This window comes from Onychomys torridus, chromosome 12 (assembly GCF_903995425.1).
Source record: "Onychomys torridus chromosome 12, mOncTor1.1, whole genome shotgun sequence".
NCBI classification, from domain to species: Eukaryota; Metazoa; Chordata; class Mammalia; order Rodentia; family Cricetidae; genus Onychomys; species Onychomys torridus.
Genome location: NC_050454.1, coordinates 64,530,394 through 64,587,269, shown reverse-complemented (window position 1 = coordinate 64,587,269; position 56,876 = coordinate 64,530,394). Strand labels below are relative to the sequence as shown.

The 56,876-nt window shown below is 40.5% G+C and overlaps 1 protein-coding gene across 1 annotated transcript; it reads left to right on the top strand.

The window, feature by feature from the left end:
• The first annotated feature begins 364 nt into the window (after positions 1-364).
• Positions 365-54,034, top strand: Ltn1 (listerin E3 ubiquitin protein ligase 1). The gene is made up of 30 exons (XM_036203362.1): positions 365-538; positions 5,938-6,141; positions 7,241-7,339; positions 7,782-8,012; positions 9,092-9,144; positions 9,855-10,035; positions 14,429-14,602; positions 15,455-15,645; positions 17,532-17,667; positions 19,625-20,434; positions 20,853-20,894; positions 23,652-23,841; positions 24,295-24,531; positions 25,689-25,842; positions 26,892-27,036; positions 28,007-28,193; positions 31,076-31,235; positions 32,426-32,530; positions 35,330-35,472; positions 37,020-37,155; positions 37,325-37,469; positions 38,722-38,935; positions 39,325-39,562; positions 39,918-39,992; positions 42,944-43,130; positions 46,917-47,088; positions 48,259-48,479; positions 49,097-49,291; positions 51,350-51,517; positions 52,261-54,034. Exons 1-30 carry the CDS (start codon positions 404-406, stop codon positions 52,321-52,323), a joined length of 5,391 nt encoding a protein of 1,796 aa, XP_036059255.1. The 5' UTR covers positions 365-403; the 3' UTR covers positions 52,324-54,034.
• Positions 54,035-56,876: the final 2,842 nt, after the last annotated feature.

Below are 56,876 nucleotides of genomic sequence, written 5' to 3'. Positions count from 1 at the left end.
TCCAAACAGTAGAATGGGAATCTTGTTAAACGCAGAATCTGATTCTCTAGTCATGAGGCTGAGAATCTGTTTTTCATGCCGATGATCGCATCCCTTTCTTTACTTCTAGCACTTTTTAGCACAGTTGCTATACCATACCATTCTATTGCTACCTTGCGCAAGAACATAGCTGAAGTCAAATTCCCACACACTAGGAAGGGAATCGCTTCACGTCAAGTACCTAGGACAGGATTCGGCGCTGCGGGCCCAATCCCGGTTTCTTATTGGTCATGAGTGACGCCACTCAGGAGGGCGTGGCCTCCTCTGTGACGTGACAGACAGCGGATGGTCAAGAGTCCTTGCAGAGGGGCGGGAACGGAAGGGGGAAGCCAGAGGGCCGGGTGGGCGGGGGCAAGTTGCTACAATGAGCCCCCTTCCGGCGCGAGGGACCGGAAGTTGTGGCCCGGCGGTGTCAACCTCGGCTCCGCAGGCTGAGAGCGCGGCCGCCACCGCGACCATGGGCGGGAAGAACAAGCAGCGGACCAAGGGGAACCTGAGGGTGAGGCCCGGCATGGCAGCCCCGCGGCTCGCAGCTCGGGCGTCTGCAGGGCCGCGAGGGAGGCGTGTGTCCCCTCCGTGCGTGCGTCCCCGCGGGTGGGCAGGTGGAGGAGTTGGGACCCAAACGACGTTTCACGCCGGAGCTGTGCGCGGCGGAGCGCGCCCGGGGAGGTGTCGCTGGGAAACGGTGTCAGCGTGCCCCCGGGTGGTCCCTGCCCGGGTGGCCGAGGTGGTGTAGGAGGTGGGAAGGAGCGGGCTTCATTAGCTCGGAAAAGCACAGTGGCTTTTCCCGTCCCTCCTCCCGGCCAAGGCCGGAGCCGGTAGATGGTGTGCGAGGTTTCGGTCGGTGTCGCCCCATTGGCTCTCTGGCCTCAAGCTCACCTCGCTCTTCCTGTCTCACCCTGGCCTCCCTGACCTCGCCACGTCTTGGCCTGGCCTGGCCTGGCAGGTTCCCGATGCCCATCTGTTAGGTGTCGGCTGTAGACACCCCAATGCACTCTTGCTAAGGTAGCCGGTCTCCGTGCTAACAACACTGCGTGTCACGTGATTTACTACCTTGCTTTATAAACATTTTGAAGGCAGGTGTTTTCTACTGCCCTTGTAGACGCAGACACACGCACACACGTGCTGGTTTTATTAGCAGAGTTTGGTTTTATAGAACTGTTCCATCGTTTTTGAGTCAGTGAACTTTCGTGATTTCAGTATCAAAACAACAATCACAAATAGCTTAATTCCTATGTTAAATGCTTTTCTTGTATTCTTGTTTAATTGTCACAGCGTGTGTTTAAAAATTTTATTCACTGTTTTAGGGCAAAAATATTATTAGAGTTAGAATCTGCCTATTTTTTTCTTCTTTGAAATCATTCCACTGTATGGCCTGGAACTCAACTATGTAGATTACCGGGAACTCTGAGACCTATTTGCCTCTGCCTGGAGAGTACTGGGATTAAAGGCCTTCGCCAAGCCCAGAAACCTCTATATTCTTGGGTTCACCAGCTGTTAATATTTGTTCACATTTTATTTATTTTTTGAGACAGGGTTTCTCTGTGTAGCTTTAGTGCCTGCCCTGGGTCTCGCTCTGTAGACCAGGCTGGCCTCGAACTCACAGAGATCCGCCTGGCTCTGCCTCCCGAGTGCTGGAATTAAAGGCGTGCGCCACCACCGCCCGGCTTAATTTATAAATTTTGCTGACCCTTAGGAGGGTTAATTTCAGTATTTAATACCCCAATTCTCCATCTTAGATACTCCAAAAACAGTGCCATTCTTCATATACCATGCAGAACTTTAACTGTGGTGGGATACTCAAATAAAATGTGCAGACTTACAATTCACATTTCTACTAACCTCTATAAAAGCATTTGTGACTGAGTCAAGCATCACTTGTTCCCTTTGACTGCCATTTAAGTCTTTAGGTTTAGACAGTTTCCCATTTCTTGCCCCCTTGAGCGTATGTCTTCTCTGTCATAATAACCAGGAAGAGTTGTCTATTGCTTTGATTTCTTTAGACTCATCTACCTGTTTCCTTGTATCAATTCAGGTTAAGCCATTTTTGGCCAGAATCCTTCATACGATGCAATTCTCAATCTATCACACCAGAAGTGCATAATACTTGTTTTCGCTTTTCTTCATCAGTGACATTTGCTTGATGTTGACTACTGTAAAGTCATCTTTTTCCATTGGCTAGTAGACAATATGTGGTGTTGTAGTTTGAGGTTAAATGTACTAATCTATGAACTTATCTCTAAAGCTCTTAGCACGCTGAGATGATTCTTGCTCCGATCGGTTATTTATTACTATGGTGGTTTAAAACTTACTTTTGCTAGTGAATTAATCGCTCTTACCTAATTTTAGAGACGATCTAACTGAAGTTTACAGAAGTTTATTTGCTTAAGTTTACATAGCCTGGAAGCTTCAGAGTTGCGGCTTGAAGTTTAGTTTTTAAAATGTTATCTATTAGTCTCTCTCTCTCTCTCTCTCTCTCCCTCTCTCTGGGTGTGGGTGTAGGTGTAGGTCAGAGGAAGATTTTCAAGGTCCGTCCCCTTTTATGTAGTCCCAGAATCGAACTCTGGACTGTCAGGTTTGCATGGAAAGTGCTGGGTGCCACATGTATTTGTAGATCATAGATATATGTCTGGTTTTTTTTTTAAATTTTTTTTATTTTTCTTCTTCAAGACAGGGTTTCTCTGGGTAGCTCTGGGGCTATTCTGGAACTTCTTCTGTAGAACAGGCTGGCCTTGAACTCAGTGATCAGTTGCCTCCTTTTTTTTTTTTTTTTTTTTTTTTGGTTTTTTGAGACAGGGTTTCTCTACGTAGCTTTGGAGCCTGTCCTGGAACTCACTCTGTAGCCCAAGCTGGCCTCGAACTCACAAAGATCCTTCTACCTCTGCCTCCCGAGTGCTTGGATTAAAGGCTGGGCCATCACCACCTGGCTCTGGTTTTTTTGAGATTTTTTTTTTTTTTTTTTTTTTTTTTTTTACTGTGTAGTACAAGCTGGGCTGAAACTTCTTATTGCAGCTCAGGCTGGCTTCAAACTTGTGATCTTCTTGTTGCAGCCTCTTTAGTGGTGAGATTAAAGGTCTGTGCTGTTCTTTTTGTTTGTTTGTTTGTTTTGAGACTGGGTCTCATATATACCAAGATGGACGCAAACTCATCATAGAACTGAGTCTGGCACTAACATCCTGACTCTCCTGCCTCCCCTTCCAAATGTTGAGATTGTGAGATTACAGATATGTGTTACCACACCGCTTCTGATTGCTGTTCTTGAAGTATTCTTGAAGACACAGATTTGCAAAAAATGTGATGTATTAAACAATTTTGAGAGAAGCATGAGTGGACAGTGTGAGAGAACAGAAGGGAGTGTTGACTGATCTGGGGAGAAAAGCATACACACACTAGTGTCTTGAAGGGTGAAGAGAAGCGTGTCAGGCCCTGAAAAGGAAGGAAGGAGGGCCTTTAGACGGAGAGAAAATATGACGTGATGACTGAATCATGAAAGAGCATACTTCGGGAACCTTGCGTGGAATTCAGGGTATTGAATGACAGGAGAAGGGAAGGATGGAGGGGCAATGTAGGATAATAGTAGGAGATGAGCCTGAAAGTTGAAGACAGATGGTGGAAAGTATTGTAAACCTTCACTTTAGTCTCTAAACCATGGACTCAATCACGGACTCCAATAGCGTTAGAGAAGCCAGGCATAAAGAACGGACAGATAGAGGGTTAGTGTATGAACTGTACTTGCCAGAATTAGAATAAGGTTCTTAATTTGTGTGTGCGCGCGCATGTGTGCTCTATGCTTGCATCCCTCTTCTGCCTGTTTATGTAGGTGTATGGGTGTAGGTGCAAGTGCACCTGTTTGCCAGAGGTCAGCCTTGGATTTATACACCTTGTTGTTTGAGCCAGGGTTTCCCCTTGGCCTGAAGCACACTGAGAATGCTGACATGGAGACCCAGGGATCCTCTGGTTTCGACCTCCCTAGCACTAGTGTCACAAGTATGTGTAACTGCACCAGGCTTCTTTGTATGGGTTCTTGGGATTAGACTCAGGACCTCATGCTTGGGAGGTAGAGGCAAGTAAGTCCTTCAAAGACTAGGTTATCACTCTTGTCCAAGGTTCTTACTTTTCAAAAAGTGCTTATTGTATTGATTTGTATATGTGCATGAGCATGCCTGCCTACATGCACCTGTGTGTGGGTCAGAGGACAATCAGTTCTCTCCTTTCACCATATGGGTCTTAGGGGCCTCAGGCCTGGCATAAGGTGCCTTTACCTCCTGAGTCATTTTGCTTGGCTCTTCTTAGCTTTGTAATTCTTACTTAACTATGGGTATAAGTATCTAACCACAAAGATCAGAACAGTACCTGTATTTTATATCCACAGTAGACATTGAATAAAAGACACCGTTTGTACATTTAAGGAAATAGTTTTAAGTGGGAAGCTGGGATTTTGATACCTTTCTGTTGCTCCTAGGTCTCATTGCCAACTTGATACTTCAGTTTTCAATGCAGCCTTCATTGGTTTAGTAGTAGGAATTTGTGTTTTATGGCTTGTTTGCTTTTGTTTTTTTGAGACAAGGTTTCTCTTTGTAGCCCTGGCTGTCCTGGAACTCCCTGTATACACCAGGTTGGCCTTGAACTCATAGAGATCCGCCTGCCTCTTCTCAGTTGATAGTGACAGATTTCCTTGAATAGTTTAAATATTTGTTTTCTCACTAGCTACAAATCTCCTAACTTTTAGAATAGGGGGTTAGTGTATTATATACCAGTCAAAACTTTGACTGTGATTCAAAACAAAGGAATGCCCCCCCCGCCCCCCCCCAGCTGAGGACCAAACCTAGGGCCTCGCACTTGCTAGGCAAGCACTCTACCACTGAGTTAAATGCCCAACCCCAAAGGAATGCTTTTTAAAAAAGATTTAATTGTGTGTGTATGCATGTGAGTGCAGGTGCCCCCAAAGTCCAGGGCAGGGCTTCAGATCCCGGGGGTTGGAAATGAGGCAGTCATGAGCAGCCCTGTGTAGGTGCTGGGACCTGAGCTCAGGTGTTTTGCAAGAACCCAAACTGCTCTTGACTGCTGAGCCTTCTCTGCAGGCTAAGAGTGTGTCTTTTGTTTTGATCATTACACTGATTTTTGTGTGGATTATAGTAATTTTTGGCTTCTAATACGTGGAAATGAGTATATCTGCTCTCAGGGGATTCAGTCTAGCATCATATGGCATTAGATTTCTCAGTCTGATAACATTTTGTTATTAGGCCTATTAGTTTATATCATTGTAAGATATATGTGTATGCAAATACTGTCTATCTGTTATTTGAAACTTGAAATAAGTAAATATATATTGTAGGCTTTGGACTTTCATTCCTTTTCTTTAAAATGTTCCCAGTGCCAATTAATTGATATCATTAGCCACTAATGGGTTATAACTATGGTTTTCAAAACCTTGTTTTGACCCAGTATGATGGCATATGTCTATAATCCTAGCACTTGGGAGGCTGAAGCGGAGAGTCAGGAGTTCAAGGCCAATGTGTCTACATGAGACTGTCTCCAAAATTAAGAGTTGTCTAATGTTTAGGAAACTAGAATCGTTTGTGAGAACTTTTTTGATAGGCTCTTATGACAGAATAACTCATCTCCAGGGAACATTGCAGGCTACGGCAAGAAGCAGTCCACAGTTGTAAATATAACTGTGAAGGAGTTAAAGAAGGAAATTAATTTTTTTGTATAGTTTACATGCTTGTTTTCTCTTTAGCAGCATATCCCCTAACTTTTAGAACTAGTGGAATTGTATGTATCAGTCCAACCACCGACTGTGTTTTAAAACAGTCTATTATCTTTTTTAAAAATGTATTTTTAATTAATGTATATGTGGAAATGTGCTCTGACTTTCCTGCTTTTCCTTCTTATCAGCCTTCAAACAGTGGCCGAGCTGCAGAACTCCTTGCCAAAGAACAGGGAACAGTGCCTGGATTTATTGGTTTTGGAACATCTCACAGTGACCTTGGCTATGTTCCTGCTATTCAAGGAGCTGAAGATATAGACAGCCTTGTAGATTCTGATTTCCGAATGGTGCTGAGGAAACTTTCCAAGAAAGATGTCACCACAAAATTAAAGGCAAGTTTTTACACACACACATACACACACACACACACACACACACACACACACACACACACACACCCCTGATTAAGAATGTAGTTTTAGACAGGTAGTAGTGGCAGTGGTGGTAGCACACACCTTTAATCCCACCACTTGGGAGACAGAGGCAGGTTGATCTCTGTGAGTTTAAGGCCAGCATGGTCTACAAAGCTAGTTCCAGGACAGCCAGTGTTGGTTCAAAATCCTGTCTTGAAAAACCAAGAAAAAAAAATATAGTTTTCTAGAATAAGTGTTAGGTATAGTTGTTGTAAAGAAGAATGTGCAATAATTTATCATTAGTTCTTTTACAGTTGTAATTTTTTGTCACGTAAGTTTAGTTAACACTTGTTTTTTGGGTTATAAATTAGCTTGCTTCTCTGAAACATTTTGAACCATGTTCTGGAATCCTAGCTGTGTAGTTATTCACATTAGAGGAATAAAGTTTTAAAATTTCAGGGTTGTGCTGTGTAGCCCTTGCTGGCCTGGAACTTGCTGTGTAGATCAGGCTCTCCTTAAATTTGTGGCAATATTCCTGCCTCCACCTCCTGAGTGCTGGAATTACAGATGTGAGCCACCATGCCTGGCTCTTGTTATTTAATTATGTATTTGAGTGTTTTGCCTGGATGTATGGGCACCATGTCATGTGTGTGCCCAAGAGGCCAAGAGAAGATGTTGGAGCTTCTGGAACTGTGGTTATGGCTTGAGTCACCATGTGGTTCTGGAACTGACCCTGGGTTCCTTGAAGAAAAGCCAGTGCTCTTAACTGCTGAGCCGTTTCTTCACACTATTGTTTAGAGATGCAGTATTGTGATATTGCTGAGCTCATCTAAGATTTATGGACTTAGGTGGTCTTCCTCAGCCTCTGGGTAGCTGATGCCACTCCTGGCTCAGCTGTATCCTTCTCATTGGTTAAGTTTCTGCTGTAGTGGATAGTGAAAGAATTTTTCATGTTTCCTTGTGGCAGACAGAAATAATCTCCTTTTAAATAAAGTAGATTAAGTTTCCAGAGCAGAAGAAAGAAAATGAAAAGGCAGTGTTATATTTGTTAATCCTTGATGATGTTAATTCTTTTCAGGCAATGCAAGAGTTTGGAACCATGTGCACAGAAAGAGATACAGAAGCTGTCAAAGGGGTTCTTCCATACTGGCCGAGAATCTTCTGCAAAATTTCCCTTGTAAGCATTAGAGTTTATGAGCCTGTTTTTGCTTAAGTGATTCATTTCTGGAAAGTTTACCTTATGTATTTGCTACAGAAGGTTGAGAATGAGTTCCTTATAGTTACTCATTCTTTGAATGTATCTTTGATACAATCTCATTGGAAAGGGGGAGAAAGGAAAAATTATTTCATATGATTGCCAGTAAAGAAACCCTAAATCCACAATATTTCAAAGCAAGTTTTTTCTTTTTCTTTGCTTTCTTTTTCCTTTTTTATGGCTTGTAGTTGAATCCAGGGCATTGTTATTGTAAAACACATGCTTCACTACTGAGTTATTTCCCTAGCCTGTCAAAAAGTTAATATTAGTTTGATTATATACATAGTTGAATTCCTACGGTGAGTCACTGTAGAATATTTACAGATATTCATATTTGTTTTTAACATGTTTTTATTTTTAATAGGATCATGATCGCCGGGTTCGAGAAGCTACACAGCAAGCTTTTGAAAAACTTATCCTTAAAGTAAAGAAGCACTTGGCTCCGTATTTAAAAAGTGTAATGGGATATTGGCTGATGGCTCAGTGTGATACACATCCACCAGCTGCAACTGCAGCAAAAGATGCCTTTGAAGCTGCATTCCCTCCAAGCAAGCAACCTGAAGCCATAGCGTTTTGTAAGGAAGAAATTACAAGTGTGAGTTTTTAGAGTCATTTTGTGTTTCTCAAGTGTCTACGGGCTCTCAGGCATATAGTGGTAGCTCTTTTACCTGCCCTTGATTTCTGTAACCTCAAAAGGTATAGGGGACCAGCAAGATGGATCAGCTGGTCAAAGTGCTCACCATGTCAGCCAGAATACCTGAGTGTTCCTTACAGCCCTCATACAGGCAGAGAGGAACTGACTCCACAGCTGTTCGCTGCCCTGCATGTGTGTGCAGTGTGTGTTCTTTGTGGGCCAGAGAAGGCAAAGGCAAGCAAGCAAACCCTAATCTCTCTCAGTAGTAAGAATAATGAGTAACAAGTAGCACAAGTGTTTAGTGGAAAATTTCTCCTGTTGGGAATCAGAGCTGTCATAAAGTACCTTGTCTTTACCACAGTAGCAGCCAGTGTAGGGAATAGATAGGAAGAGAAAAATGGGCAAAATTCAAACCTGTTAGTTTTGCTGTCTGATGTGGCTAGTAGGTGGGTCAAGGGTATAGGAATTTTTATTTTATTATTATTATTATTATTATTATTATTATTATTATTTTTGGTTTTTTGAGACAGGGTTTCTCTGTGTAGTTTTGGTGCCCGTCTTGGATCTCGTTCTGTGGATCAGGCTGGCTTCGAACTCACAGAGATCCGCCTGGCACTGCCTCCTGAGTGCTGGGATTAAAGGCATGCGTCACCACTGCCCGGCTTTATTTATTTATGTATTTATTTATTCATTCATCCATCCATTCATTCATTATATTTATTTATTTATTTATCTATCTATTTATCTATCTATCTATCTATCTATCTATTTATTTATTTATGTGTTTTTGAGATGGGTTTTTCTGTGTAACTCTGGCTGTCCTGGAATTCACTCTGTAGACCAGGCTGGCCTCAAACTCAGATATCTGCCTGCCTCTGCCTCTCAAGTAAGAGCTGGGATTAAAGGAATATGCTACCACTGCCCAAGCTACCTGCTGGGATTAGCGGGTATGGTAATTTTTAAAAAATAGATTTTCCTTATATCTGATTATCATTGACAGTCCCATAAAATCTCAGGATTTTGGTGGTTTTTTCCTTCAGGTACTACAGGATCACCTTCTAAAAGAAACTCCGGATACACTCAGTGACCCTCAGTAAGTACATTGTTTCTAAGTAACTCACAGGAGACATTTACTTTGTTGGTATCCATGTGTAATTTCAGTGTGCCATGTTCTACTAAGGAATTCCAAATACAAGTGAAATTATTTCAGAGAATGCTACACGGTGCCTGCTGTGTGCTTTTACTTGAACTTTAGCTGGTTGTTAAATTTGAATTTTCTGAGCTACATATGTAGTTGTATTAGGAAGACTTTTATTTATTCTCATATTTACCTTTTGGCAGTCACACTAGCAGGAACTGTTTTAAGGTTTGGCATACTTGAAGTTCTTAAGTAGTTCTGTTAAAGAAGTAGTAAAGTATTTTATTTACCTTTATATTATGTTGTCGTTAAACTTAAGACTGCATCAAGTAGTCAGCTGCCTTCCCAGCACTCAGTCACTGCACACATGCTGCTGAGAGCGTGTTGTGCTTGAGCTCATGTCCTCCATGTGTGGGAATGAAGCACTAACTTTCACTAGTATTAGTTACAAAGTGTGTGATTACAGTTCTCCCTGTGGGCAGCCAGATGACTCCTCAGGTAAGTGCACTTGCGATCAACCCTAACAACCCAAGTTCAAGCCCCAGACCTACCTGTGGAAGAGAAACCACTCCCCAGTTTATCCTCAGACTTCCATATGTGAATGTGCATAAAATAAACCCAACAAAGAACCCCAAAGCCAAAACCTATTTATTTTTCAAATCCAGAACTGTTCCCGAGGAAGAGAGAGAGGCTAAATTCCATCGAGTTGTAACATGCTCCTTATTGGCCCTAAAGAAACTGCTTTGCTTCTTACCTAACAATGAGCTCGATTCTCTGGAAGAGAAATTTAAATCACTGTTATCACAGAATAAGTTTTGGAAGTATGGAAAACACAATGTACCTCAGGTATCATCATAGTTTTTAAGACTTCTTTTCTATAACTTCTTCCTCACTTTATTACAGTCATGCTCATCTATTGCTTATGTTAAAATTGTGCAAGCCCATGTTTGTGGGGGCATTCAGGACTTACTGCCTCTTTTACTAAACTGTTCCTCTTGTTGTTGGGGGTGACCTAATGTGCATGCTGTACTAGGTCTGCATTTTCACTTCTTAAACTTAGGTCGGGCCTTGAATTAAAATTATTCATGGCACCTTAAAATTATTGCTGTACGCAAGACTCTTATTTAATACATTTTACCCCTTTGGTCCCTTTTCCCTTTCTCCACCTTATAATGTTTTTATTGATTTTTTTATTTTGTTTTGTTTATTTTTTAAAGATTTATTTATTTATTATGGCTACAGCATATATGACTACAGGCCAGAAGAAGGCACCAGATCTCATTACAGGTGAATGTGAGCCACCATGTGGGTGCTGGGAATTGAACTCAGGATCTCTGGAAGAGCAGTCAGTGCTCTTAACCTCTGAGCCATCTCTCCAGCCCCTTATGTTTTAATGTATGTATTTTGCTTGTGTAGGCCAGTTTCATTATCTGTAGTAGTATAACATACTATATATATAAAACAATGTTTTTAAGAGAAAACTTTAAAGTTTGCTGTCTTTTAAAATGCTATGTATAGTTAATTCTTTGCTGAATTTGATTTGATAATATTTTTTAAGAATATACATAAATATTTTGTAGGGTCAAAGATTTATATTTTTGCTATATTTTGAGATTATAATATAATTGCATCATTTTCCCATTCTCTCTTTCAAATTTATAGCCTTTTTCTTTGATACACACTTACATACACACACATGTTTAATGATTAATATATTTCTAAATACATATAAACAACCTGCTCGGTCTGTAAGTTACCTGTATGGGTATGATTTCAGGCCTGACAAGTGGTATTGGATAATCTGTTGGTGTGTTTGTTTTTGGGAAGACTGTTGCCTATAGTTTTTCTGTCTAGGACTGAGGCCTCATGAGCTTTGCCCCTTTCATGTCTGTTGGTATTGTCCTCGTTGAGGTTAGGTTTGGGCCACTGTGGGTGAGACTTCTCACCAACCACGGAGCCTCTCTGACCCATCTAGGTGACAAATCTCACAGCAAAGTTCTCATTCTTCTGGCTCTTGCGGTCTTCCCGCCCCTCTGGTGTTAGAGATGCATCACGTGGGACCAGGCTCTACAACTCTGTTTTGATTGGTTGTAATTTTCTGAAATGGTCTCCTGTTTCAGGGATGTTACTGTGATAAGGGATGAGAAGCACACTTATCTGTGGGTATAAGGACAAGTATTTAGAATACAGTCAGGGACGTTGCTGGTTTAGTAAAGAGGCAGTTGTAGGTTCTTCAGGATCCATGACTTTGCTGCTCTGGGGTAACTGACTGGGTTGCCCGTACCAAACATCGTGTCCTCCTTGTTGAGCAGGCCTAGAGGTTAGAGATGGCTTAGCTGGAACGAAGTCAGATGGGTGCAGGGGCGGGATGGTGTGAAGTGTATCCTGGTCCAAGCTTGGAGTTTGCAGTAGATCTCTGGGAGTTGGGGTGGGATCGAGGAGAGGAGGATCAGGTGGACTCATCTGGCTAGACCTTGGAGAAGGCTGTGCATGATCTGGCTGGGTGGAGGGGTTGGGTGTGATGTGGAGGGAGGGGCCTGTAGGTTTGGGAGTGGGGGTAGGAAGAGGCCTCAAGGAAGCCTCGAGATTGATAGGGGAGCCCTGGATGTGGGACCCAGGCTAGATTTGGGGCTGGGGATTGTGCGTGGAGGGAGGATCAGGTGGTCTCACCAGGCTAAGTTGAGAAGGTTGTGCAGGATCTCCATTCATGTCTTTTTAAATCTGGAAATGCATCTTTTATATTCTACATCTTCAGTATAGACTTGTCTGGTAGTCTTATATGATAGCAATAACTTTGTTTTGAACATAATTATTCCACTGCCTGTGATTTTAATTATTGTGGCCGAAGTCAATTTTCACTCTGTGGCCCTTCCTTGGGAGGTAGTTTGTCTTTTTCTCTGGCTATTTTAAAATTTTACTCTTTATGTTTTCTTTTACTTTTTTTTTTGGTCGAGACAGGGTTTCTCTGTGTAGCCCTGGCTGTTCTGTAACTCGCTCTGTAGACCAGGCTGGCCTTGAACTCACAGAGATCTGCCTGGCTCTGCCTCCCGAGTGCTGGAATTAAAGGCGTGTGCCTCCACCACCCGCAATATTTATTTTTTTATGTATATGAGCACTCTATCGGCTTTATGACAGAAGAAGGCATTAGATTCCACTTAGAGAGGGTTATGAGCCACCATGTCGTTGCTGAGAATCAAACTCAGGACCTCTGTAAGAGCAACCAGCACTCTTAACCGCTGGGCCATCTCTCCTGCTAGGCCATCTCTCCAGCCCTCTTACCTTTTTTTTGAGATAGAGTCTATGTATATAGTCTTGGCAGGCCTGGAACTCAATATGTAGATAAAGCTGGCCTTGAATTAGTAGAGATCCTCTTGCCTGTGTCTCCTGAGGGTTGGCATTAAAGGCTTGTACCATGCACTCAGCTCTTTACATTTCCTTAATTGCAGTCTGAAATGTCCTGGTGTGGATTTTCTTCTGTGCATTCATGTGTCCTGCTTATGATTTATTGGGATTCTTTAATCAATGGATTGGGGTATTTAATTGACTCTAAAATTCTCAGATATTTCCTTTATTTCATTCTTTTCTTTGGTGTTGCAGTTAATTATAGATTAAATTGCTTGCATATTATCTTGTATGTCTCATGTGTTTTTTCAATTTTCTCTGTGTGCTGCTTGTGGATTTTTATTTGGTCTTCCACTTCACTGATTGTGTTAATTTGCTTATTTCAGCCATCTGTGCAGCCCAAACAAAATAACTTAAGCTGGGTAATCTGTGCCTGATGCCTGTAAAGACCACAAGCTAAGAGGGGAGGCCCTAAGAGCGTGTTAGATACCCCAGAAACGGAGTTGCCCATGGCTGTATGCTCCTGTGTGGGTGCTGGAAATTGAACCCAGATCCTCTGTAAGAGCTCTAACCCACTGAGCCATCTTTAGCCCCTATATGGAGTCTTAATCAGTCTCTATAACCATGAGATATAGGGGCTTGTGGTCTTTGCAGGCATCAGGCACGAATGAGATACACATAAATGCAGGCAAAACACTCACACATGTGAAATAAAATAACTCTCAAAATAGTTTTTATAGGACTAATGAATATTCTAGCCGTTTAAGAGATTTTGCTTCCAAGATGGATCTTCTCACAGCATCCTTGCATGCTGGAAGACATGGAGAGCTGAAGGGCAGACTTGCTCCTCGAGCCCTGCTGTGCAGTTTTTGTCTCACTGCTTTGTTTGAGGTTTTGTTTGTTTGTTTGTTTTTTGTTTTTGTTTTCCCGGAGCTGAGGACTGAACCCAGGGCCTTGCCTTTGCTAGGCAAGCGCCCTACCACTGAGCTAAATCCCCAACCCTGGTTGTTTTGTTTTATGTTTTGAGACAGCCTCACCATGGAACTCTTACTATCCTGGAACTGGCTTTGTAGACCAGGCTGGCCTTGAACTCACAGAAATCCACCTGCCTCTGCTTCCTGAGTGCTGGGATTAAAGGCATTTGCCACTATGCTGTGCTTTTTTTTTTTTTTTTTTAACTATTTTGTTAATTATTAATTGCATTTATGAAGGTAACGTGCTCAAGACACTTGTACTCAGCAGTTAAGTTTCAGCACATGAACTGAGTTTGTGGGAACATTAGATGTAACACTGCTCTCTTGAGCTTTAAATTTAAATTTATTAGATTTTGTTTTAGGAAATATGCTTCTCTTTCAGATCTATGGTCTGCTATCCTGGAAAAGGATAGAACCTTTTTTTTTTCTCTGCAATTTTTTTAAAATTTAGTTTCTTTTTTTTTTTTTTTTGTGTGTGTGTGTGTGTGTAGCTGAGGATCAAACCTAGGGCCTTGCACTTGCTAGGCAAGTGCTTTACCACTGAGCTAAATCCCCAACCCCAAAATTTAGTTTCTTTAGGTAAGCACTATTATGAAATTTGTGCCTGACTAATTTGGCATCATATATTACTATGCTTGCTTTTCACTGTGGCTAATGTTGCCCTGTTTTATATTTGCTTGGCTATGTAAGAGACCCCAAACGAAGAGCTCTACTCTTAAAGGATTTGTGTCAAAAATTATATTCTTTCTGCTTTTATTTTGCTGTGGTAATTCCAGATCTCTCTTGAGATTGTTACTCTTGAAGATTTTATTTTTATAGTTTTAGGTTATCTAAGCGTTTAGCTGTATGAACAGGAAAATATTGCTGCTGCCGTAGTTAACATCAGTGGCCTCACATTAATTCCACTTTATTTCTTCTTGTAGATCCGTTCAGCGTATTTTGAGTTAGTTTCTGCTTTTTGCCAACACATTCCCCAGGTGATGAAAGAGGAAGCCTCCAAAGTGAGTCCATCTGTCCTGCTTAGTATTGATGACAGTGACCCTGTAGTCTGCCAAGCTCTCTGGGAAGCTGTGCTCTACACACTGACAACTATTGAGGTTTGTAAGGGAGGCACGTTTAGCACGTTGGGGACTGCTTGTCTTCACACTTGTGTTTTACATCCCAAGTGCCATTTGAGAGAGACCATTAGATTGTACTATCTAAAACTCACCGAAAAATACTAAACAAATCCAATAACCATGTTAAACTGATCATAAAATGGCATAAATGTTATATGTTAAATTTTCTTCCCTACTTCTTTTTTCCCTTCCTTGTCTGCCTCTCCCCCCCCCCTCCTTTTTTTTTTTTTTGGTTTTTTGAGACAGGGTTTCTCTGTGTAGCTTTGCTCTTTTCCTGGATCTCACTCGGTAGCCCAGGCTGGCCTCGAACTCACAGAGATCCGCCTGGCTCTGCTTCCCGAGTGCTGGAATTAAAGGCGTGCACCACCACTGCCCGGCTAACTTTATTGTTGTTGTTGTTTTTTTTTTTAAACACAGAGTCTTGCCAGGTGGTGGTGGTGGCTCGGCGGAGGCAGCAGCGCAGTCTCAGCACTCAGGAGGCAGAGGCAGGTGGATCTCTGTGAGTTCAAGGCCAGCCTGGTCTACTGAGCGAGATCCAGGAAAGGCGCAAAGCTAGACAGAGTCTTTGTACACAGTCCTGGCTGTCCTGGAACTCGATCTGTAAACCAGGCTGGCCTCTAACTCCCTCCTGAGGGCTGGGGTTAAAGGTGTGCACCCCATATCTGTTTTTTTGTTTTAAGCTTTGAAACATTTATATCTTCACAAGTGCTGGGCATACAGGTGTGCTCTACCATTCCCAGCTTAATTTTCATTTTTGAAATTTGTTTTCTCTTAGTTGGGAAATATAATTTCTAATTACCCTTGTAATTTTTATTTTATTTTTTTGGTTAGGACTGTTGGCTTCACGTAAATGCAAAAAAAAGTGTGTTTCCCAAGCTGACGGCTGTGGTTCGTGAAGGTGGCCGGGGCCTAGCTACTGTCATATGTCCTTACCTTTTACCATTTATCAGCAAACTCCCTCAGTCCATTACAGAGCCAAAACTGGATTTCTTCAGAAATTTTCTCAACTCACTAATTACTGGGTAAGCAACTAACATTTTTGAACTTAAAAAATAACATTTGTTTCTTTTGTGTGTGTGTGTGCATGCATGTGCATGCACATGTGTCATGGTGTATGTATAAGGTTCAGAATACAGGTTGCAGGAATCTCTTCTGTCTTTCCATCATGTAGGCCCTAGGGATTGAACTCAAGTAGTCAGGCTCAGTGACAAGTGCTGTTACCCTGAGCCATCTTGCTAACCTAAATTCTGTTTTTAAAAGCAAAAGGAATTTTTCTTGTTTTTATTCTCATAGCTTTCCTTCTTATTTGAACTTTACCATTTTTTTCCTTCTTCTGTCTATTAAATACTTAAAAGCTTTCAGAAAAACAGGAATGACAGAGCAGGATAGTAATGCCATGTTGTCCAGTCTGGACCTGGGCTCAGATGAGCTTCATGCCTCAGCCTCAGCTTTAGCCTTAGATGGCTAGGATTATAGGATGTGGAATTGTAACCAACTCTCCCTGAAAACCATCAGAGCTTCTGTAAAAAGTAAATACAGTTAAGCACCTAGATGGAAACAGACCATATTCTAAATGTTCTGCACAATGAAATATTAGAGCTGCTTAGGATCTAGGATGTGGCTCACCTGCCTGACAGCATGTGCTAGGTCTCAGGTTCAATGCCCAAGAACGAAAAAAATGTATTTCTGTTTAAAAAGTTCATCCTGGTCCCTGCGGTGGTGGCACATGTTTTTAATCCCAACACTTAGGAGTCAGAGTCAGAGGATATCTGAGTTGAGGCCAGCATGGTCTATAAATGAGTTCCAGAACAGCCAAGGCTCCACAGAAACCCTGTCTTGAAAAAACAAACAAACAAACACTCTCCCCCCCTTGCAAAAAAAAAGAAAGTACACCTTGGGCTGGAGAGATGACTCAGTGGTTAAGAGCACTGGCTGCTTGCTCTTCCAGAGGACCCGGGTTCAATTTCCGGCAGCTCACACCTATCTAGGGCTTCCGACACTCTCACACAGACATATATGCAGGTAAAACACGAATGAACATAAAATGAAAAGAAATTATAAGAAAGAAAAATTGAAAAAGTTCACCTCATTTGTTGAATTTAGTAAAATGCATATTTTTACTATTATCACATTTTAAATGTAGTAATCTCTGGTTATGTCTCATCTTTCATATTTATAGATGGATTGACACATAGGCAGGAATTCTGTCTCTTAGTTTTGAAAATAAGTTTTTTTTTTCTTAATTCTTGACATTTACATTCTCATTAGCTATGTATTTTGGTTGCTCTTAGTTCTTATTTTTTTCTTTCTTTTTTTTTTTTTTTTTAGTACATGGTTTCTCTGCTTAGCCCTGGCTGTCCTGGAACTGGCTCTGTAGGCCAGGCTGTCCTTGAACACACAAAGATCTACCTGCCTCTACCTCCTGAATATTGAAATCAAAGGTGTAGGCCACCACTGCCTGGCTAGTTCTTAGTTTTAATAATTTGATTTTAAAGTCTTTCTTCAGTATGATACCCTTTTAATATCTTTAGTGATTGTGAGTTTTTATTTTCTTTTTCTTTATTTTTTTTATTTATTTAAAGATTTATATTTACTTATTGTGTACACAGAAGATGGTGCCAGATCTCATTACAGATATTGTGAGCTACCATGTGGGTCCTGAGAATTGAACTCAGGACCTCTGGAAGAATAGTCGCTGCTTTTAACCTCTGAGCCATTTCTCCAGCCCCTTCTTTTTTTTTTTTTTTTTTTTTTTTTTTTTTTTATTTTATAATTAACTTAATTTCACATATCAGCCACGGATTCCCCCCGTCCTCCCTCCTCCCACCCCCCAGCCCTTCCCCCAACCTATCTCCCCATTATTATTTTCTTTTTCTTGTAAGAATAATTCTCAGTTACTATTTCTTAGGCTGTCAACAGAGAGAACCAAAGCAAGCTCTTCCGAGAGCTCAGCCGTCATCTCTGCATTTTTTGAATGCTTACGGTTTATAATGCAGCAGAACTTAGGTGAGGAGGAGATGGAACAGATGCTTGTCAATGAGCAGGTATGTTCGCAAGAAAGACTCAAGCTCACTGTGCCCTGTTGACATTTTTCGTAGTTAGCCTTCAATGTAAGGATTTCAGTTTGATAATTTACAAATTGAATAGTGTATTTTTGTCTGGATAAGTGAAAATTCTGTATTGTCAGTTGCTAGTGTAATATCTGTAGACTATCCACATCCAGTCTCTAGATTTAAATCCCTGACTGCTTTAGAGGGAGAGAGTGCAAAACAGATTTTAGATGGTGCTCTTGGTGATGTTTAGTGTAGGTTTCAATTATTCAGTAATAATCTTGTTATTTCTAAAATGCTTAGGTGCAGTTGTATTTGACCTTGAGATCCAGGATAAAGAACAGGTTCTGCAATTATAGAATCCTGGATGTTTGTTAATATCTTAGGTACTGTCTCTTTCTCTCTCTCTCTTTTTTTTTTTTTTTAAGATTTGTTTATTTATTATGTATACAGCATGTATAAACAACCAGAAGAGGGCACAGACCTTATTACAGATGGTTGTGAGCCACCATGTGGTTGCTGGGAATTGAACTCAGGACCTCTGGAAGAGCAGTCAGTACTCTTAACTTCTGAGCCATCTCTCCAGCCCCGTCTCTCTTTTTAAAGACTTACTTTGTGTATCTCTGCATGTGTGAGTGTAGGCGCCTGCCAAGGCTAGATGAAGGCTTCAGATCCACTGGAGGTAGAGTTAGAGTTGGTTGTGAGCCGTCTGTTAGGGGTGCTGGGAACCGAGCTCCAGTCATCTACAAAAGCAGTATGTGCTCTTACCATCTCTTACCTTTAGCTTGCTTTCTTTTTGGTTTTTTGAGAAAGACTTTTTCTGTGTAGCCCTGGCTGTCCTGGAACTCATGATGAAGTGCTGTAGACCAGGCTGGCCTCAAACTTAAAGATCTATCTGCCTCCATTTCTTAGCTTTATAATTCAAGAAAGCTATTCTGAATTTGTTTTTGTTGTTGTTGTTGTTGTTGTTTTTGGTTTTTTGAGACAAGTTTCTCTGTAGCTTTGGAGCCTGTCCTGAAACTCACAGAGATCCACCTGCCTCTGCTCCCAAGTGCTGAGATTAAAGGTGTGGTGTGTACCACCACCACCGCCACCGCCGCCGCCGCCGCCCAGCTATTCTGAACTGTTGGTGTTTGTTTGTTTATTTAATTTATTTGACAATGTCTTATGTAGTCCAAACTTGGCATCAGCTTCCTTTGTAGCCCAGGATAACTCTGGACTTCTGACTCTTTGTTTCCACTTTGCAGGGGCTAGAATGGTAGGTATACACCACCTCACCCGGCAGGCTGCTTCTAGTCTTCTATGTTTCTTGTATCTTAGATTTTTGGTTGTGAGCCTAGCCTTTAACGGCTGAACCATCTCTCCAGCCCTCTTGTATCTTTTAATTAAGTGGAAAAATCTAAAAGCTGAGTTTAGAAGATACAAAGAAAACTGGATTATGAATTATGGTTGATTACATTATAAAATTATTTAAGTTAGAATAGAGTGAAATTGTCAAACTTTTTGACTGGAAATATTTGAGTTAACTTTTTTCAGAGATCTGAGGGGAAAAACAGTCATTTAACAAATAGGAGTGAGTGTGTGTGTGTGTGTGTGTGTGTGTGTGTGTGTGTGTTTAGTGCATACATGTCTAAGTGTGTGAATACCAAAGGACAACTTGGTGTGTCATTCTCAGGAATCCACTCTTGCTTTTTGAAGCAGGCTTTGAAATGCACAGATTTGGGTAGGCTGTCTGGCCAGTGAACACCAGGGACCTGCCTGGCTTTTTAAATTTAAACTTTTTTGTCCTTTAATATGGGTTTTGGTGATTGAAGTACAGTCCTCATGCTTGTATGGCAAGCATTTCCGTGACTTAGCTGTCTCCCTGGCCTCCAGTAGGAGGCTTTATTGTGTTCTAGCCTTGTTTAAACTCTGGGAAACTGCAGTTTTATGTTTTTACCTTCTCTTTCAGTTGATTCCATTTATTGATACCATTCTCAAAGACCCAGGACTGCACCATGTGCCCCTCTCTAGCCATTTAGCAGAAACATTAAATTCTTGGGAAGCCAAAGCAAATGTAGAAAAAGATGCTGAAACCATTTACAACTTGGAGAATGTTCTGCTAAATTTCTGGGAAAGACTATCAGAGATCTGTGTTGAGAAAATCAGTGAGCCGGAAGCGGATGTGAGGTGTGTTTTGGGTGTGTCTAACCTTGTAGGGGTCCTTCAGAAGCCAAAGAGTTCGTTGAAGTCAAAGAGAAAGAAGAATGGTAAGGTCAGGTTTGCCGATGATGTACCTGAAGCTAAAAAGGAGACTGAGAAGTGTGCGTCTTCCGAAGGAGAGAACAGTGAAGGCTCTGAAGGAGTGACTGAACCTTCCCTCCTTCCTGACTCAGCAGACCTTGTGTGTCCTTTAAGGAAAAAACCTCTGGAGGACTTAGTCTGTAAACTTGCAGAGGTGAGCATTAACTTCGTCAACGAGCAGAAATCAGAGCAGCACCTGCAGTTTCTCTCTACGCTGCTGGACTCCTTTTCCTCAGGCCAAGTATTTAAAGTTCTCCTCGGTGATGAACAGAAGAATATTGTCAAAGCCAAATCTCTGGAAGTAGTCAAACTTGCAGAAAAAAATCCTGCAGTGCAGTTCTTGTATCATAAGCTGGTAGGCTGGCTAAATCAGAGTCAGAAGAAGGACAGGGACTTCCTGGTGGACATCCTGTATAGTGCCCTCCGATGCTGTGACAGTGACACTGAAAGGAAAGATGTCATGGATGACCTAACCAAGGTACCACTGTTACAGACCTCTTACACATTTTAGGACTCATGATAAGAACAAGCCTGCTTGGTGCTAGTTTTGGATTGCTTACTTGCCTCTGAATGTCAGTTTGAAGACAAGCAGTATGCTCGTCACTGTTTTAAGAAGTACTGATCAGTTCCTTGATGATAAATGGTAACAGAAGAGAATTCTTTTAGTCTCTGACTAGTATTGTCCTTTTCTTTTGGATGTGTGAATTATGTTTATTATTTTATATTATTTTGTTATAATAGACAGTGTTTACATATAATTACTTGTATTTATATATAAATTAACATTTATACATTAATGTTTATATAAATATAAATATATAATAATTATGTAATAATAATATTATTATAAATTAAACTTTCCCATTTGTCCTGCAACTCTCTATTTCTCCTTTCAGGAGGACCTGAAGTGCAGTTCTCTTCTTCAGATCATTGAAAAGGTATTTTAAGCTCTCCCCCACTTTCTTTTTTTTCCTGTTTTTGCGTGTGAGTGTCAACGAAACCACAGTCTTATTCTCACACTGACTGTAGTCGAGTGTCTGATAGGGCACATCCTTATTATTGGAAATTATGACAAGCTGCTCTGAGGAACCAGTTTGTCTCCTAATAAGTGATAGACACAGCACTGTACTGTATTCTAATTGAGGTACATGGCTTCCACCCTCTGTGTTCTGTAGAAGTGAGTAATGGGCTAGCTCTGACTAGAACGTGTCTGGGAATTCTTTTCCTATGTGGAGAACTGTTCAGGATGTGAAAATGTTCTAGCATTGTACTGTTTGCCATCTGATTAAACAAGAAAACTAATAATAAAAGTAAGGATACTGAATCAAAGGATGCAATTTAGCAATTTTTTTAAATGGCTCTAGTCTTCTTTCCTAATGATGATTTAAATGACATAACTAAATGCATATAATCAAATACTGAAGAGAGTGCCTCTTATAGCATATTTTGCTGATTTTTCTGTTTTATGTGAATTTATGTTTTTCTCCTTTAAAATAGTAAAAAATACAAAACAAAATTAGCAATCCTAATATTTTCTTTTCTTTTTCCCTTTCTGCTGTGTTGGGGATTGAACCCCAAACCTCCCCCATGCTAATCGAGCACTCTGTCCCTGAGCTATGCTTCAGTCCCATCAGTTTTTATGGCAGTTCAATGATAATAAGTGTAGTCAGTCACATGTTGTTTAATTCCTCTAACTTCATTTTGTGAAACTACAGTGTAGTTGTTAGTATAGCTCAGAGCTAGAGCACTTGCCAAGATGTTTGAGGCCCTAGGTTTGATTCTTAGCCCTACAAAAAATAAAAAAATTAAGTAGACAAAAACTCTTTCAATTATGTTCATTTAGCAATAATTCCCAGTTTCACCAATTGGTTTACCTTTTACAAAATATAAGTGCAGAATTTTTTTACTTTTTACTGAGAATTATAATAATAGAATTACTATTTACTATTATTTACTGTTACTGAGAAGTATAACTTACTAAGTACACCATTTACACTTTTTTTTTTTTGTTTTTCGAGGCAGGGTTTCTCTGTGTAGCTTTGCGCCTTTCCTGGAACTCACTCTGTAGACCAGGCTGGCCTCGAACTCACAGAGATCCTCCTGGCTCTGCCTCCCAAGTGCTGGGATTAAAGGCGTGCACCACCACATTTTTTTTTTTTTTTAAAGTATCTTGTAAGCAAGCTACATGAAGAGCCAAATTAGCTGCTTGATGAGCCTTAAATCAAAACAGGGCGAGTCAGTAATTTGATAAAAGTAAACTGATACAGGCTCAGGGGGTAACTGTTTGCTGAGCCATATGCCCTTAGTGTGACCTGAGGGACCCACAGGGCAGAAGGGAAGAACCAGTTCTTGCAGTTTGTCCCATAGCTCCACACTTGTGCCACAGGCTGTGCGCCCACACACATACAGTAAGTAAACATGTCTCTTTCTCTCACACACACACACCACAAATGTAATTTTTAAAAACTAAGAAAAGAAAGAGTAAATGTCTGTCCCCCATTTGACTCCTGTATCTGCCGGGTCGGCAGGTGTTTGGAAGACCATCTTCCTGTGCAGTGTTTGTAAGGGTCCTGTTGTCTGGGGGTCGGGGACCCTAGCCATCTTGGCTTCTTACAGTTGCATAGTTTTCACTAGCTATGCTAGTGCATTGAGACCCCTAACCCTCAGGTTTTGGTAACAGACTTGACAGACATTTTATTCAGAAATTTCTCTACCAGGAGACAAACTTAGTTTCTATAGATAAAACCTGTTGGTTTACAAATTAAGAAGTAGGCCCTTGTTGGTTGAAAGATTTGTCAAAGAACATAGGCTAGCTTAATGATAAGGCTTAGATTGAATTGTAAGCTCTGACTACCTATACTTTTTTAACATAAGATATAAGCAGTTTTTAGTCACTACCCAACGTGCACTTGGGTTTTCTTTTTTTCCAGATTGCTTTGAAATGAACCAAGTTGCAAATTCCTTTCTTCTCAGCCTTTAAAGCAAAAGAAGCTCTGGGAACATGGATCAGCATGGTTTTGGGGGTGGATTACAAGTTTTTCTTTCACTTCCCCACTCAATGAAAATAAAAAAGTTACCAGTAGATGCTTGGACCTAGGCACTCTTTTTTCAGAGACTGGGGAAATAATTTACCCCATTGTTAATTGAAGTAATTGACTATTATATATCAATTGTTCTTTAATTTTAGAAAAAATAATGAACAAAAGTGTACTGTTAGGCCATTTATAAATCTGTCTTCAGAGTTCATTCATTGTTCATTGAACATATCTTCAGGGCTGTTAGCAGGTATCAAAGAAGTTTAAAACAATGTCTTCTGGCAAGGAACTCACAGTTTCTTTGGAAAAACAAGACACGTGTAATAATACCTTCTAGTAAGTGCTTTAGAAAGTCAGAAATAGTGATCATCTTGGGCTAGAATGGATGGGGAGATTTTGAAAGTACTGATTTTCAAAGAATCAATGGGATTTTGATGTGTGGGGGTATATGTGGTTGGAGGATAGCATAACAGCACAGGAATGATTATCACCTGTTACTGGGAGACAGGGAAGACTGCAGTCTTCCTAGAACCTGGGAAGGAGGAAGAGTAGAGGGGAGAGTTGGGACCATAAGATGGAGGGAGCCAGTAGGAGCCACATAATAATAATCTGGACACACCTTTTGATCTTGCTACTAATCTTTAATTTTATGGTTTCTAGGCATGTTCTAGTTCAGATAAACATGCTTTAGTAGCTCCTTGGCTAAAAGGCAGTATTCTTGGAGAGAAATTGGTTACCTTGGCAGACTGTCTCTGTGGTCAGGATTCGGAGTCCACAACATCTTCAGAACCTCACTCCTCAGAACAGTGGACTCTGCTAAGACTGGCATTGTCACAACATGCTAAAAATGGTAGGGACACACTTCTGTTTTATAGCAGGGTTGATAATTCTTTTTGCCACCAGGGGGCTTCATGCTTTTAACTTGAATACTGTTGCTTAAGAGATGTTTTTTCAAATACATTTGTTATAAATACTGTGTTTGTTACATGGTATGACCTTGAATGATATATAATAATACTAGTTTTGATTTAAAGTCCTTTAATATAATATAGTTGCCCACTCATGAATTTTGTAGGCCATTGTTGGGTTTTACTTTAAAATTGCTTTTTAAAACTTGAGGGCTTTTAGGTATTAGAGGGCAGATTGACTTTTTAAATGTTTTTTGTTGTTTAATGTATACATGTATGGCCTTAAAAAAATACAAAACATCAGAAAGAGCTAAGTGATTGCTAGTCCAAGGTAAGATATTTCAAAATGCATTGTTAATACTCTTCATATTTGTGTTTTGATTTTTTTCCTGTAGATTACTTGATTGGAGAAGTATATGTTGGAAGAATTATTGTTAAACTTCATGAAACTCTATCCAGAACAAAGGACTTGTCCGAAGCTGAAAACAGTGCCTCTTCAGTGTCTTTTGTCTGTGATGTGGCCCTCAGCTATTTCAGCTCAGCAGGAGGCTTACTAATGCCATCATCTGAGGATTTGTTATTAACTCTCTTTCAGTTATGCGCTCAGAGCAAGGAACGAACACACTTGCCAGGTAATAGCCTACTGCTCAGAGGTTTTGTTGGGAATCTCCAGCTCTGGCCTTCATAGTTAGTGTCAGTGTACAGGCGTTACTAATTGAATTGTAATGTGTTTATTAGTTTTAAACATTCTGAGAAAATAGCACTGTCATGTTTTTGGTTCTAAAAACCAAGCTAAAAATAAACATAGATTATGTTTCTAAAGTGCATGATTGATATCAAGGAAACAATGTGGAAGGGGCCATACTGGATGATTTAGAATCCTAGCCTCTTCACTCAGTAGCACTAATAGGGTACTTCATTGCCTTTAAAATTACATTAACTTATTTTGTGTGTGGATACAGGCATGTGTATGCATTTGTGGTTCATGAGTATTTGTCACTGCATATGTGTGGAAGTCAGAGAGTATAACTTGTAGGAATTGGTTCTCTTCTTTCCTTCCTTCCTTCCTTCCTTCCTCCCTCCCTCTCCCCCTCCCTCTCCCTCCCTCCCTCCCTCCCTCTCTTTCTTATCTTTCTTTCTTTTTTTTTTTTTCCTCGAGACAGGATTTCTCTGTGTAGTTTTGGTGTCTATCCTGGATCTCACTCTGTAGCCCAGGCTGGCCTTGAACTCACAGAGATCTGCCTGGCTCTGCCTCCCGAGTGCTGGGATTAAAGGCATGCGCCACCACCGCGTGGCTCCTTTCTTCTCTTTCTCCTTCTCTTCCTCCTCCTTTTTTTGAGCAGAGTTTCAGTATATAGCTGTGGTTGTCCCTAGAGCTCAGTGTGTAGACCAAACTGGCTTTGAACTCAGAGAGATATACCTGCCTCTGCCTCCCAAGTGCTGGGATTAAAGGTGTGAGCCACCACTGCCTGGCCCCTCTAATCTTTTTTAATATTTATTTTTCTGTTGGGAAAGATAAGTTGTTATTGTACTCTTCAAAGGACAACTCCTTTTGGTAAAGAAGGTCAGGGATAGGGAAAATAGCTAGCTATCTTATCACTTCGTATTATTATGGTACAAGATAGCTTATTGTGTGACTATGACAATTACTTTTGGTAATGAGAGTTTTTGTATTTTGTTTTAAAATAACATTTTAAGATCTCAGATCTGCAGCAAATTTGTTTTAGATGTTTTGTACTGATAAGAGTTCATTCAGTGAGATTACAAATTATTGCTAATTCCTTTTTAGATTTTCTGATCTGTAAACTGAAAAGTACTTTGCTCTCTGGCATAAATCTGTTGGTCCGTCAAACTGCAGTAACACCCAAGCAGAGTACTTTCCTACGCTTGTCAGTTCTGTGGCTGAAGGACCAGGTTCAGTCTTCAGCTCTGGATAACATGAGGTAACTTTTTTGTGCATATTTCACATTGTCCCTTACATAAGATCTCATTCTGGCTGTGATAGTGCATGACCATCCCCAGCACTAGAAGGTTCACAACTCTGAGACCATTCTGGACTATATGAGAACCTGCTCTTAAAAAGAAAAAAAAGTTCGTGATTAGTGTGAGTTCCAACCTGTTTAAGAATTTCCAAAGGCGAGGAATGGTAGTGCACGTCTTTGATCCCAGCATTTGGGACACAGAAGTAGGCGGATCTCTGTGAGTTTGAGTTTGAGGCCAGCCTGGGCTACAGAGTGAGTTCCAGGAAAGGCTCCAAAGAGAAACCCTGTCTCAAAAAACCAAAAAAAAACCTCTCTCCTTTCTCTCCTCTTCTCACTCACATGTGTGTTTCACACAGGCCTGTCACATTCTCTGTCTTCTTTTAATAAAAACTCTTCTGTGGTCAAAAAAAAAAAAAGAATTTTCAAAACTAGATAGTCCAGATTTTTTCTGAAAACGTTTTGTCTTATCATTATTCATTTAAACTGTCAGTTGAACAATTATTCATCTGCTAAACTGTCTTCTGTGGTTAGTGGCATGGTTTTGGTATTATTCTGTATTAAAGGTTTGTGGATTGATAACTGATTTTTTATGGCCACCATACATACTAATTAATTATTCTTGGTGGTTCATTTTTAAGATTCTGGATTACAAGAGTATTTTATATAGCTGCCCATATCATGAACTTCAGGCAATGCATATAGTATCTTTGGCGTTGGTTCAAATAATCATGCTTTGATTTGGTAAGGTAGTTGTATTTCAAACATTTCACGTCTAAAAATGATCATACACTGCATCCTGAGACGGTAGCATCACTCATTTTCACAAATGTTTGACTATACCCGAAGTTTTGATTCGGTGTGTCTTAGGTGTGGTGAGAGGTAGGAAGGATCAGCTTCTCTTGTCTGTCTTTGTCTGCTCAGGTATGCTGTTTCTATGTCTGGATGTTTAAAGTGCACTAGATTGTTGAACCTAGTTGTCCCATAACTGCAGTTCTTTACATTATTCTTAGTCTTCAGGTCCTCTTGTCTGCTGTGGGTGATTTGCTGAACACTCTTGTAGAGAGTGGGAATGCTTCTCTTCTTGGAGTCTATATTGGAAGTGTAATGCCCACTGACAGCGAGTGGGAGAAGATGAGGCGGTCTCTTCCTATTCAGGTATGCTTAACATTGCAGAGTGCCTATCTCATTCTGAAGTTTTTATTTCATGCATGCTTCAGTGTTTTTTCCTGGAGAATCAAAAATAGTTAAAATCTGTCTTAGGATTTCTATTGCTGTGAAAAGACACTATGACTACGTCTACTCTTATAAGGAAAACATTTAATTGAGGGGGCTCACTTATAGTTCAGAGGTTTAGTCCATTATTATCATAGCGGGCAGCATGGCGCCATGCAGGCAGACATGGTGCTGGAGTAGTAGCTGAGAGTCCTACATCTTGCAGGCAACAGGAAGTTGACTGAGATACTGGGTGGTATCCTGAGCATAGGAAACCTTATAGTCCACCCCCACAGTGACACACTTCCTCCAACAAGGCCATACCACTCCAACAAAGCCACACCTCCTAATAGTGCCACTCCATATGAGATTGATAGGGGCCAGTTACATTCAAACTACCACAAAAGCATTTCTTTTCTATCTTTTTGTTGTTGTTGTTTTTTTGGGTTTTTTGTTTGTTTGTTTTTCAAGACATGGTTTCTATGTGTTCTGGAAGTCGCTTTGTAGACCAAGCTGACCTCAGACTCACAGAGCCTGCCTCTGCCTCCCGAGTGCTGGGATTTAAAGGCATGTGCCAACGTCGCCCAGCTTAAAAGCATTTATTGCATTGAACGTTACAAACAGGTGTTATTAATGCAGATATACCATTTGACAATGGTATAGCCTCATGTAAAGAGGAATAAGGTCTGGCTCTGTCTTAGGGGATCTTAAAGAAATGTGCATGTTGATGACTGCTCTGATAGAAACCAAAGTTCTGGGCTACTGAGGATTTACATAAACTACACTTTCTCATAGTCTCATTTGAACAAAAGGAACTCGATGAATACGTGAATAAACATTGGAAATCTCTAAATAATAAGTAATTTAGAATATGTAATGAATTGGCATATAATTTAGTGTGTTCTGTTTACAGTGGTTATACAGACCTCTTTTAGAGGGAAGATTGAGTTTAAATTATGAATGCTTCAAGACTGACTTTAAGGAGCAAGATACACAGACTCTTCCCAGTCATCTGTGTACGGCATCATTATTGAGCAAAATGATCTTGACTGCTCAGAAAAAGAAAATAGTCCTAGAAAACAATGTCCTTGAGAAAATAAGTGAGTATTTATGAAGATTCTAACAGACAAAATATATAAATAAATAGAACTTATCATTTGGTTTAGGCTTGCACTGTCCAGGATAGTTTGGTATAAAATCTGTTATTTTATTCAAGCTGGTGTAACGTCAGAGTAAGGAGATCCTATGTCACATGCCCTGAAGAAAACAGGTGTGATGCTTAGTGTTCTGTCAGGATTCTGAAAGCTCTCTTGATTTTTGAACATATATACTTTTATATACAGGGCTCTAATTATTTTACTAGCAGATAGAGGCTCAAATATTGAATCTCAAGAAGATTTAGAATCCCAGCAAATATCCCCCTTCGTAGTATTATAGGTATGTCCTAATAGTATCCCAGATGGAAAATTGGCATACATGTGAGGGAGTCATGCTCTGTGAGTGCCGTGTTTAATTTACATTGCTCAGAGTCTGTCCAAACGTAAGACTGGAAGTTGATGATTTATTCTTGTTGCATTCTTTTAGTTTATGTGTGTGCACATGCTGGTACTTCTGGAAGCCAGAAGACCACTTCAGATCACCACTGAAGCTAGTGTTACAGGCATTTTTGAGTGTGCCAGCATGGGTGCTGGGGACTGAACTCAGTCTTCTGGAAGTGTAACAACTGCTTTGAACCAGTGAGCCACGCCTTCTAGCCCCTTAGCCCCACTTTATGTTCTTTGGAGGCAAAAATCTCAGGCTGCCTCATGAGGCCTACCAAATAAGAAGAAACTTAATCATTGTCATCTTTCTCTGTTGATTGATATTTTTTGAGATAGGATCTCAGCACATAGCTCTAGCTGGCCTGGAGCTTGATCTGTAGACCAAGATGGACTCAGACTCAGAAAGATGGACTTGCCTCTGTCTCCCAAGTTGCTGGGATTACAAGTCTGAAGCCATTATGTCCAGATAAGGGAGGTTTAGTCTTCCTGTCGGCTCTCAGTTAAATACTGTAGTTGTTTTTGCTAACTTAATGAGTGCTTGTTAAGGTAGGATCAGATTCCTGATTCCATGACCCACACGACTTGTAAGAGCTTTGGCTCTCTCTCTCTGCTGGAAACCTGTGATCGTGAAGTTTTCTGCTGGTCTCTTGGTCCTTTTATTCTCACGACAGTCCTGAGAGATTTTACTGCAGAGCAGTCTTTTACTGAGACACATGCTTACTTTGTTTGTTGTTTGAGACAGGGTCATACTATGGAGCCCTGGCTGGTCTCACAGAGATCTTCCTTTGTTTGCTTCTTAAGAAGTACTGGGATTTAAGGCATGTGTCCCCCACCCGTACCCCATGTTATTTTGGTAGTTTTCACTGGATCCTGTTTTTGCCTAATTGGCATGAAGTTCTCTTCTAAGGTCTCAGAGCCTCTTAGGTTTTCTTTCTGGTTTTTTTTTTTTTTTTTTTCCCCTCTGTGGTTTTTGTTTTTTAAGATGTATTTTAGGGCTCAGAAGAGAACGGACTGCTCTTCCAGAGGTCCTGAGTTCAATTCCCAGCCACCACCACATGGTGGCTCACAACCACCTGTAATGAGATCTGGTGCCCTCTTCTGAATACATAATAAATAAATCTTTTAAGATGTAGGTATGTGTATCTGTATGTGAGTGTGTTCACTCGAGTGCCCTCAGAGGCCAAAGGGGTTGGGCCCTTTGGAGTTGGAGCTGGAGTCGGCTGTTTGCTGTCTGACATGGTGCTGAGAAACAGACTTGGCAAGGGCTCTCAGCTGTGGAGCCACCTCTGTAGCCTTTACCTTTTTGTAGATCAAGCTGACTTTGAACTCCCCGAGATTGCCTGCCTCTTCGAGCATTAATACCACCCTTGGCCCAGTTTGTTTTACCTTTGTGTAACAGCTTTGCTATAGTCCTAGCTGGCTTTTTTCAGTGTCTAGTAAATTAGGGCTCTGTTTGGAAGAGGAGTGGTATTTGTTTTGACATGGGGCCTCTCTGAGTTGCCATACTGTCTCTAATTTCTTCCACCTCAGCCTCTTGGGTGCCTGGGACTATAGGTACATGCCGCTGCACTCGACGAAGGTGCTGTTTTATGACTGACAGCTTTTGTCACCTTCATATCTCAAAGCCATTTGAAAACTAGCTGACAGCTGCTTTTATGAGTGAGCACAGCTATTAGGAATGGGTGGAGGAGTAAAAGTGTGTTCTGGATGGCCAGAGAGTCTGTGACGGCTGGGATTTCGGTTTTAGTGAGCAGATTTATTAAGTGCCCAGCAAGCAAAGGTGATAAATACCAAGTATCTGATAGAAGTAGCAGATGGTAGCAAAGCATCATCAAATTGAGCAGTCACAGCGTCTAGCAGACATGACTGGAGTCGCTAAATGGAGAGAGCAAACAAAAGGTAACATCTGTAATTGTACAGATCTGCAGCAGAAATCAACTGGGGAAACACAGTTGAGTGTTAACTGGAGTTCCTGTTGGCCTGGTCAGAGCAGTGCTGCCCCCAGTAAGGTTTGCATTTAAAGAATGAACAGCAACAAATAACATCATCAGAGTGGGCACTAAAGTCATCTAGTGGATATCAACTCAGGGAGAGACCCAGGTGGAGGGTCCTCTTGGTCCTCTCCATGGATAAGCTTCCAGTGTCTTTTTTCCATTGCAGATGTTTAGACTGTGGGATAAACAATAGTTACGTTGGTGGAAACAGATTGCTTTCTCTCTGTTCTCACCATCATGTTTTCAGTACCCTCAGCTGCCGGCTGACTTTGTCCTTGTTTTACAGAGTTAGGAAGCCATCTTGCTCCAGGACAAGGAGTTTTGGAGGAGACAAGGGAGAGCCCCAGACTTAGCTTTCCACAAACTTAGATAGTATATGACAGTTCAGTCAGCAAGGGGCACTGTACACCATGTGCCTTTGATAACCGGCTATGCCCATTCTGTTAGTTGCAGAGCTGCTGTATTCACTGCAATGGTGTGAAGAACTTGACAATCCACCGCCTATTGTGACTGGATTTTCTGTAATGCTTCAAAACATGAATATAACGTATGGCAGCTTATCTGTACTTGGTAATACTTCCAGCCTCTTGCAGCTGTTATTTGACAGGTGAGACTCCCTTTCAATTTGTTGTAAAGTCATTATTTGTATATGGCTTTCCCTTCTATAAAATGTAAGCCAGTTTTTGCTTTTGTTTCAATCAAAGCATTGATCTAAACCCCTTTTAATAGTAAGAACTTACTATTACAGATTACACTTACAGATATTAAATATTTAATCTTCTAGGGGAGGTATTTGGATTTTGCCTCTTATTTAATTCATAAATACATTGAGGTAGCAGAAGATGAAAGAATTAGAAGCCTGTAGACATTGTTTTAATTTGTTATATGTGACTGGTCCTCCCATGGCTTTCAAATTCAACATGTACTTTTTTACCCCCCGAGACAGGGTTTCTCTGTGTAGCTTTAGTGCCTGTCCTGGATCTCACTCTGTAGCCCAGGCTGGCCTCAAACTCAGAGATCCGCCTGGCTCTGCCTCCCGAGTGCTGGGATTAAAGGCGTGCGCCACCACTGCTTGGCTTCAACCTGTACTTTAACTGTACTGCAATTTAGATGTTTCTTAATGTTGTAGCCATGAGTTTCTCTTCCCTAGATGAGGAAAATGGATTATGAAAACAATTCTTGTAGCATAGTTAGATGTTTAACTGTTTGAAATGAAATTTTTCTTGTTTTAGTTTACCAGTATTTTGAATATGCTTTACAGTGTGAGGATACCAGACTTTCTAACACTGGTCCAAATTAACACTTTCATCTTGCTGGATGTGGTGATGCAGGCATTTAATCCCAGCACTCGGGAGAGATCTCTGTGAGTTGGAGACAGTCTAGTCTACATGGCAAGATCCAGGTAGCCAAAAAAGGTCAACCCCTTCCCTCAGGGTTTTATGGGTGCTTCTTTGCTTTACTGAGACTCTCAGTTACTGTCTGGGAGACAGCCCTTTCTCAGCTTTGGCGTCTGATCTGCAAGTAGGATGTTGAAGGTCATCTCTCCTCAAGAATCTTTGATGTTGCCTGGGAGCGAGCACTCAGTTCCTGTTGTGTGAAGAACTACCTAAAGTCCTTGGGTAATTAGTGGCAGTTGGGTACAAAGTTTTGTATAACTTAGTGATCCAAATTTATTTAATTATGAAAAAAGAATCCTGATAATCAGTGTTTTAAAATTCTAACACTTTTCAGAATGATTGATGCATGCCTATATCTGTATATCTGTATTTATTATCTGTGTTTTTGCTTCTTTTTTAGATCTAGAAAAAATGGCACACTTTGGTCTCTTATTATTGCTAAGTTGATCCTTTCCCAAAGTATTTCATCCGATGAAGTAAAACCATATTATAAAAGAAAAGAAAGGTATTCTTATTAATATGCTTCCACTTTGCTATTTACTATTATACTCGGTTACTTACTTTGGCCCTCTGTGATGTAGTGAACAGTGTAGTGAATCAGGAAAACAAGGTTTGGGAAGCGAGGAAACTGAATGAAAGGAAATGAGAACTGAAGACTGACAGACTTGAATGGGTTTGGATTGGAGTCATGGTTGTTTTCTGAGACAGTGTCTCACTGTGCAGCCCTAGTTCACCTAGTTCACAGAACTCACTCTGTAGACCAGGCTGGTCTTCAGCTCAGAGATCTGCCTGCCTCTGCTACTTGAGTGCTGGGATTAACAGATTTTTGTTGTTGTTTTGAATGAAACTTCTAACTTGACACTTCATAAAATTTTATGTTTATTTCAAGAAAAGAACATTTTATAAGCCTGATTTCCTCTGAAATTCTTTGATAGGAAGCTAGAGAGATCACTCATTAGTTAAGAGCACTTGTTGTTCTTGCAGAGGACCTGGGTTCAATTCTCAGCTCCCACCTAGCAGCCAGCAACCATCTGTAACTCAGTTCCAGAGGATCTGGCACTCTCTTCTGGTCTCTGAAGGCACCAGGCATGCAAGTGGTACACAAAGACATTTGGGCAAAACATCAGTACACATGAAATAAAATAAAATGAAATGAAATCTTCTGATAACAGTACTTTTTGTTTTCAACATACCACCATATTTGTTTTGTGGAATTAGGAGGGAAAAAAATTGCTCCTCTTCTTCCTCCCTTCCTCTCTCCCTCCCTCCCTCCCTCCCTTCCTCTCTCCTTCCTTCCCTCCTTTTCTTGGCTTCCCTTCCTTGGCCTCCTGGTCTCTCACAGCCTCTACTCCCCCCGCCCAAAGTCATTTAGTTTTTATTTTATGTGTTTGCTTACATGGATATATGTGCACCATGTGTGTGCCTGGTGCCCATGGAGTGCAGGAGAGGGCATTGGATCCCTTGGAACTAGACTTACAGGTGATTGTAGCCAGCCATGTGGGTGCTGGGAACTGAATTGGGGTCTTCTGTATGAACAGCATGTGCTCTTAACCACTGGGCCATCTCTGTAACCTGTGGTGATATTTTGTTGTACTGTAATAAAACTTGCCTGAAGATCAGAGGACAGAGCCAGCCACACAAGCCACAGAGGTCAGGCAGTGGTGGCACATACCTTTAATCCTACCACTTGGGAGGCAGAGATCCATCTGGATCTCTGTGAGTTCAAAGCCACCCTGGATTACATGAGATTAATCCAGTTTAAAAGAGAAACAGCCAGGCAGTGGTGACATACTCCTTTAATTCCAGCACGTGGGATCACATACCTTTAAGCCCAGTACTTGGGAGTCACACGCCTTAATCCCAGCACTAGGAAGGTTGAGACAGGAAGTGATATGGCTGGGCAGAGACAGGAATATAAGGTGGAAGGAGACAGGAATTAGGCCCTTTCGACTGAGGACTCAGAGGCATTCAGTCTGTGGATTCATGGAGACAGGATCTTCTCTTTTTGGCTGAGGAGTTGGCGAGGTGAGAGGTGGCTTTCACCCTGATATCTGGCTCTGGGTTTTTATTATAAGACCATTTAGGATTTGTGCAACAGTGGCCCCTCCTCTTTTCTTACATAAAGACTATTGTATGAAAGTACATGCCAGAATGCAGTAAATGTGTAAGACAAGCAGATTGTGGTGGCTTTACTGTTGAACTCAACTTTTGGATTAATGCTTAGCTGAGGTTTACTCACAAGCGTTTTGATTTACTGACTTAAGTAGAATTCTCTGTGTGTTCTGGCACTATAGAATTGTTAACTGAATTTCAGGTTTGTTTTGAGATAAGATTTCCTTGTGTAGATCTGGCTATCCTGGAAATTGCTCTATGGACCAGGCTGGCCTCAAACTCACAGAAATCCTCTTGCCTCTGCCTCCTGAGTCCTAGGATTAAAGACCACCACCCACCTTAAATTTCAGTTTTTTAAATCTTATAAAAAATGAAGAAATTTTATTTGAGGTAACTTGACTGACTTATAGGAAGTAATACAAAGAATAAAAATTAACAACAAATAAGCCTTAATAATATGTATCACCCATTGGTACCATTCTGCATAGTAAGTTTTGGGTTTTCATTTGTTTTTTGTTTTTGTTTTTTGTTTTCTTGATGCTAGACATTGATTCCAGGGCTTTGTGAATGCTGGGCAAACACAGTACTAGGCTCTATGCAGTCCAGCCCACTGGCATAATAATAATAAAAGATAAAAATCGTCAGACCCTGGAAAAGTTATATATGCTCATTTCAAGAAAAGATAAAAAGCTACAAAATAAAAATAGCCATTTGGAATTACCAATCTAATGGCTTCTTTTATCTGGAGAATTTATGTAGTAGATGTGGGAGTCCACCTCCACCTTTGAAAGGTTTCTTAGGTGGAGGAGAGAGGAAATAAGAAATGATAGACGGAAAGAGACCGAGATGAGAAGACAGACAGTAGCCTCGTCCTTTATTGTAAAGGGCTTTTTATAATATGCCAAGGGGAGAGGCAAAAGACCTTCCCCTTGCAAGATCAAAGCACACTGTAGAGCCAAGTATAGACCCTTCCAAACACCTGGTAAACACGACCATGGCTGAATCATCCATTATGCAGCCCTCCTGGGTAAGCAAGCTCAGCTTCTTTGACCCTAAGTAAGTTCTCACTAGATAGCCTCTGTGGATTCCCACAAGTAGACTTATTTTCCTTTTGAGTAGTCTGAATAATAGAATTTTGTGAAATAACTGTAATTATTGAATGACTATAATTAATATTTTCCTCTCTAAACAGTTTCTTCCCTCTAACAGAAGGTAATTTGCATACCATTCAGAGTCTCTGTCCATTTTTGTCTAAAGAAGAAAAGAAAGAATTTAGTGCTCAATGTATACCTGCTTTTTTGGGCTGGACTAAAGAAGACCTTTGCAGTATTAATGGTTAGTTGCTGGGTAATATTTTTATCATTTTAATCTTTCCTTGAGTCTAAAGAAGAGCTTCTTAGCACGTAAAACCAAAGATGCACGTGCAAAGTCTATATGAGCTCATTGTCTCCACCTTATGATTTTGTTACTTTTCGAGTTGGTAGTTGTTAGGATGCATACCGGGAAGAGTGACTGTTGCCTCCTTTCTGAACAGAAGTGCTAGAGCCTTGAGAGAAAATTGATGTCCAGCAGTACCCTATGACCATGTATTTTCCATCTGCCAGTGTTTTTCATGTACTGGGGTATCTAGGGCTTTCTGCATGATAGAGAAGTACTCTACTACTGAGCAGCTATATCCTGAAGCTTCCACCTGTAAAGCTTTTTAAAGCTTCGTCTCATTTCTCCCTAGTCAACTGGCAATTGAACAGATAAAGGTACAGGAATAGCTTTTGTAGTATTTGACTGTTTCTGAACTCTGCACTGTTAGTTCATGTATTTATTGATTTAATAAGCATCTCCATGCAGTTCCTGTTGTAGAGAAAACAGACAGAACTCATGTTACGCCCTGCTGGAACTGATTGTAATGGAGCCTGTATACTGCAATGGAAATAGCAGTAAGGAGGGACTTTCCACTGCTTCCCAGTGCCAATGCAGTTTCATAAAATGGTGTTGAAGGCTCTTGTTTGAACATGTATGATTATTGGGAAGAACATTCCTGGACACAGAATCAGAGTACAGATAGTTCAGTTTAGCTGTCATTGAAGGTAAAATTGGGAACAAAAGATGTTGGATAAATCAGAAGGTGGATTTTGAAATGATAGGGTGGGTTCCTTAGGAGTGAAATTAATTAGAGCTGATTGGTGTAACCTCACTCACATAACCCTTTTTAGAAGTACTAAGCTGGGTACTGCTCAAGACAGATACTGGCTTTTTGTTACAATTTAAAATATAAAATTTTCATTTTGAATTTTACTTCATGAGGTTTGGATATCTTGTAAAAGCTTACAAGAAGGAATATATGCTTTGTGAGTAAATGTATTAATTATAGAATTCTGTATGTTCTATTGCCTACTTTGTTTAACTTTGCACTCGATAGCTTTGCCTTTTTTGTTTTTGTTTTTGAAAGTTAAGTACAGAAGGCTCCTGTATATATATAAAAATAGGAAAGGCCAGTGTAACATTCAGAACCATGCATTTCCTGTCCTCTTCCCGTTCCCTTTTTGGACTACATGCTGGGTGGGCATGGAGACACACTTCTGCCCATATAGCATTGCTAAGCTCATTTGTGGACTTTTAGTATAATAGATGTGTTTATTCTGTTAATTTGCTTATTTATAGACCAAGTGTGTTGTGTAGCTCAGGCTTGTCTGGACGTCAGCATCCTCCTGCCTCCACCTCTGAAGTACTGGATTGCAGGAGTACACGTGTATCATGCCAGGCTCAAACTCTTTTTTGGAAGAGTTAGCAGCTTGTGTGATACATTTTCAGCTTTCCAAAGTAGACTTTTCTTTATAGAAGTCGTTTAAAATATGTTTTCCTTTTCACTCTGAATTTTACTTTAGGAGCTTTTGGACATCTTGCCATTTTCAATTCTTGCCTGCAAACTAGAAGTGTAGATGACAAACAGCTATTGCATGGTATATTAAAAATTATAATAAGCTGGAAGAAACAGCATGAAGACATTTTTCTTTTCAGTTGGTAGGTAATACTTTATTTTCCCCTATATAAAATGTGGACCCAGATTCTGTATTTTATATTTACAATTTTTTGAGTGAACAGAATTTTAGTGGTTATTTAAGGCATCATTTATGCATACCTGGTTTAAAATGGACTGTTTTCTAATTGAATGTCTTTGCCTTTATCACAGTAATCTGTCAGAAGCAAGTCCAGAGGTACTTGGTGTAAACATAGAAATCATGCGGTTCCTTTCCTTGTTTCTCAAGTACTGCTCATACCCTCTGGCGGAGAGTGAATGGGACTTCATCATGTGTTCCATGTTGTCATGGCTGGAGGTAAATCAACCTGTGTGTCATCACCTCTGGTGGGTCTTTGTGCACACCTGTAGATCTTTAAGTCATGACTGTTTTTCTTTTGTTAAGAAAACATTGACAATACTGTAGCTGTTCCTAAACTAGGCACTGCTGGGCACGCCAGAAAAAGGATAGCAGTTCATGAGTCCCAGGTGTTCGTTCTCCAATTTGCATTTAAAATTTTCAATTAGCTTGTTTTCATTTAGTATTTGCAACACAGCCTTTTCAGGTTCAGTTTCATCATGGCAAGTTTTTTGTTTGTTTGTTTGTTTTTTGGAGACAAGGTTTCTTTGTGTATCCCTAGTTGTCCTGGAACTCCACTCTGTAGACCAGCCTGGCCTCAAACTCAGAGATTGGCCTGCCTCTGACTTCTAAGTGCTGAGATTAAAGGCATGTACCAGCACCACACAACTGGATGTGATTATTTTTAAAGGATGCTGTGAAGTATGAGCAAAGTAATTCATGAAAAATAAACATTTATAAATTTTATAAAATTGTTTTAATATTTTATAAATTTTAAATGTTTTATATTTTATAAATTATAATTAAATTTGTTATAATTTATAAATAATTTTATAAATTATTTACATTTTATAAATTTTATAAAATTTATGAAAGATAAAAAATTGAGCAAGGAATTAGTGTTCTTACTAGAATAATAGTAACTTGTGAAGTCTGAGACACCAGGTCTGAAGGCTGATGTGGTCTGAGTCTGCTTTGCCTGGTTACCAGCCATGTGAGTTGGGATTTTAGCTCCCATTTCATTCTGCATTTCATTATTTTAAGATGGCTCAATGCTCGACGTGTGGAGCTCCAAAGCATGTGTACTTGATGTGTACTTGGCAAATGCAAATACTGTTTCTTACATGCTTTACAAATTCACAAGTTTACTTCAGGATAAATTGTTCATTGATAATTATTCATTTCCTGGTGTTTAACTTTGAAAGCTGCTTTGATGTATACTTGGCAAATACAAACATTGTTTTCTTACATACTTTACAGATTTACAAGTTTACTTCAGGATAAATTGTTCATTGATAATTATTCATTTCCTGGTATTTAATTTTAAAAGCCTGGTATTTAAATTTCTTTTGAACTATGTGCTTGAACGGCTACCTTCTCTTCTTCCTTCTCTTCCTCTGATTCAGAATGATGAAGATGTTCTCTATCCTGTCTTGTTTAAGGTATTCTGGTAGCAGCCTGCTTATCAATTTCATTTCTATTGTTTCCTTAGACAACCAGTGAGAATCAGGCATTGTATTCTGTTCCACTTGTGCAACTGTTTGCCTGTGTCAGCTTTGATCTGGCCTGTGATCTCAGTGCCTTTTTTGATTCAATAACTCCAGATACTGCTGGCAATCTTCCTGTGAATCTCATCAGCGAATGGAAAGAATTTTTTTCTCAAGGCATCCACAGTTTGCTATTACCTCTTTTGGTGACTGCTACAGGTAAGTGCAAAGGGGCTAAGGTACTTACCAAAGTGACTGTTGGGTTTGAATAAGCTTCATTTCTTAGAGGCAGTTTCCATGCTGATGCTTCAGGGTGCAGACACAGGGAAAGATGACTTGGTATCTGGAGACCATTGCAAGTTACGATATATAATTGAACAGTGTGCAAGACTAGAACCCTCTAGAGAACTGTTGCTTTTTCAAAAGCATGCAGTTGAGGCCATTATAACAGTTGAATGACAAAAACACATAATCAGTTTGTTTCCAGTCAGGACTTTATTAAAGGTTGTATCTAGTTTTAATTTAGTTTTCTTAAATGACGTTTGATTTGATCAGCGCACTTACGTTACTTTCTTTGAGATGTATGTGTTTCTTCATTTTGATATCAGGAGAAAACAAAGACCTGTCTGAAACATCCTTTCAGAATGCAATGCTGAAGCCCATGTGTGAAACATTAACATACATGTCAAAGGACCAGCTGCTGAGTCACAAGCTCCCTGTGAGACTGGTCACCGGCCAGAAAACAAACTTGCCAGAGCACCTCCAGACTTTGCTCAATACTCTGACTCCACTGCTTCTCTTCAGAGCCAGACCTGTGCAAATTGCTGCTTATCACATGCTCTACAAGTAAGGCAGTTTCAACTGAAGGAGTGCTTTAGTCTTTAGAGCATGATGTCTGTTTAAGTTGTTTGTCACTAGTCACTGAGCCACTGGTCCAGCCCCTTGTTTGTCTTTGGTCTTTAAAGCAATTAAGTGAGAGATGAAAGGAGACTGGGTAGTACTAGGGAGGATGAGCCTTTGACTTGGATCATCTCTGTCCCTGTGTAATTCGTGTTCAGATAATCTTGGCCATAAGTAGTTAGTTTGGAAAAGAATTATTAAAAGATAAACTCACCACAAAGTATGTCTTGTTGGCCTAAAGTACAAGTTCACAATAGACAGCTTCTTATAAAGTGTTTAAAAATGGTCTTCTGCTTCTCAGACTGATGCCTGAATTCCCGAAGTATGATCAGGATAATCTGAAGTCGTATGGAGATGAAGAGGAAGAACCTGCCTTGTAAGCCTTTTGGGCTTGGTTGCTTTCCTTTCACTTTTTTTTTTAGTATGTGTTTGCTGTGTGCTGGGTTTTGTGTGTGGGGGGGGGGTGGAGTTTACAGGGCAAGGTCGGGTGATGGTCCTCACTTTCCTCTTGTCTGTGATGGTCTTGTTTTCTGCTGCAGTTTGCCCAGTTGGCCACCAGCCACTGGGGACTCTCCTGTCTCTACCTCCTATCTTGCCCTATGAGGGCTAGGGCTAAAGAAATGTGCTACCACCTCAAGCAAGCTTTTCACGAGCTCTTGGGATCCAAATTCAGGCCCCTAAGCTTGTATAGTAAGTGCTTTCTTTACCCACTAAATCACCCCAATCCCACTTTCCTTTTATAATCTGGTTTGCCAGATTCTTAGAAAGAAATGCAGAAAAACTCTGATTTCAGCCTGGTGGTGGTGGCACACACCTTTAATCCCAGCACTCAGGAGGCAGAGGCAGGTGGATCTCTGGGAGTTCGAGGCCAGCTTGGTCTACAGAGTGAGTTCCAGGACAGACTCCAAAGCTACACAGAGAAAAACAAAACAAAACAAAAAACAAACAAACAAAAAAACCCAAAAAAAACAAAACCCAAAATCCTCTGACTTTAGAATTTGTACTAATTTGTACTGTATGCATTACCCTTTGCAAGTTCCATAAGGCAAATGAAATCCAGAGTTCTTGTTAACTATTTTCTCTTTTTATTTTTAAAATAATTTTATGTATATGGGTGTTTTGTATATCAGTGTACCACATGTGTGCCTGCTGCCCTTGGAGGCCAGAAGAGTGCAGCATATCCCTTGGAACTGAAGTTAATAGAGGATTGTGAGCTGCCCTATGGATACTAGGAATCAGACCTCAGTCTTCTGCAATAGCATACAGTGCTCTTAACTATTGAGCCACACCCCCAGGCCCCATATTTTCTTGTTTAATTGCTCCTGAATCATAGTTCATTGTGCTACTGTTCATAACAACTTCCTTTGGGCATGTGGTAGCTGTGGGACTAGTGAGGTAGTTCAGGTATCCACAGAATATAAGTGCAGAAGCATAAGTACAATGTATAGTAAGCACCTTGTTTTTTCCAAGGGGCATTGCAGAATGTTTCTTTACACTGTGTGAACACGTGTTGTTACTGAATGACCAGTAGCTAGGCAGCAGAGAAGAGGCCGGACTTTTGGGGGAGAGAGGGACTCTGGGGAGACGCCAGCAAGACACTGAAGAAGTCAGACCTACATTACCGAGGAGAGGTGACTGAGCCACGTGGCAGAGTGTAGATGAATAAAGACAGGCTTATTAATTTATAAGAGAAGCTGGGCAAGCCTAAGCTATAGGCCACGTTTCCATAATTAATAAGTCTCTGTGTCTTTTTGTGAGCTGGTGGCCCAAAGGAAAGTCTAACCCCAAAGGGGCTTACAATTAGTGGATGCATGCGGCTGCTCTGTAGTAGACTGTATAACGTGTGACAGGTGCTAAGAAACAGGACAGACAGCTTGCTAGTGTTGCAGTAGGACACAGAAGAAACACTGGGCAGACACCGAGGTGTGACTGTTCAAGATGTCCATGGGAAATGGTGAGTGTGTGTCACTGTTATATTCAGTTATTCAGCAAGCCCTGTGAGAGAAAGAACTTCTGTTCTCTGTTCACTTCCCGGCATCACTCAGAATGCTTCCCGGATTATAGCAAACTCACAGTTCTCATTTGTTCAGTGAGAATTGAACTACTACTGTGTACAGAGCAGGGAAGGATATAGTGGAAGAAACTAGAATAATCGTTGAGGAGCAGGATAAGAGATGGCCTTAGAAATGGTATTATTCGGCTAGAGAACTGGATCCGTTAGGAAAGAGCCCTTTCTGTGAAGCGTGAACACCCCAGTTGGAATCCCCAGTACCTATGTAAGAGGCAGGCATGGCCAGATGTGCCTGTTAGCCCAGGATTTGGGTAGGGGATCAGAGACAGGCAGGTGCCCAGGGTTTGCTCCCAGCCAGAGTAGCCTAAACAGTGAGTGTTGAGTGTTGGGTTCAGTGAGAAGACCTTGTCTGAAGGGATAAGCTGAAAAGTGATAAAGGAAGAAACCTGATGTCCTCTTGTGGGCAAACACATACATGCCTATGCCACACCCAGCCTGTGCAGATGAAATCATTAAGGATTTAGGACATCATTTGCTAGGACGTGGCATGACACCATCTGATCTGACATGAGGTAAAGCATAAAACTGCAGAAACAAGCAAGCTGAGGTGGAACCGTTCCGGAAGTTAGATAACAGTATTGGGTGGCAGTATGGAAAGTGATTTCAGACTGCTGTTTGTTAGGTAGCAGTGACAAGAATAGCAAGGCTTGTCTGTGATACGGCAGAGGCTCAGAGAAAGCCTGGTTCATGAGTGAGCAGCAGGAAGCCAGCAGGGGAAACAGCAGGAAGATGTAAGAACCAGGTGAGAGCGCTGTGATAGAGGAGAGTCTGAAAGCCAGTGAGGGTCTCACTTTTTAAGACTCCCAAGTACCGCGTTAGGTGGTCCAGTAAAGAAAGTGAACTACACTGTGAATTAATGTGATTGTGAAGCGTCTCAGAAGAGAGATGCTCGGATTAAAATGAAAAGGGTTGGATAAATTGTGATGGTCCTTTTGACATGGTCTGATTGCAAAGTGAGCAGACAGTAAGAACCGCAGTGGGCAGTCAGGCGAAGCTCAGTGCCTCCTCCTTCCCTTGGTAAGACGAGAAGCCTAGATTCCCTGGTCCCTTTCTACCTGAGCCACGTGCTTCTCTGGCCACGTGACTTGCTTTCCTTACAACAGAAAGTTGGGTAGGAGTTTTCTACAACTGTGTTCAGCTCTTGACATCTTTTTGGAAAATAGGGGAAATTTTCTTTTTTTAATGCTTGAAGTTTTTAAGTCCTTTTAATTTGTTGAGAGACAAGTAAATGGTACTGTTTGATTGTTGTCTCCCAGGTCACCGCCGGCAGCACTGATGTCTCTTCTTAGCACTCAAGAAGAACTCCTAGAGAGCGTCCTGGGCTGTGTTCCTGTGGGGCAGATAGTTTCCATTAAGCCACTGAGCGAGGATTTCTGCTATGTTCTGGGATACCTCCTCACTTGGAAATTAATACTTACTTTCTTCAAAGCTGCTTCATCTCAGGTAAATAAACACAGGTCATCTTGGGGTGGTGGGGTGCTATGGAATAAACAACGTGACAACTTTGGACTGTTGTGCTGTAGTTTGTTTCTCAAAGGACGTTCCTTCCTATCTTTTTGACTAAAGTGGGGATGCCCTACATTTTAATCTTAACCTCTCTAGCCAGGGTCATATACCAGCTGTCAAAGATTGTTGCTACCTTTTTTTAGTATTTTTTTATTTTATGTGTGTATGTGTTTTGCCTGTATGTATGTCTGTAAGGGTGTTTATTCCCTGGAACTGGAGTTACAGGCAGTTGTGAGCTGCCATGTGGGTGCCTGGTGGGAATTGAATCTGGGTTTTCTGGAAGAGCAGTCAGTGCTCTTAACTCCTGAGCCCCCTGTTTCAACTTTCTTACTCTTCCAAATGCATGCCTTTTTTCCCCAGAGTGAATCTTGGAAATGGGGCTGGGCCGTTTTTTTTCTCCTAACAGAATGTAATCAACTGATTTCTCATCTTTAGGGAAAGGTCTGGTCATGATTTGACTTTGTGCTAGCAGTGATTTTAGAGAATTGGAATTAGGTCTTGCTGTTTTTGGAAGCCACCATCTTTTTTGTTTTGTTTTTCAAGACAAGGTTTCTCTGTGTAGCCCTGGCTGTCCTGGAACTCACAACTTTGTAGACCAGACTGGCCTCAAACGCTCAGAGCTCTGTCTGCCTCTGCCTCCTGAGTGCTGGGATTAAAGCGTGTACCACCACCCTCCGGCTTGGAAGCCACCATCTTGCTACAGAGATTCAGTTGCTACATCACTGAAAACCAGTGTTCTGAGGATGGGCTTCGAAAGACTCTACCCAGTGACATGAGCCGTGTTGCCTGTGTCAAAACTAACCCAGTGAAAATAGCCTAACAATATCCAGTTACTGCGATGGCCACTAGATGTCTCTGTTATTTCACATTTCAGAAGAAAGAGCTCAGTCTTTCGCACCCTCATTTCCTGCCTCTGCCTGTCATACTCATTTTTCAGATTGAATATTGTTGTGTAAGTCCAACTCAAATCTGCTGCCTCAGCCTTCCCAATTCTAACATTATAGGTGTGTGCTATCCTGTACGATTTTACCTTTAAAAAAAAAAATTATTTTTATTTTCTGTGCGTTGGTGTTTTGCCTACATATATGTCTGTGTAAAGGTGTAAGATCCCCTGGAACTGGAGTTACAGACAGTTGTGAACTGCCACGTGGGTGCTGGGAATTGAACCAGGGTCCCTTGGAAGAGCAGCCAGTGCTCTTAATCATTGAGCCATCTCTCCAGCCCGAGATTTTACCTTTTATTTCTTCAGAAATACTCACACTTTATTTAAAGATAAGCAAACAACAACAAAACCCCCTCTTCTTGTCAGTTTTGAGACATGGCCTTTATCCTGCCTCAGCCTCTGGAGTGCTGGGATTACAGGTGTCCACCTGTGAAATTACCTTGGGAATTGTCTTCTACAGTCAGAACAGAAATACTTAGTTGAAGACTTCTTGTCTAAAGTGGACATAACTGTTTCTGACATTCTTTTATGAATTCTTAAATTATACTTTGTTGTTGCTTATACCCATGCCTTGGTACAAATATATTAATTTGTACACTTTTTTTTTCTTTCTTTGTTTTGTTTTGTCTTTTGAGACAGGGTTTCTCTGTGTAGCTCTGGCTGTCTTGGAACTCGTTTTGTAGACCAGGCTGGCCTCAGACTCGGAGATTTGCCTGTCTCCACCTCCAGAATGCTAGGATTAAAAGTGTGCACCACTGTAGCCTGGCCAAGTTTATACATTCTTATATTTGTGTATTTTAGGGGAGATCACACGAGGGCCAACATTGATCTAATTGCTAAACAGAATATTTTATTTCTCATCAGGCCTGTTTTTAGGTTTAGTACTTTTGCTGATGCTGTATTTTAAGAGTCTCTTGTGGAGCTTTTAGATTTGTTCTAAAAACATTATTGATGTAAAAAAAAAAAAATGACTGCAAATTTGGAGTTTGGTATATATGAAATTCGTCTCCCCCTGCCATCCCCCAGACAGGGTTTCTTTGTGTAGCCCTGGAGGCTGTCCTCACTCTGTAGACCAGGCAGGCCTCAAACTCACAGAGATCTACTTGCCTCTGTCTGGCGAGTGCTGGGATTGAAGGCTGCGCCACCACTATCTGGGGAAATGTGTCATCTTAAAGTCACCATGTTCCTTATATCAGGAAAATGGACATGAGGCATAGTTTTGATTCTTAAGATAGTGGCAGGAACTTAAGGAGATTGTACAGAAGCTTTTCTTGTTAAGACAAGGCCTTCAGTGCAGCTCTGGCCTAGAACTCAAAAGATCTGCCTGCCTGTCTTGAAAATGCTGGGATTAAAGGCATGCACCATGGGCCCAGCAACAGCAGCATTTTCTTTTTCTTTTCTTGAAAATAATTTTTTCCATACAATATATTCTGATTATGGTTTCCCTCCTCTACTACTTCCAATTCTTCCCCACATCCTTTCCCCTCCAATCCACACCCTTTCTGTTTTCCCTTATCTAAGGAATAATAAATAAGACAGATCAAAACCAAATCAGAATTAGACAAAACAACAAGAAAGAAAAAGCACAAGAAACATACCTACACGTTCACATATAAAAACTGAAAACTGGGGCTGGAGAGATGGCTTAGCAGTTAAGAACACCGACTTCTTCCAGAGGTCCTGAGTTCAATTCCCAGCAACCACATGGTGGCTCACAACCATCTGTAATGAGACCTGGCGCCCTCTTCTATATACATAATAAATAAATAAATCTTTAAAAAACAAAAACAAAAACTGGAACCCGTAATATATACATGCAAAAGGACCTGGAAGGTAGGAAAACAGACAGCAGCATAGTGCCCTGACTTAACATTATGAGACAAAAACAAACAGAAGCTCCAAAGATGCCACTGAATTCCTTTCTGCTGGTCATCTGCTGCTGGCATGGGACCTGGCCTTAAGAGGAGTTTGCTTCCTCGGTGGGACTGATGCTGTGAGGTCTGTGGAACAAAGGAAGGGCTCATGGTGTAACTGCTACAGAGACCAGAGCAGTAAAGATGTGGAGAGACAAGTGGTTACGAAACATGAGTGTCACACAGAGTTCTGGGGGTGCTCCCAGGGTGCCAGATTTTCCTAATTTTAAGAGGGACTAGAAGTCGATATTTTTTTAATAGAATTTCCTGTTTGGTGGTGAAACAATTGTGAAGACATTTTGGGTTACTCATTCGTGTGTTCTGTTCTAAAAGAATGCTATAATATTTGATATAAAGTTAACCTTGAGAATGAGATTAGTTTTACTCAGGAATTTGCAAGATTAAAGGCTGTGGTGTGGAAGGAATGTGTGGGAGGGTGTAGTTGGTCATCTGTGGGGAATAGCAACTACATAGTCTTGGCTCAAATAGAGCCTGCAAACCAATTTGGCTGTATTATTGATGGGGAGATGACTTGAGAAAAATATTAGAAGTATATCTCTAACATAAGGAGGGGCACTGCTAGTTGATGGGCAAAAGTGCAGTGCCACGTCCTGTAGGCATTTGGGAAGTACGGATGTAAGTGTCAGGTATAGGAGTCTTCCTGTAACGGAGCTGTCAGTCACTCCCTCCGACACTCTGCTTTGTCAGGACAAGTTAGTGCTCTGCCACTGAACTGTATCACTCGCTCTTCCTTCTAATTCCAAGTGTTGAAATACGTTTTATGGTATCATTGCATAGTCTATTATAGTTTTTGTCTTTTGTCTTGGCTTAGTTGAGTTTACTAATACATTCTTTGCTTTCCTTCAGCTTCGTGCTCTGTATTCAATGTATCTTCGGAAAACTAAGAGTTTGAATAAATTACTCTATCATCTGTTCAGACTTATGCCAGAAAACCCTACTTATGGAGAGACAGCTATTGAGGTATCCAATAAGGACCCCAAAACATTCTTCACTGAGGAGCTTCAGCTGAGTATTAGAGGTCAGTGGTCTACATGGGTGCATCCTTCTTAGCGATTTGACTGAGGCCACGTTGTACTAAACTTCCTAGAGGTATGGAGGAGAACCCCAAATGGAAGTCTTAACTCTGGGGGTGCTGAAATGCAGGATTTTCTAAAATTTATCTGGTAGAACAAATTGCTGGATCTTATGGATAAGTAAATAAAGAATTTCTTTTGTTTTTGGAGTTTAGTATTCTATATGAGGTGTTTTTTGTTGTTGTTGTTGTTTTTTGTTTTTTTTGAGACGGTCTCACTGTGGCCCTTGCTAGCCTGGAATTCTGTAGGCTAGGATGGCCTCACACTCCTAGAGATCTAACTCTTCTGGGATTAAAATAAGTTTGAAGTTTTAGTTGAGGAGATGGGCATATAGTTCGCCTGGCTGTGTTGTCATATTATAAATTTATCTGAGGATGCAGCATGTGGTGTGAAGTTTGGGGTGCTTTTTTTTTCTTTAGACTTATTTTTATTTTTTTATTTTTTATTTATTTTATTATTTTTATATATGAGTGTTCTGTGTCTGCACTACATTTCTGCCCACAGAGGCCAAAAGAGGGTGTCTGTTCTCTAGAACTAGAATTACAGACAGCTGTGTGCTACCATGTGCGTGCTGGGAATCTAGTTCCTCTGCAAGAGCAACAAATGTTCTTAACTATTAAACCATCTGTTCAGATCCTGAGATCTTTTTGTTTGTTTTGCTTTTGTTTTTGAAGACAGGGTTTCTCTGTGTAGCCCTGGCTGTTCTGTAACTCAGAGATCTGCCTGTCTCTGCCTCCTGAGTGCTGGGAGTAAAGATATGCACCACCACTGTCCAGTTGCAACTTTTATAATAAAAACAAAAAACAAAAAACAACAACCACCTTAAATGTTTCTTTTTTTTTTTTTTGAAAAATACTTGTCCCATTTCATTTATGGTCTTTTGTGTGAAACATGGGATATTATCTCTAGACTTTTCTGTGTCTGTGGGATTTTCACTCCTGTGTCTTGTTGTTGTAGTTCTATTTGAGTGTGTAGGAAGATGCTGATCCCCTGAGTTGGGGGTCGTTGTCTGTTTAATGAGCTGCCACACTGTTGTTGAGTAAGGACTATATTGTTAGCCTGCTCTTCTAGGTGAGAAGTACGTATCACTGACTTGGAATTTGTTTTTTCCTCAGAAACAGCAACTCTTCCGTACCATATTCCACACTTGGCCTGTTCAGTCTATCATATGACTTTAAAGGACCTGCCTGCCATGGTCCGGCTGTGGTGGAATAGCAGTGAGAAGCGCGTTTTCAATATTGTAGATAGATTTACAAGCAAGTATGTCAGCAGTGTTCTTTCTTTCCAAGAGATATCTTCTGTACAAACAAGTACACAGCTATTCAATGGCATGACGGTTAGTATTGTCTTAACTTTTCCAGGAAACAAATACCTTTGATACCTTTGATTGCTTATGTCAATCACAAACTGTAACCTTTTGATTCAGAATTTATAGAAAACTGTCTGCCTTGTTTTCTGATTCCTCTGTGCCAAGAAAGATAGAGTGGGCATCCAGCTGATACTTAATACTATGGGTGCCTTTTGACTGTTCAGCAGTGCTTTGTTGTGTTAAAACCTACAAAAGTTAGGTAGTTTCTATGAGCAGTTAATTGTAAGACAAACTGTATATGTCATAAAGTGACTCTAAAGCATGCTAAAGTCTTTTATGTTTGAGACAGGGTCTCACTTTTAGCCTTGGTTCACCAGAAACACACTACGTATATGAGTCTAGATCACAGACATCCATCTGCCTCTACCTTCAGAGTGATGGAATTAACAGCATGAACCATCACACTCTGCCACATGCCAGGCTCTTAAACCTACTCTTTAAATGCCTGATATCGATAAGTGATGTGTTGATCTCCTTTACCCTCCTAGGTAGCCTTCAACTGTTAGTTGATCTAGCAAAGTGTTTGGATTTTTGAATAACAGGAAGCTGTTTGGTAAAGAAAAAATACCTTTCTTGTATTGTAGGTTAAAGCGCGAGCTACCACCCGAGAAGTGATGGCTACTTACACCATCGAAGACATTGTCATTGAACTTATAATCCAGTTGCCTTCCAATTACCCCCTGGGTTCAATAACGGTGGAGAGTGGGAAGAGAGTCGGGGTGGCTGTGCAGCAGTGGCGGAACTGGATGCTGCAGCTGAGCACCTACCTCACCCACCAGGTCTGTCTTTGCCGCCTTCCAGCCAGAGAGACGTCTGCTTAAAGAGCAGCTGAGCACAAGGTGTAACCTCTGCTGACCTGACAAATGGCAGATCCTTGGCTAAACAAAAACACATTCCTAAATGACCTGAAGCTGCCATCATTGCCTTACTTTTCAAAGCTCTGAGGAATGTTCTGTTGGTCGGCAAGGATGGGCTTTATTCCACTGACACTGCCGAAGGTGGAGAACAGCACGTGGAGTTAGAGAACTTGGGGGCTCTCCTGAGAGGGACTAGGTTGATGAGTGCGGCTTTCCCAGTAGCTTTTGTCCCTGCATTTCAACTTGCCTTTGAGCTAAACAATCATAAATCTACAGTTTTGTTTGTATGTTGTAAAGTATATATTTTAAGTACAGTACAATAAGGGAAATTATTTTAAAGCACATTTACATTCCATTATTGTAAGTCAGTTGAGGTCAGATGATGTCATCACTGATAGTTGAAAATCAGAAAAGCTATTCTGAATGACTTAATTTCGCTAGAGAAGCTGGGAGTAGAACACTTAGAACAAGGATTGGTTCAGAAGGCTTTAAAGTCTTTTCTGGGTTTTTTTTTTTCCTTTTTTTTTTTTTTAAAGAATATCTCTTATTTTTTCTAGTTTCCTACATATATACACTGTATGTTGAGCATACCCACTCTCTGTTTCCCTCCCCGACTCCCGCCCCCCCCCCCCTCGCTCACCTCCCATCCTCTTCCCTCCCCGAAGAGTCCAGTTAATGCTGTCTGCTGTGCTTCCGTGGGCTGGTCTTGTTGGCTCAGCCTTGTGCAGGTGGCCATGGCTGCAGTAGTTCCTAAGTGCAGAAGCCATGGCCTGCCCAAAGACAGCATCCTCACAGCCTCTGGGGCTCACATTCTTTCCGCTCCCTCCTCCAAGATGGTTCCTACTCTCTGAGTGGTGGATTCTGATGCCTCATTTAGGGCTTAGCAGTCAATTGTCATTTATCCTCTCAGCATTTGACCAGCTAGGAGTCTCTATAGTGCTGCCCACTTGAGAGAGAGCAGCACTTATCTGTGGGTTTGAAACTTAAGTGTTTAGAAGGAAGTTTAAAAGCATGCTTGTCATTTAGCAAAACGAAAGTAATAGGGCTGTGGGCTTTTGAGGAGGGAATTCCCTCCTGTGCAGCAGGCCACCGAGCCAGTGAGAAAGGTGCTGTTATCCCAACAGACTGTCATTATTGCACCAGTAGACAGGGACATCTTGCCACATTGTAGCAGAGTTCAGCCTGGGTAAGACAGTTGATGTCCTTTCTCCCTCAGTGGCCTACATAGCACCTTCTGGCACTGGGTATGCAGGGAGGAAGGGTTCATGTAGTTCTAGTTTGATTTCTCTGTTTGACCACCAGAGTGTATTATGTCTTCTTATCTAGTTCTGGTGGGCAGCCGGGGTAATGGTAATAGTTTTGTTGTTTGGGGGCCTCTGGTACCTTGCTAACGAACCGGTCATGCAGAGGTAGCAGCATTATGTTAAGATTTTCTTTAAAATTTTTTTTTTTTTTTAAAGAGAATACAGTGTTTGGGTAAGGGTATAGGTAGGTGGATAAAGGGAATACAGTGTTTGGGTGGGGGTATAGGTACGTGGAGGCAGATCTGAGTGGAAATGGGGGGAGCTGGTAGATATGGTAGATACGTTCAAAATACAGTGTATGAAATTCTCAGAGATTAATAAAGAGCCTAAATAATATATATTTAAATAATTTTACAAGATATGGGTTTCTATAAGGGTTTCTCATATTCCCTTAGCTCACTAACTTCCAAACTCCCCCTTTTCTTCTGTTTCCCTGCCTGAATCTCACTTAAACCTTTAACCCCCAGTATTTCCTATAAAAACTGTGAAAAATTAACATTTTTTCCTAAAAATTCAGAGATTATTTAAAACAACATTTAGGAAAGTTAGGAGATAATATAACCAACCAGATTCTCCTTTCAGAATTAAATTTCAGCTTTGAAATTTGTGGGATTGAATAAAAGTAACATTTGGAGGCCTTCAGTGTGTAGTGACTCTCTTTCCTCTTTCCTTACAGAATGGAAGTATTATGGAAGGCTTAGCATTATGGAAGAATAATGTAGACAAACGTTTTGAGGGTGTTGAAGATTGTATGATCTGCTTCTCAGTTATTCATGGTTTCAACTATTCTCTTCCCAAAAAAGCCTGTAGAACATGCAAGAAAAAGTTCCACTCAGCCTGCTTGGTAAGGCAGAGAGAAATTTCTTCCATGTTTTGTGCTCTGTGTAGATGTGATATTTATTTGGAAGATGGTGTGTAGGGCTGGTAAGATGGCTCAGCAGGTAAAGGAAAGGCACTTGCTGCCCAAGACAGGCAACCTGACAAGAGTTGTTGTCTGACCTCATGTCCTGGGCACTGCACATTCCTGTCATGTAGATACCCACAGTTTAAGGAAAGACGACAGTATGTGTTTATAGAAGACATTAAGAAGGAGGTTTCAAAATCTGAGGTGGAACATGGAAGCACTTTAATGAGTGGGTACTCTCATGGACCTCTTGGCACTCAATGAATTGATGGTCTTTGAGATCTAGACCAGGACAGGAGGCTCTAAGACTTGACTCAGCCATCCATCCTCAGAGCCTTTGGCTCTTTGTAAACATCGTATTGAAAAGGACACTGATTATTTCTTCATAGATCTTCTACCTTAGTTTGCTTCATGAGCCTAAGTATACAGGGCCAAGGGATCACAGTGCAGCCTCCAGAAAGAACATTTAGTTATGTTAATTTTGGAGATGGGAAGGCAAAATTTTTAATATGTTCCCATTTTCATTTTATCATTTAGATTACCATATATATGGTAATTTATAGATTATATTCATTCTTTTACTTGTGAAAGAATTATTTCCATATGTTAATGAATTGAATTGTATATGGTAATCTAATAAACTTTAAAACTCTATTCTAACATTAAACCCTTTTCTTTTTCAGTACAAATGGTTTACATCTAGCAACAAGTCCACTTGTCCACTCTGTCGTGAGACCTTTTTCTGAGGTTGTTTTTTTTTTTAATTGTAAGTTGTCCCGGCAGTAGGTCAAGCCAGAAGCAATGGGTTTGACTCCATCTTGAAGTGCTGACGTGAGGAACCAGTGAGCATGACAGAAATGGCATCTCCGTTGATGTGGTCCGTACATCAGGCTCACTTCTCTTTAGATCGCTTTGTAAATCTTTGGAAATTCTTTTCTTTTACAAGAGAATATTACATATTTGAGAGAAAATATTTATATTAATGGTTTAATCTCTTTGTATATTTAAAAATAAATATATCTCTTCTCAAAAATACCCTAAATTATAGAACTGAAATTTGTGAAAGCATTAGCTATATTATAACTTATAAATAAAGTTTGTTGGTTTGTGTTGTAGAACAGTCCAAGTGTAAAATTGAGAGCTGATTTATATCTATAGATAAAACTTAAGATTTGTTTGTTAGTGATGATGGAAAAATTAAAAATTACTCTGATTTTCATAGATTGTTTTCATGATAAAGTGACACTAAGCTGTTTACATCCATATCCAGAGGTGTTTGAAGTGCACTCTGAAATTCACATGGAAGATGGAACTGAACTCCAAGAGGCTCTGTTGAGAATTAGGAAATTTATAAATTATATTCATGACATGAATCTTTTGCTTGTGAAAGAATTGTTTCCATATGTTAATGAGTTTTGAACTGTAAATTTGTGAGTGAAATTGTTACTCAGTTTAGTGAGTCTCCAAAGAGTAGAAATTTGAGGTAAGCAGTTATTTGATTATTTGTAGAGTAAAATGGTAGTTGTCTATCAAGAAAGGAACAGATAAGTATGCTTACTAAAGCATGATGATGTGTGGAAAAACCAGTATTTAAAAATACTGTAGGAGACTTTAAATGTTGTTAGGAAGTTTGCTATCCGTACTGGCCATGGTTACACCAAATCAGGAATTGGGGGAGCTAATTATTTAAAACTTTCAGAAATGAAGACTTTAGCACTAAGTAAAATTAAGTCTTTAGTATTGTGTTTTTGTTTTGGGACAGGATTTCACTGTGTAGTTCTGGGAAGGTCTGGAACTTATTATGTAGACCAGACTAGCCTGGAACTCAAGAGATCTGCTTGCCTCTGCCTCCCAAATGCTGGAATGGATGAAAGGTGCGTGCCACCAAGCCTGGTGAAATGAAGTCTGAATAGACTGAAGTGTTTAAACAAGTAAAAACCTGCCTTGGCTACAGTACCATTGCCTTTAGAAACTATATCCAAAGTATGAGGTATAGAAATTTGGATCTTAGGCTAATTTTATCACAGTCTTCCATTTCCTATCTAGTAGTTAGGACACCTAGAAGGTCAGTTCATCTCTGCAAATGTTTAATTAGAAGGTACAACTCATGTCAAATAAAATTACTGCTTACCATGAACTGCTCAACATGACTATTAATGAAATAGTATGAATTTGGTCAGAATTACAGTCCAGAGTGAGAACTATGTGGGTTATAGATGCAGCATTGGTTTGCCTGTCTTCTGATTTTTTCTGTGTGTAGTATTTATTATCTTACAGTCTTGAGGTTCAGGGACAGAGTGAAGTGTAGATATCAAAATTCTACTACCTCTTCTTAACCCCTTAAGACATTCTCTTACCTTTCTATGTCTGCCTCTGACACAGTAATCTCAAGGATTGTGTAATACCCTGTGAAAATTTTTCTTTAAAAGTGGTTTTACAATAAAATTTTGTTTATAACCCTTCCAGTATTGGCTCTTCTTGACTTCTGACCCAAAGTCCAAGTAGAAGAGAGTAGCAGAGCTCAGGCTTCCTGCAGCCGTGAGAGGGCAGCAGGTTACGGGGAGGAACTTCGTACTTGGTACTCTAAGTACATTCTGTAAGACTTGTGTGGATAGTTGTCAGCTCACTTCCTTGCTATGCTAAAGAAAGCTTTCTAGAAGGAAGACTGAAATCTAGAATTCCACATTCAGATTTCATTTTAGTTTTAATGACACTCACATACAGGATACCAGCCTTGAAAATTTTATCATGAAAGATCTTAAAATTGCCTGAGAATCAAAGCCCCATTACAAATTTACTTAAAACCCCAAACTAAATAGCAATTTTTAAAATTTATTTTTAGTTCTTATTTCTCTCATGATTTAATATATTTATATGCATTTCTATAGTTTAAATGTTAACACAATAAATTTTTATGGTGTGAATAATTAATTATGCCATTAAATTCTTTCAAAATACAAAGTATTTCAAATATACAAAAAATAATAATAAATCTTGTACTCTTCCCATACTATTTTGTCTATTTGATTCTGATTTTTATAGAAGTAAAATGTTCCTCTTTGGTATTCTCTGACCCATCTTCCTTCTGCAGAGCCAGTTGCCTGTTGGGAAGTGTGTGTGCTTCCTTCCTACTTGAGGGTTTATACTTTCTGCTGTGTGTTTGTGTCTGTAGAGAATGCGTGAAGTTGAAGGTGCTTTCCTACTCCGTATCCTTTGCAGCCTGCCTCTTCACTTGCCTGCGGTTTAACAGCCTCCCTGCCAGTCTTCCTAACAGCTGTTTCGGCAGTTTTTGCTATTTTGAGCAAAAAGATATATATGTTTTTGTTTGTTTGTTTGTTTTGTTTTTCAAGACAGAGTTTCTCTGTAGTTTTGGAGCCTGTCCTGGAACTCACTTTGTAGACCAGGCTGGCCTTGAACTCACAGAGATCCACCTGCCTCTGCTTCCCGAGTGCTGGGATTTCAGGCGTGCACCACTGCCCGGCAAGGATATATTCTTTACCACCTTTCCCCAGCACATGTGGTAGGCGCTCTGGAGGCATGAGTTACAGTGGAATTCAGGTAACAGGATGGGTAAACTGTTGGTTTACATGATGTCGAATGGCTCTAACTTGGCTGCACGTTGGTACCATCTCACAGTACAGTAAGAGGGTTCTAGTTCGTACTTGTCACTCAGGCTTAGTCTTAATGACATTTCCCGTTTCTAGTAGGACCGCTGTGAGCTAGGAAAGCATGGTACAACTGGTCTATCTCCTGTTATCTTTGTTATGATTCATATTTTCCTAACTATGGAGAGACCCAGTTTCATTCATTCTTGATGGTCATTATTTTACAAACATGTCCACAGTTTATGCTTATTTTTCTACTAGGTTACTTGTATTTTTAAATTATAGTCACATAATGCTTTACTATCTAGTTAAGCAGATAGCTTGTCCTCAACTTGGTGTTTTGTGTAATCACCATATACTATGTATGTATGTATGAATTGAAGACAACAGTGTTCTAAAATTAAAAAACAAACCACGTATGTTCTACGATGAATTGCTAAAGTCTTATAAAGAACCTGGAGCCAGATATTGGAGTTAAAACTGAGAGATCAGAGGAATAGGACAAGCCACAGCTAACCTCACCTCACCAACTCCTCAGTCTCCAAAGAGACATACTTCCTGTATACCCATGCCTATATGCCTTTCTGTTCTGCCATCTCACTTCCTCTCTCCACACAGCTACATCACTTCCTATCTGTACAAACCTCCAGACCTCTATGGTTAGTGCTGGGGTTGAAGGCATGTGCTACCAGGCCTGGCTGTGTTCCCAGTGTGGCCTTGAACTCAAAGAGATCCAGGTGGATCTCTATCTCCTGAGTGACAGGATTAAAGGCGTGTGCTACCACTCACTGCCTGACTTCTGTGTTTACTATAGTGGCTTTCCCCGCCTCTGATCCTCACATAAGCTTTATTGGGGTGCACAATGAAAACATCACCACAGTATGTGACTTTAATTTCAGTTTTTCCATTTAATTAAATTGGTCACTCTTTTCCATTTTGATTCAGCCATATTTTACGTCTTAACGGTTTTATTAGGGTTCTCTAGAGGAACAGAACTTATAGAATAAATGTATATATCAGAATGGCATACAGTAAGAACAAGCAGGCAAAGAGCAAAAACTTGCTTCTTCCATGTCCTGTAATATAGGCTGTCATCAGAAGGTATGGCCCAGATTAAAGGTGGATCTTCCCACCTCATAGATCCAGACTTAAAGTGGGTCTTCCTATCTCAGAATGACTTAATTAAAATCCCTCACAAATATGCTCATCACCTGGGTTTTAGGTAACTCCAGACATAGCCAGGTTGACAGCAGGCATCCCAATACTCTAAAGTGTTGTTCCTCCCAGGCAGATCTTCCCTCACCAAATTTTATAACCCAACTCTTTTTCTGCTCCAAATTAGAGGTAATAGAAATGTTATGTATCTGTGATGGAATCCTCCAGTGTCTGTATAGATTTGTCTTTCCATTTTGCAGATATTCCTGATAAAAGGTCTTATTCAGGGTGTTCACCTGTCTCTGGTGGCTTTGACTTACTGTGAACTTTAAGAGTAAGGACTCCTTTCAGTAACACCAAGGCATCCTGTAATCTGTGTTTTTGATACCCAGATCTATAGGGTACTTGGGGGTAAGAAAACTTAGTTTCACTGAATTAGCATATGAAGTGATAATGAGCTTAATTATGGCATTTTCATGTGTCACTACAGTATTCCATTTCATCTCTTGTCAGCATCAGCTGGAGGCATGGATACTGTT

Bases quoted from the DNA above. Each gene is read 5' to 3' on its own strand.
- Ltn1 (XM_036203362.1), top strand. From the start codon at position 404: ATGAGCCCCCTTCCGGCGCGAGGGACCGGAAGTTGTGGCCCGGCGGTG. The intron at 20,435-20,852 runs GTACCACTGTTA...TTCTCCTTTCAG, and splicing joins TCATGGATGACCTAACCAAG to GAGGACCTGAAGTGCAGTTC. The intron at 25,843-26,891 runs GTAACTTTTTTG...CATTATTCTTAG, and splicing joins TCAGCTCTGGATAACATGAG to TCTTCAGGTCCTCTTGTCTG.